The sequence below is a fragment of the Lycium ferocissimum genome, unplaced genomic scaffold (assembly GCF_029784015.1).
Source record: "Lycium ferocissimum isolate CSIRO_LF1 unplaced genomic scaffold, AGI_CSIRO_Lferr_CH_V1 ctg32, whole genome shotgun sequence".
Lineage (NCBI taxonomy): Eukaryota > Viridiplantae > Streptophyta > Magnoliopsida > Solanales > Solanaceae > Lycium > Lycium ferocissimum.
In genome coordinates, this window is record NW_026725363.1 from 111301 (window position 1) to 172248 (window position 60948).

At 35.5% G+C, this 60948-nt stretch overlaps 3 protein-coding genes across 6 annotated transcripts; 2 read left to right on the forward strand and 1 right to left on the reverse strand.

Annotated features, from left to right (window-relative positions):
• The first annotated feature begins 14338 nt into the window (after positions 1 to 14338).
• On the forward strand, positions 14339 to 36265 carry LOC132043978 (uncharacterized). 2 transcript variants are annotated; one of them, XM_059434454.1, is made up of 42 exons: positions 14339 to 14586; positions 15831 to 15906; positions 16817 to 16897; positions 17009 to 17089; positions 17587 to 17663; positions 17772 to 17826; positions 17981 to 18029; positions 18134 to 18271; positions 19011 to 19092; positions 19811 to 19889; positions 19978 to 20027; positions 20112 to 20306; positions 21185 to 21260; positions 21802 to 21882; positions 21948 to 22028; positions 22981 to 23057; positions 23183 to 23237; positions 23345 to 23393; positions 23573 to 23710; positions 25025 to 25106; positions 25186 to 25264; positions 26332 to 26378; positions 26570 to 26781; positions 27448 to 27535; positions 27610 to 27789; positions 27933 to 28051; positions 28126 to 28198; positions 28282 to 28401; positions 29508 to 29576; positions 29668 to 29838; positions 29921 to 29968; positions 30046 to 30187; positions 30324 to 30421; positions 31969 to 32113; positions 32194 to 32279; positions 32355 to 32465; positions 33279 to 33353; positions 34218 to 34283; positions 34412 to 34600; positions 34702 to 34812; positions 35096 to 35176; positions 35666 to 36265. In XM_059434454.1, exons 1-42 carry the CDS (start codon positions 14485 to 14487, stop codon positions 35849 to 35851), a joined length of 4200 nt encoding a protein of 1399 aa, XP_059290437.1. In that variant the 5' UTR covers positions 14339 to 14484; the 3' UTR covers positions 35852 to 36265. The 2 variants fall into 2 exon arrangements, with proteins under 2 accessions (XP_059290437.1, XP_059290438.1); XM_059434455.1 differs by having other exon boundaries at positions 14340 to 14586; positions 27670 to 27789.
• Positions 36266 to 38159: 1894 nt separating this feature from the next.
• Positions 38160 to 40939, forward strand: LOC132043976 (uncharacterized). The gene is made up of 5 exons (XM_059434453.1): positions 38160 to 38332; positions 38473 to 38526; positions 38682 to 38804; positions 39733 to 39837; positions 40170 to 40939. The coding sequence occupies exons 1-5, from the start codon at positions 38230 to 38232 to the stop codon at positions 40799 to 40801; spliced, it is 1017 nt and encodes a 338-aa protein (XP_059290436.1). The 5' UTR covers positions 38160 to 38229; the 3' UTR covers positions 40802 to 40939.
• Positions 40940 to 41397: 458 nt separating this feature from the next.
• Positions 41398 to 49594, reverse strand: LOC132043975 (uncharacterized). 3 transcript variants are annotated; one of them, XM_059434452.1, is made up of 12 exons: positions 49401 to 49594; positions 49219 to 49311; positions 49062 to 49126; positions 48588 to 48642; positions 44480 to 44569; positions 44310 to 44394; positions 44114 to 44209; positions 43013 to 43071; positions 42835 to 42923; positions 42142 to 42241; positions 42013 to 42071; positions 41398 to 41877 (listed from the first exon to the last, which is right to left on the reverse strand). In XM_059434452.1, exons 1-11 carry the CDS (start codon positions 49563 to 49565, stop codon positions 42027 to 42029), a joined length of 942 nt encoding a protein of 313 aa, XP_059290435.1. In that variant the 5' UTR covers positions 49566 to 49594; the 3' UTR covers positions 41398 to 41877; positions 42013 to 42026. The 3 variants fall into 3 exon arrangements, with proteins under 3 accessions (XP_059290435.1, XP_059290434.1, XP_059290433.1); XM_059434451.1 differs by having other exon boundaries at positions 41398 to 41898; positions 43013 to 43197; positions 49401 to 49591; XM_059434450.1 differs by having other exon boundaries at positions 43013 to 43197; positions 49401 to 49588.
• Between the last annotated feature and the right edge of the window lie 11354 nt (positions 49595 to 60948).

A 60948-nucleotide genomic window follows, 5' to 3' on the forward strand; every position in this document is an offset into this window, starting at 1 on the left:
AAATAGCCTTAAGAACGTTTAGGTCATTTCAATAGAAAATGTAATTATTAGCATCTTTTTACCAGATACATAACTACTTGATATTAGTTTCAATATTTTTATTCAAATACATAACTTTTCTATTTATAGAATAAGTTTCGGCACCTAAAAATGTTTTTAAATACGTGATATTTATTAGATACTTTTAATCAGTTAATTATTCCAAGTTAATTTGTCCTTACCTGAGAGGGGAAGCTTCAACTATTGTTGCAAAATATTTGATTGGTGAAACATTAATTGGTAGGAGTATATCACAGGACAAAATAAGCACATGAATGCCCTGAATTTGGACTCATATAACTCAGACTGATAGATCATTTATAAGTACACAGTTCTATTCTCCTTTCTCCCAGGGGACCAGCTTCATCCCATTTTGCGGAATTTTGTCTTGCCATGTTTTTAATCAATAAAACCTTTCTCCTTTAGTTTGGTTTTCTATTTTTTTACAAGGCTTCGAAGAAATGCTTTGTTTTCGAGGGTGTTTGGGTAAGTTTATAAACTGTTCAAAAGATTAATAAGTAATTTTTAGTTTATTAACATATTTAACACTAAAAGTATCTTGGACCAATAATTATTTTTCAAACAAAACTAAGAGAAGTGAAGATGTGGGTGGGAGAGACCAAACCAAAATCATAAGTTGATTATGACTTTTTAACTTATGCGCATTTTTAATTCGACAAAATTTCTTACTATTTCTTCCGTAATATTTGTTGTAATCCTCTAAAGTTAGTAAATAGGGGGGCACCTCTTCCCAATGCGGTAACAATGTGAATATATTTGATTCTAATTATTAATGAAATTTATTGAAACCATTTTTAATTTCAGAAGCACATTTGGATCTTTTCGTTTCTTTGATTAGTAGTAATTGTTAAGAGTCCCACATCACCCATTTAAGGGATGGGTGCTCCCTTCAATTTTGTAGAAAGGCAAAAATGTAAGTTATAAGATGCATAAAGTTCAAAGCTTCAAATACCTACATAATCCTCTTTATCACAAAACATAACGATACTTTTCCTTATTTACGTAACATAACGATAATTTACGAAACATAATGGATTTGAGCTTTAGTATTGTACCACGTTTTGGGCTTTAGTACTGCACCACGGTTTTAGGCTTTGGCAGTTCATCTTAACCCATCTGTGAATGCAATATTTTACAAATATTCTCTCTCTACTCTTAACCCACCATCTCATACACACTCTCTCTCTCTCTCTCTCTCTCTCTCTCTCTCTCTCTCTCTCTCTCTCTCTCTACTGTGTATGCAATGTTGATGTAAATGTGTGTGATTCTCCATTCCATTTTCCTCTTTTTCGTTCCATTTTAACCTTTAGTAAAGGTAATCTAGGGTTTACAATTTCTTTAATTTCGATCATATATTGTTGTGTTTTTATCTTCATTTCAATAAATTTCATCTTGTTCAGTCAATTTCAACGGTTTATTTAGGGTTTCTACTTCGTATTTCCAGTTGTTTTGTGTGTGCATCAATCTTTTCCAACTTAAATTGTTGTGATTCCAGTCCCTTGTTTGTGAAAAAATGAGTAAAAAAATTTCTATAAATTCTCTTATGCGTAAAAGCCCTAGATTTTTGGGAGCTCCAACAAGCCCAAAATTAGGGCCAATTCCAACCTTCAATTTACTCACTCAAACCCCGGTAAAGAAAGGAGGAAGGGGAAAACAAGATTCAGATGATGAAGAATTATTCCAAATCCCATTACAAAATGAACTTAGGACGAAAGTTCTAAACGATCCTTGTAATGTTGGTCCCACTGTTGTTGAAATCAAATCAATCCCCCGGAAAGATTCCAAAAGGAGGCGAAAAGAGACGTCAACTAGTAAGTCAAAAAAAGTCACTGACGACTCTGATTTTGAGGAAGAAACTGAGCATCCTGAAGCCAAAAAAAGTAAGGTTGAGAAAGATGGTGCAGTAAAGAAGAAGAAAGTCAAGAAAGGTGAAACATCAAAGAGGACGAAAAACAACCCGACAAAGAAGGTATAAAAAAACATTTAGACTTTAGTCTTCAAATATTTGGTTACTTGCATGTGTATGATTTGTGGTATAAAAAGGGTTCGATTGGTCTTTTTATATGCTTTTTTGAGTTCTGAGGGTGTATGGAATATGTATGTAAAGTGAATTACGATTGAATGATTTCTCTTAAACAATTGTTTAGCATTTTTGTGTATGTAATGTCTATGGAACGTGGGATTTTTAATATCACTACCTTATCCTGATGTGAATTGTGTATAACTTTATTTCTGAGTTGGTAGTGTATGAAAAATGGAAGGAAAGTGTTTTGAGTTGGTTTTTCAGTATTGAAAAGAAGTAGCTAATGTCTTATTATTTGTTTTAGATTTAACTGAACTGGTGTATGATAAGTGTCTTTTTGTGGACTTGTATTCACCCTTGTGCCTCATGATTAATAGTTCCCTTTTTGTGTGCTCTGTTCCTAAGTTATCAATTTATCTAGAGAACAAACATTGAATTCTAGATTTGGTTGTGTATGAAATATGTATGAAAAGTGAAACTGTAAGATTTTTGAGTAACATGTTTAGTTATAAAGTTGTAATGCATTTTTGTGGAGGTAATGTGTCTAGATATATCATTGTATTCTTGAGTTTTAGGGTGTATAAAATATGTATGGACTTTGGATATCTCATATTTAGATGATTTGACTCGCTTTATAGTTTTGTGGCTTTCTTTTTTAGTAACTATCTCTTTTTTAATATATTTAGAAACTTGATTCGTCAGTGTTCTTACACCAACGGGGAAGCTCCTACTGAAGTTAAGGGAGCCGCCCCTAACGACACACACCGAAGATGTTTAGGGATTTCCCATTTGGGTTATTTCTGGATTTGCCAAAGCTAAAGGTTCAGCCACAGCTAATTCGATGCCTGATGTATGCCGAGACAGAGCATGATAGAGATTATATGTTTATCATCAAGTTGAATGGGGAAAAGCTTCGTTTCGGCATTAGAGAGTTTGCCATCGTAACTGGTTTAAAATGCGGCATGGACAGAGAATTTTTCTCGGACCCCGATTCCCCCAATAGATTGATGGATATGTACTTTAACGGACTAACCAAAGTGTCGAAAAATGATTTGATTGAGCTTTTTGAAGAAAAAAAAAGGGAAATTGGGGATTCCGATGCTTTAAGATAGCAATACTTTATTTTATCAACACATTCTTATTCTCAACTGAGAGTAATCAAGCATTTGTTCACAAGTTACACTTTGACTTGGTTGAAAGCGGAGAATATATGAATTATCCATGGGGAAATTATTACTTCAAAGAGCTGTTGTATTCAATCAGTCAAAAGTTGGCGAATGATCCAACCTACTATAGGTTTGAGGGTTTTCCCCTGGTCATTCAAGTATGGTTTTATGAATGTTGCTCGAAGGTAAATCCTACGGCTGTGACCCGTATTGGAAACCACGTCCCTCGTATTTTTAATTGACGAACAACTTTGAAAAGAATCTACTTTGCCGATCTGAAGAAGGGGATGTTCAAAAAGTACAGCAATCTGGTAACAATACAAGTTAACTGGTCACATATGTTTTTCATACATTAATCATACACATTTCATACATTCTTTCTATATACATGCTAACTAGTCAAGTTATGCATTTTTTTTTATGTTGGTAGCTGGTTTTTACCAACATTCTCCCGTATGAGGAGAAGGTAGCTATCAACTTTACGGAGTTGCCAAAAGACACAGTGGTCAAAGATGTCTTAGAACCACAGGATCCCACACAGACGAGTCCCTCTATACGTGGTTCTAAATTTGATGCGTTGAAAAAGGAAGTTACAAATGTAAGCATGTGTTTTCACTAATTGCATTCATCATTTTTTTTTTCACGAAATGGTTGTATTTGTGGTTAACAACATTCACTAATGTTATTGTACATCTTTCACGTCTGTGAAGATCTTAAATCATTTGAGAAAAAGGTTGACAAGTTTAAAATAATTTTCAAAGTTCATAATTTTATTCTCATTGTAGTATATAGATTAGCTTAGATTTGTTGTCATATTTTTCTTTTTTATCCGAATTCGTTGAACAATTTGTTGACATGAAGGATTACATGGAAAAGTCAATTATGAATTTACTTAAAGATCTAAAGTCCATGTTTGGCAGGCAAACTGAAACTCCTGAAGCTAAGGATATTTATCAAAATTTGAGTTAATGTCTTTTGTATTATCAATTTCTATCTAAGTGTGCTTATACATATCTTAATAAACAAAGGTCTGGCAGTGTTAAGCATGTTACGGAAGAACCAAAGACAAGCAACAAGAAGGATGGACTTCAACACAACCTATGTTTTGATTTTTATGAACCAATAGGTGATTTTGACATTGGTGGGCAGGATGTAGGTGAGCAAATATCCAATCACATAGTAGTACATGCATCTGTTTTGAAGAATGAGATTAATGCTTCTATTTTAGGTATAGTTTCCTCTATTTTTTTCATATTTTCAGACCCACGCTATTTTTTTCATATTTTTAGACCCATGTGAATGTATGAAAAATAAGAGAACTTACGCCTTATGTGAAACATGAAGTTGGTGAGCAGGTTGGAGATGGTAAAACATGTGATAAATATATAGTTGACCTAGAAGAATTGAAGAGTCATCCTATTGATACTCTGATTTCAGGTAATGAGACTACTCAGTTTTCATTTTTACTATATGTATTAAACAAATATACATTTTACATGATAAGATATTAAAATATGAAATTTAAATGCTCAAATTTTACAGAACATAATCTAGATGATGTGGTTGCTGGCATTGATAAGTTGGGTGCTTTGGGCAATTCTGCTACTTAGATTCCTACCCTTGATGATTATGAAACGCCTCCACTTATTGAGTCTCAAATTGTAGCGATTGAAACCAAAGGTGATGACATCGTTACACCTGAACAACAAGAGAAATAGAAATCCCTGACCGTATGGTAAATCACCATACATACGATTTTAGTTCAACCGGCAGCAGCATAAACAATTCTCCTACATATTTTCACATTAAACACCCATTCGCAAATTGCATTGGCTTGGATGTTGACAATGATTTGATCACCAAATTTAAGGCTTGGGTGAAATCGAAAATGTCTACAAGACAGGGGAGGTCTGTATTGAACACATCTGCTATTTTGCAGAGAATTGTTTATTTAACACATGTTATTCTACAATTTTAACACATATGTTATTTTGCAGGGAATCGGCGTTCTCTAAACAGGCCAATAAGATTGTGAAAATACGAAATATTAACAAAAAAATATGTGTTATTTTCTATAGAATGGTATTTTCCCTGTTTTATTGTTAATATTTCATATTTTCATAATCTTATTGGCCTTTTTAGAGAACGCTGATTCCTTGCAAAATAACAGATGTGTTAAAATTGTAGAATAACATGTGTTAAATAAACAATTCTCTGTAAAATAGCAGATGTGTTCAATATAGACCTCGCCTGTCTTGTAGACATTTTCAATTTCACCTAAGCCTTAAATTTGGTGATCAGATCATTGTCAACATCAAAGCCAATACAATTTGCGAATGGGTATTTAATGTGAAAGTATGTAGGAGAATTGTTTGGGCTGCTGCTTGATGAACTAACATCAGTGTATGATGATTTACCATATGGTCCAGGATTTCTGTTTCTTGCTTGTTGTTCAGGTGTAACGATGTCACCACCTTTGGTTTCAATCGCTACAATTTGAGACTCGGTAAGTGGAGGCATTACATAATCATCAAGGTAGGAATCTTAGTGGCAGAATTGCCCAAAGCACCCAACTTATCAATGCCAACAACCACATCATCTAGATTATATTCTGTAAAATTTGAACATTTAAATGTCATATCAAAATCTTAACCAAATCATTTAAGATCTTATCATGTAAAATGTATATTTGTTTAATACATATAGTAAAAATGAAATTTGAGTGGTCTCATTACCTGAAATCAGAGTATCAATAGGATGACTCTTCAATTCTTCTAGGTCAACTATATATTAATCACATGCTTCACCATATTCAACTTGCTCACCAACTTCATGTTTCACATAGGCATAAGTTTTCTTATTTTTCTACATTTTTCATACATTCACGTCTGAAAATGTGTAAAAAATAGAGGAAACTATACCTGAAATAGAAGCATTAATCACATTGTTCAAAGCAGATGCATGTATTACTATGTGATTGGATATTTGCTTACCTACATCCTGCCCACCAACGTCAAAATCACCTATTGGTTCATCAAAATCAAAACATAGGTTGTGTTGAAGTTCATCCTTCTTGTTGCTTGTCTTTGGTTCTTCCGTAACATGCTTAACACTGCCAAACCTTTGTTTATTAAAATATATATAAGCACACTTAGATAGAAATTGATAATACAAAAGACATTAACTCAAATTTGGATAAATAACCTTAGCTTCAGGAGTTTCAGTTTGCTTGCCACACATGGACTTTAGATTTTAAGTAAATTCATAATTGACTTGTCCATGTAATCCTTCATGTCAACAAACTGTTCACCGACCTGGGATAAAAAGAAAAATATGACAAGAAACCTAAGCTAATCTATATACTACAATGAGAATAAAATTATGAACTTTGAAAATTATATTAAACTTGTCAACCTTTTTCTCAAATGATTTAAGATCTTTGCGGACCCGAAAGATGTAGAATAACATTAGTGAATGTTTTTAACCACAAATACAACCATTTCGTAAAAAAATGATGAATGCAATTAGTGAAATCACATGCTTACATTTGCAACTTCCTTTTTCAACACATCAAATTTAGAACCACGTACAGAGGGACTCGACTGTGTGGGATCCTGTGGTTCTAAGACATCTTTGACCATTGTCTCTTATGGCAACTCCGTAAAGTTAATAGCTACCTTCTCCTCATCTGTTGGGAGGATGTTGGTAAAAACTAGCTATCAACATAAAAAAAATAATGTATAAGCTGAACAGTTAGCATATATGTAAAAAAAAATGTATGAAATGTGTATAATTAACGTTTGAAAAACATATGTGACCAGTTAGCTTGTATTGTTACCAGATTGCTGTACTTTTTGAACATCCCCTTCCTCAGATCGGCAAAGTAGATTCTTTTTGAAGTTGTTCGCGAATTAAAAATACGAGGGAAGTGGTTTTCAATACGGGTCGCAACCGTAGGATCTACCTTCGAGCAACATTCATAAAACCATACTTGAATGGCCAGGGGAAAACCCTCAAACCTATAGTAGGTTGGATCATTCGCCAACTTGTGATTGATTAAAGACAACAACTCTTTGAAGCAATAATTTCCCCATGGATAATTCATATAGTCTCCGCTTTCAACCAAGTCAAATTGTAAATTGGTAACAAATGCTTGATTTGCTTGATTACTCTTAGTTGAGAATAAGAATGTGATGATAAAATAAAGTATTGCTATCTTAAAAGCATCGGCATCCCCAATTTCCATTTTTTGTCTTCAAAAAGCTCAATCACATCATTTTTCGACACTTTGGTTAGTCCGTAAAGATAAATATCCATCAAGCCCTTAGGGGAATCAGGGTCCAAGAAAAATTCGCTGTCCATGCCGCATTTCAAAACCAGTCGCGATGGCAAACTCTCTAATGCTGAAACGAAGCTCTTTCCCATTCAACTTGATGATAAACATCTAATCTCTATCATGCTCTGTCTCGACATACATCAGATATCGAATTTGCTGTGGCTGAACCTTCAGCTTTAGCAAATCCAGAAATAACCCAAACGGGAAATCCCTAAACATCTTCAATTGCGCGTCATTAGGGCGCTCCTTAACTTCAAGTAGGGCTTCCACGTTGGTGTAAGAACACTAATGAGTCTGTTTCTAAATATATTAAATAAGAGATAGTTACTAAAAAGAAAGCATACAAAACTATAAAGCGAGTCAAATCATCTAAACATGAGATATACCAAAGTCCATACTTATTTTATACACCCTAAAACTCAAGAATCCAATGATATATCTAGACACATTACATCCACAAAAATGCATTACAACTTTATAACTAAACATGTTACTCAAAAATCTTACAGTCAGCCCACTTTTCATACATATTTCATACACAACCAAATCTAGAATTCAATGTTTGTTCTCTAGATAAATTGATAACTTAGGAACAGAGCACACAAAAAGGGAACTATTGATCATGAGGCACAAGGGTCAATGCAAGTCCACAAAAAGACATTTATCATACACCAGTTCATTTAAATCTAAAACAAATAATGAGACATTAACCACTTCTTTTCAATACTGAAAAACCAACTCAAAACACTTTTCTTACATTTTTCATACACTACCAACTCAGAAATAAAGTTATACACAATTCACATCAGGATAAGGTAGTGATATTAAAAATCCCCACATTCCATAGACATTACATACACAAAAATGCTAAACAATTGTTTAAGAGAAATCATTCAGTCAGACCACTTTACATACATATTCCATACACCTGGAACTCAAAAAAGCATATAAAAAGACCAATCGAACCCTTTTTATACCACAACTCATACACATGCAAGTAACTATTCCAAGACTAAAGTGTAAATGCTTTTTTATACCTTCTTTGTCGGGTTGTTTTTCTTCCTCTTTGATGTTTCACCTTTCTCGACTTTCTTCCTCTTTGATGTTTCTCCTTTCTCGACTTTCTTCTTCTTTATTGCACTACCTTTCTCAACCTTACTTTTTTTGTCTTCAGGATGCTCAGTTTCTTCTTCGAAATCAAAGTCGTTAGTGACTTTTTTTGACTTACTAGTTGACGTCTCTTTTCGCTTCCTTTTGAAATCTTTCCGGGAGGTTGATTTGATTTCAACAACAGTAGGGCCAACATTACAAGGATCGTTTAGAACTTTCGTCCTAAGTTCATTCTATAATGGATTTTGGAATAATCCTTCATCATCCGAATCTTGTTTTCTCCTTCTTCCTTTCTTTACTGGGGTTTGAGTGAGTAAAATGAAGGTTGGAATTGGCCCTAATTTCGGGCTTATTGGAGCCCCCAAAAATCTAGGGCTTTCAAGCATAGGAGAATTTATAGATTTTGTTTTTTTTACTCATTTTCACAAATCAGGGACTGGAATCACAACAATTTAAGTTGGAAAAGATTGATACACACACAAAACAACTGGAAGTACCAAGTAGAAACCTTAAATAAACCGTTCAAATTGATTGAACAAGATGAAATTTATTGAAATGAAGGTAGAAACACAACAATCTATGATCAAAATTAAAGGAATTTTAAACCCTAGATTACCTTTACTAATGGTGGAACGAAAAAGAGGAAAATGGAATGGAGAATCACACACATTTACGTCAACATTGCATACACAGTAGAGAGAGAGAGAGAGAGAGAGAGAGTGGGTTAAGAGTAGAGAGAGAATATTTGTAAAATATTGCATTCATAGATGGGCTAAGATGAACTGCCAAAGCCCAAAACCATGGTGCAGTACTAAAGGCCAAATCCGTCAAGTTCGTAAATTGTCGTTATGTTCCGTAAATAAGGAAATCATTATGTTTTGTGATAAAAGAGTCTTAAGTAGGTAGCCTATATTATTTTCCCTTACGAAAATACCCACTATTCTCTTTTCAGAATGTAAATGATTGCGAAAATTGTGGTTGTTCATTCGCAATAAAGTTTGATAAAGTAAATTGATATTGATGGGACCAGAGCATACACTTCAAAGTACATGATTCATAATCCTTATAAGCCATACTTGCTTTGTTTATGGAGTATTAAACATCTACCTTTTCCATTTTTAATTCCTATCAAAATGATGTTTCAGCAACCAAGACAGCACTTATGAATACCAATCACACCTTAGCAAGTTCACGGACTCAACGATCAGCTTAATTCGAATTTTGTTATAAGAACTTTCTAAATCCAGGTAGTTCATATATTTACTCATTTAGAAAAGGTGAAATATTCATGCCTTTATTTCATCATGACACCATCCCTCCCAAACACCCACGCCAATGGGGACCAATCATTTTCTAAAAAGTTATTTATATATTGGATTGGCACCTTAAGTGGTTTCTATGCAACTACTTTTTTCTCACTCAGTATTCACTATTTGCTTTTGAATTCCGATTATTCCGAATTCGCGTCAGCATACAAGTTAAAAGTACTTCCTACTAAAATATATACTAAAAGCATTCTCCATATACAAAAGCACAAAGCACATTTGTATCGATAAAAGAAGAACTACTTATCCCGTACAGGTTTTCAACTCTATCGAGAGTCCCACATTGTCCCTTTAAGGGATGAGTGATCTTTATAATATGATTTGGGTAATCCCCACCCCCCCAAGCTGGCTTTTAGAGTTGAGTTAGGGTAAACTCTATTAGATAAGTAAGAAGAATTTATTCTTCACATGGCTCGAAGTCAAAACTTCTAATTAAAGCGTTATTCATCCCGATCCACCACAATGTTTGACAATACTGATTTTTATACACCTACTACTATTACCTTTGAGAAAATAGTCAGATGCCCCCTCAATGTTTGACCGGTTTAATTATGACACAATCAATCTTTGTGGGCGTCCTATTACCCCCTGATCATTTTAAAATTGAAATAATTTGCCTGCAAAGATTGGATGCGTCATAATTAAACCGACCAAACGTTGAGGGGGCATCTGACTATTTTCTCATTACCTTTTTGGTTGATATATTTATTTTTTACCGGAAGACAATATTATGTAAGTCGTTCATAACAAGGAAATTGATTTGGTTTTGATTTTGGTAAAAGAAAGATTCCAACAAGAGCAGTACTTTCAAAAGTACGAATGCCCTCAGTTAACAGTTGTAGTGATTTGTTGAACGGTATCCACTTATCCAATAATGGCTACTTTTAGGATCTTATAGTCACTTTTTTCTCGTGTTCCTAAAGAAAAAAGGTTAGTTTTTTTTTCACACACTAGTAAAAATAATGGTTGTCATTTTTTTTTTTTCTAAAGATAAAAAAGTTACTTTTCTTTTTTCATCACACTGATAAATGTTAAAGGTGGAAAAAGGTTCATTGCTCCTAGAAAAAGAGAAGACAATTAAATTTACTTTTCATTATTGGCTTTGCGGTTTGCATTGTGCAGCTCTTGAACTTATACTTCGTTCACCACCAAAGATGTAGTGTAGCGGATGGAACTGCTCTTCTCTTAATCGAAGTGCCGGTTCGCCTATGGATATAAAAAAATCGCTTAAGAGAGCGCATCCCCCTAATGGGATTCTGATGCGGCTTAATCCGAATATACCGGGCTCCAACGCTGCAAAGATTTACATCGGTCTTTTGGAAACCAACCAAAAACAAAAACAAAACAAAAAAAAAACCTTATATTTCGTTTGGTCCCAAATATTATATGATACAACAAATTTAATGTCTTAAAGTATTTAATGATTTTAAAAATAAGACGTTATGTACTACCTTATTTTCAAATCGATATTTATCGTTTTAATTAGCCTATTGTTAACTAAGTAAGATATTTAAAGATAAAACAGAAACATTTAAATAGACACTCTTATAAATGGAATGTTGTAAAAAAATTACAAAATCACGTTTAACTATACAATACACAGCATTTTAACAAAGTCCATAACAAAAAATAATTATATATAGTTTTTATAATTGATCATACACTTATTATGATAATTACAATCTATTACGACCAGATGATATTATTTAATTGATTGACAATTGATACTAATATCCTTTGATTATTTCATAAGTAGTCCAACTAACGCCCAAAAAAAAATTCAATTCCACACCGCAGCTTCGTAGGCATCGCGGATATATATGCTTATCCTATGTGCATGACGCTGACATGTTCCTTATGAGGTTGTCTACATTTGAGCTTATCATTTTGAGCATTTATTAGAATCAAAAAGTCCACGTTATTGCCACCTTACCATGGTTTGGCACGCAACCAAAAACACAATTTCAATGTATATGCATTGATGATCCATTTTTGTGCTCAAGATTTCCCCACCTAATCCACTCAAAATGTCAAAACTATATTAATTTTATTTTGTATGATCATAATTAAATATATCCAGAGTATTATAGACAATTAAATGAATAATTAGGAGTTTCACACAACTACCTATATGTTTTCTGTCATAAATATATTAAATTTTATAGGAAGTGCGTTCCAACAAATTATGTTATTTAAGAATAAAATTTGATTTATACGGTTTGAAAAATTTAAAAGTGTGCCATAAACAATGATATAAGTAGAATATTTTCTTATTCATTTAATTGTTAAGATCTAGTAAATTAAACGTAATTGACTCAACAAATAATGCAGTTCAAATTGCGTAACCATCTTCAACATTTATTTGTTGAACAACACATGACTTTGGAAAGAAAATATCTATGAGCAAGATCAAGAACTTTTGTGAATATTATGTCAAATGAAAGAAACTCCTTGGCTAAAAAAAACAAAAAAAAAAAAAAAAAAACAAAAAACAAAACAAAACAAAAAACACTTCAAGCATGAATTAAGGGAACCAATAAATGGTCCAGATGCTCGTCTAAGGTCAAGCCAGAAAAGCAGAAACCTCAAAGGAAAAATATAAAATGAAAAAATAAATAAAAAGGCAGGCAGAAATCATAATGGGAAATAGGACCATGAATTAATGTTTCATAACTGGTGGTGTCACGAAAAAAGGTAAAAAGGAAAATATTTGCAAAAAAAAAGCGCTCAAATGTTAAAGTTTTCAACGATATACTTCTAAGATTATAAGTTTATATGAGTAATTTTTATTAAAAATTTGTAACTTTTAATATGTATACTATATTGTACATAAAAATATTAAGTTCAATGAAACCTACAGCTAAAAAGTATATCTTCCGCTGGTGAGTGATTGAATATAACTTTCAATGTAGAATCTAGTAGATCAGTTGGTTGACTACCTACGCCCTCACCTTATTGGTGAGAGTTCGAATCTCCATATTGTAATCTCTTTCCCCATTTTCTTTTTCCCTAACATCAATGTAATTAAAAAAAAAAAGAATATAAATTTACATACTATTTGTATTAATGGAAGAATGCAAGTATTCGCTGAAATAATCAAAATAAACACAAATCTAAAGTCACCCACTTAAAAAATGCAAAAAATAAAATAGAAAATAGACTGCAAATGTTAGACTTACCAAATGACGGCATTGTCGTATTGACGCTTTCTTCTTAGGAAAGTGACTCTTGGAATTAAAGTTTTATTTGATGTCATATTTCCTTATAACAATCTCTTTTATTTTTTATTTTTTTATAAATGTTTAAAATTCTTTTCCTGAATCAAATTTAATATTAAATTTTATCTCTCTATATTAATATTTTAGTTATAATAGCAGTAATTATTATTATACCAATACATTCTTTGTGATTATCATTTATCTCTTATGGCAATCTTACTCAGATATTAATTGATTGTACTAAATTTTTACGCTAAATTTTCTACTTCCGTTTCTTGTTATTATTTTTTATATTTAAAGCACTAGGTATTAAAAACGTACGTGTTTTAAAGAATTTTATTATTTGAAGGTCCAACAACACTAGTTACCAATTTATTAGTAATATATTAGCTTTTAATTTTTTAATTAATGAAAAATGTGTTAGGATTATTTGAATTTTTTTTCTTTGTTTTTTGATATTGGAAGTGAGACTCAAACACCATGAAAGTTGAAAATATAAATAAAAATTATCTCATAATTTCCATCAATTACAGGGCTTTAAGTAGTTGCATCAATAAAGTAATAACCTCTACCTATAACTAAATTATTAGATCATTACTGCAGCCGAGAAAACTAAATATTTTTGTAAATTATTAAAATCATTCTATAACAAAATAACTAATTATTCTAAAAATAGTATATCAATAAGACATGTTTCCAACAATATAAATTCAAACTCCCTTTGCTAATAAATTACTTACACTGTATATATAAAGTTAAAATTATTTTGTATATATATATATATAGAGTATATCTTTGAATCTCTGACTTTTTTGTGTATCTATTTTTTGTATTTTAAATCCGTTTAGTAATTTTTTTTGACAATGGATCTACGGTAAGCATTCTATGGAAAGAAAGATATCTATATGCAAGATTTTTGTGAAGATTATGCCAAATGAAAGAAATTTCTTGGCTAAAAAGGAAATTTCGATATTTATTTTCTTGCTGCTTGTACTATGACAGGGGGCCAGGACTATCGGCGTAATACTACTGTTTCTATATTAGAGTCTGACACATGAAATAAACAAGCACGTCAACTTGGACACCTTCTTTATATAAATAAATAATACTACTAACCTCGAACGCATTCCACGCTGCTCTCTATTTTTTCTTAATAATAAGGTGGGGTGTTAGTGTGTTACACAAAAATAATTCACTCAAGAAAAACATCGTAAGTGTTTGTTCTGTTTCTGTCTGCTTCACAGTAATGGCTACTGAGAGTGTAGTTGGGTTCGTCGGTTTAGATGATATCAGTTTGGAATTGGCTACTTCTCTTCTTCTTTCTGGTCACTCTGTTCAAGCATTCGAGGTTTGTTTTAATTTCTCTATTGTTACTCAATTTCTTTTAGACAAGAAGGGAATTCCAGTTCTTCTTGGATTGTTTCTGATCATGTTTTTGTCCTGATTCTAGTTTCTTGATTTTGGATCATTTAGTAGTACTCATCAAGATCATTGTCTAAGATTCAGGCAATGATTAATGAAGATCTTGAATTAATAGTTTCAAGAAAATTAAATCTTTAGTTTAACCGTTTGGATGATTTTACTTTTTCTTTTTGAAATTTTGGGGGTGGGGGGGGGGGTGTGTCTTTTTTTTTTTTTTTTTTTTGGGGGGGGGGGGGGGGGGGGGGGTTGGTTCTCACTTATATATATTTCCTCAAGCTATGACAATTGGGAAATATTTGATTTGAATGTGCTTACTGTTTATGATTATGTGGACAATCTTTGCAGCCATTCGTCTGTATAGGACTTATTAAAGAGAAGCATTCTTGCACAAGATACAGTTTAGGAAACGTATCAAGCAGAGTTAGATTAAATAGCAATGTCAGACAAGAAAAGACTGTTTCTTGCTTTCATTATGTACTACATTATAAGTTTATCTATTTCAGTTGATATGCTTCACATTTCTCTTCCATCTAGAGTGCATAGGACTCATCGTAGCTTAGAAAAAAGTTTAAAATTGTATATATTTTATCTGTGGGTTAAATACTTACTGCATAGGTACTTATAAATAAATAAACACTTACTGCAGTGGTGTAATTTATTCATTGTTTCGTCTGGAGAGGAAACTAACAAAACCTTTTTGATCCAACAAAACCCCCATTGTTTATGTGAGCTCAGAAGAAATAGCAAGTTGTGATTTAAGAAAGTAGATTAGAAGAAACGCTCTTTAAGTTTCCAATGCCTGATATTGGTCAGTGTTAGTATGGAGTTGCTTTGGAAAATTTTCCATTTACTATTAGCTTATTTGAAGATTTGTTTAGTTTCATTTCAGAATTCTAGGTAATTCTTTTTACAGACTTATATAATGTCAAGATTTTAAATCTTCTTTCCACATATAAAAAAAAGATGTTAAATTTTCTTTCTTTGATCTCTGAAATTGGGGCTAGGATAATTTCTTGGTTCATCATATGACATAAAGTTTCTATATTCAACATGAAAGAAAGTGGACAACCTATGTTCTGTCTACACTCGTCTGCTTCTTTTCTCATTGTCATCTGCTTAAGATTGGTAATCCCCTTGATCATTGGTGGTTTTGATATGTGGTATCAACAGGCAGGCAGTCCTTTGGTTGATAAGTTCTTAAAGCTAGGCGGTAAAGTATGTGCCAACCCTACTGAGGCAAGGAAAGGTGAGATCTGAGTTCACATTTTCTTTATGTTTCCTATCCCACAGCCTTCTCTTTCAGTTGTAATGTTTGGTTATAGTTCCCAGTTGAAACTATGTACAGAGAATTGATGAACACCTTAGTGGAAATCAAACCTTGTTCTTATCTTTGAAGAATCCTCATCCTCTTCTTTCAATAGTTTCCTTTCCAACTGTTTAAACTGCTATCATCACCATGTGCTTAACTCTTGTCTTTTTCCTGACCTAACATATCAATTTTTTTTTCTCAATGATCCATAAATTTAAATAGATTTGCCACCATGATTCAAGTTCCTTAAGATACTGAAAATCCCATTTTCAGCTCTCTCGTGCGGGAAATGATCTCGACATTACAAATTTTTAGCTTTTGTCTTTCCGTATGGAGTTTGGCCTTTCTTGTCTTTATGCGGCTGGTCTTTATTTCCTTTTTTCTGGTCGGAAGATTTTTTTTTTGACGCACTATTGCTAATTTGTTATAACCCTATGTTTTGAAGGAGCAAAAAAGATGTTGGGACTTGGGAATATAATGGAAATAATATATTGTGGTGATCTGGAACATTAGATGTAATCTATTGTAGCCTCCCAAAAGATTTTCCACCAATATTATGTTTCCTTTCGTGATTACCGGAAGACCTAAAAGAAGGTGATGTCTCCTAGGTTTTTGCTTTCTGATGTATACAGAAGATAGACCTCTCCTTTTGCCTGATACTGCCTTTAAAAATGATTGGCTTGAGGTCATCATTTAAACATGCTGCTGTCTCCAGTAAATACGATGGAGAGAAGCAACAATCTTTATAGCTTACCTTGCTTGACATTGTATGGTGAAAGTTCTTGACAGTTTCTCTAGGTGTCTTACTACGTACTAAATACTATTTGATCCACTTCACCATTTTCAGGAGTAGCTGCACTGGTCATATTGCTATCTCATGCTGATCAAATAAATGATTTAATTCTGGGTGACAAGGGCGTTTTAAACGGTAAAGTCTGTTCAGAGAATATATCCTATGTTGCTGTCTGATCAGTTTGATAAAGGCGTGATTCCTTTGCCTTCTCTTTCCTTCCTATTTATGTTTTTTCTTGCTTTACAGGATTAAGTAAAGACACAGTCATCATTTTCCATTCAAATGTATTACCTTCGCAGATTCAGAAGCTGGAGTTGGATCTAAGAGGTAACATCTTGATCTGACTTTAATTTCATAATTCATTGCAACATTTAGAAGTAATAAATTTGTCATATTTGTGCCCCCTGTAGATTTGAGTTTTCTTGTGATGTTTGAAGACTAATTGATGAATGACTATGCATAATATCTGTCTTGTGGTTTTTAAATTCTGGTTTTTATACTTCTTGCTATATAGTGCTTTAGGACTTAATATTCTTTTTTTTTTTTTGGTTAAATTTAAATCTATAAGATGAACTAGCATTTGTTATACGAATTTAATATAGATATCATAGCCCACTAGAGTATAAGCTAAGACTTGCAGGACATTACCATTCGTTATTTCTAATGTTTATCTTTGTGGGTTAAGTATCAAGGTGAACTAGGCACATGTCTAGGATTATCCTATACATGTAATGGGAAATTGGCAATATAGAATTTACACTTGTAGAACTGTCAACAAAACAGACATTGCTAATCTTAAACTATTCTTCTTTTGACTAATGCAGATTGTTATGGCACAAACTCCATTGTTGATATATATGTCTCAAAAGCAGTATCAGACGTTCTGAATGATAAAACTATGGTAGGACACCCCCGTGAGACCCATTTTTGAGTTCATTAGAAATTCATCTTTTACTTTTATCCTTTGCTGATGCCAGGAATTTTTGTTCTTTCTTTTCAATGATGGTAGATTATTTCATCTGGAAGTTCTGAGTCCATTGCTAGAGCACAGCCCATTCTTTCTGGTGCAGTAATTTGTCTTGCTATTCTGGATTTATTTTTGCATAAATTCACATTGAAATCATTATTCTTAATTTTTTTAAAAAGTATAGGAGCCAGAGAGAATTAGTTACTCTCATGTTTCTTTGCGTTTCTGAGTCAGCTTTTTCCTGTGGACAGCCATGTGCGCAAAGCTATACACCTTTGAGGGTGAACTTGGTGCCGCAAGGTACATTATTGTATATCTGCCTTGTCTACAAACTTTTGATGTTTTTCATGTCATTGTTGAGAAAAGTCGAGCGACTATAATATCGGTTACAATTATGCTTGCAGCAAAGCTAAAATGGTGATTGAGCTCCTTGAAGGAATTCATTCTGTTGCTTCGGTGGAGGCCATCTGTCTTGGTGCGCAAGCTGGAATTCATCCATGGATACTTTATGACATAATATCCAATGCTGCTGGAAATTCTTGGTGATTGCATTTACATTTTCATTTCATTTTAGCCTCATTTGATAGATAAGCACCTCTAGGCTTTTATGAAGGTGTTTTGTGTAATATCTTTAATTAGATAGTTTATTGTTCTAAAAAGAATATGATATGCATCACTGCTATTTCTCAATCTCTTACTCAGTGCTAAAGTTTATCTTGCCCTTGTCCACTTAGTTTCCTGGTACTATTACTGCTGGAAAATGTCTGCGAAGTAATGACCTATCCGACCTTCTTCACGAGTGCAAGAATTAGTGCTGAAAGAAAAAAGATGCTTGAAAGCATTTGTGCTGATTTTAAAGGATAGTTAGTTAAGAAGTCTTAAAGTGTGACTTTCATGTTCAAGTTCAAAATCTTTGCTGAATACTCGTGCACGATTCTGATCTTTAGTTTACAGTTGGGTGTTTGATTAAGTATCGTCGATTCGACCAGTTCAATGTGTCATCTTATGCTGAAAGTTATTTAAACTAAGTGTACACCTGGGCATCTCTTTGGGGTATGTTTATTTTTTCGTTGAGCAACGAGAAGTTAGTATTTTTTGAAAGATCTAATATTAGTCATTTGTCAAAGTCTTCATATCTTTAGTTGTAAGTTGACTTAGCTCCGATACTATGTCCTTTCTTTCTCATGTCCTCTGTTTGCTTTGCGTTACTTCTCTATGTAGCGATTAATTATTTACACATGCCGTCATTCTCAAACTTTTCTTAATATTCATTTTCTGCAGGGTTTTCAAGAATTCTCTTCCCCAGCTTCTGAGGGGAAACCAAACCAAACATCTCTTTCTCAACCTTTTCATTCAAAATTTGGTAAGACTCTCTAGTTGAGTTTCCATAATTCCTTTCTTTTGAGAGCTAACATTACTTTCAGATTCTGTTGTAAGATGAAATGCTCTTTCTGATCCTCAGTCTGTAATATCTTTATGGCTTATAGCAGGTAGAGCAGATAATGCACTCTTCAGAAAGAGAAACCATAAGTTTTAAATGCACATTCTTTCAGAAAGGCACCTCTCAGTGTTGCTTTTCTATTATTAATCCTGGGTTTTCCCATAATTATATATTACCTCTGAGATTCATTCTAAAAAAGATATATGTTACCTCCGAGATAGACTCATTTTGAGCTGGTGTGAATTTCAAGAATAAGATGTTTGAAAAGATTTTTATACTAATTTGGTAAGAATTGTTTAAAATGATAATTTGCAACGTGGAAAAAAAAATGGTCAGTTAAAAGGATGTCGCGTCAAGTTTGAAACAATATAAAGTGATACTAATTCATATCAGTTTGAAGAATTTAGAGGGAAAAAACTTTCCATGGAACGAAATAGGTCAAACTTCTTAAAATAAGCTCAAAAGTAAATAACACCTAATTTATCGGGGCAACGGGAATAACTTGAAAAATGCTGCATGATTTTTCTCTTTCATGGTGTTTCCACTGGCTATAGCTTGAAAAATCTTGTAATAATTTCTGTTATGTCTCTTTGACTGCTGTAGAGTTCCTATTCCCTAATTCTGTTTTGGTGCACTTCAGGGTAATGTACTAGACATGGCGAAATCACATAAATTCCTCGTTCCACTTTTAACTGTTGCTCATCAGCAACTCATAGCAGGCTAGTACATATTCCTTCATATTTTGTTTCGTAGAAGATAATAGTAACATTTAGATGTGATGTCAGCTGCTTTGCATTTAATTTACAGGATCATCACATCCCCAAGCACAGAAAGATGATGATTCTACAATGCTCAAGGTCAGGTTTAAGTACATAAGGTTTTCTTAGTCTAATGTAGCATGAGCTTCTTTTATCTGTGACTAACAGCAGAATGTGCTACAGGTTTGGGAAAGTTTACTTGGGGTAAATTTAGCTGATGCTGTCAATTCTGAAACTTACAACCCTGAGGAGCTGGCCAGTCAAATTACTTCCCAATCTGATACTGTGAAGCGAATTGGTTTCATTGGCCTTGGTGCTATGGGATTTGGCATGGCAACTCATCTGCTGAAATCAAATTTCTGCGTCCTCGGTTATGATGTAATGCCTTACATCTTTCATATTTGGTGCTGGACTAGTTCCTTGTCAAAATATAATTTTGGATGACTAAGTAGTAGATATCCTACCTAAATTAATGAATAGCTGATTTTCCACCAACTTTCAAGGAAAATAATACATTTTCTATTTGCTAGAAATTTTGAAATGTTTTAAAGAGTGAAGCCTTTTCCGTACACATTAGTCAGTCTAAGGCTGAATTTCAGGGAGTGCATCAGAACCATTATACATTTAAATTTGGGGTAAGATGTAAAAACCTATAATGTATCTGCACATAAAGCAATGTCAATTTAGGATAATGGCTATCGAGGAACTCTTTTTGACCTTAGAAAACGTGGAGAAGGTGATTCACTTTTAGGGTGTGTTTGATAGGTCAAAGTAAGAAAATGGTGGAAAAACTTGTTCATATTTTCGTCCACCTACCGAGAAGGGAAAAGCTAATCTTTTGATAGTGTTTCCCTCCCTTGTCCACTGTTACAAACTTGGAGGAATAAAACTGCAAGTGACAGTAGAACAAATCCTTTAATTTTGTACAGTATTTGAGGTCATGTCTGCACTGGTGGTTGTTATTTTCTGACTCTTCAAAGAATTCTTACAAGAAAATAGAAGCTGAAAATTACTTGCAAGACAGATTTTTGTTGACCTAAGAAAATATTAGTCCTTAATTTATTCCGATTGCTAACATTATTTTGTGCAATTGCTATATCGATAATCATCTCTCCTTACAAAACACCTTGAAGTGTAACCACATGCTTTATGTTGTGTATTTGCATCTATTTGCTGACTTCATGTGTTTCTTGTGATTTAGTTAAAGCTTATAACTAAGTGAAAGTAATGGCAGTCCTTTTCTCATGAAATTGTAGGTATATCCACCATCACTAGCTCGATTTGCAGATGCCGGTGGCTTGACTGGGAGTACTCCTGCAGAAGTATCTCAGGGTAAATTGAGATGCATTTTGAAGTGTGAATTATACATAAATAAACTGATGAGAATCTTCAGGTCTGGTTTTATCCGGAAATTTTGTCTGTTTGGAAAAGAGGTTTAAGTTCTAGGGGTCTGCTATTCTGTTTATTTTCTTAATCATCATTCATCATATTGAAGAGGAGGTTGTATGAGTTACTGCCTGGTCGAGACTAAGCGAGAACAAGGTTGACTAGCAATCTTATAAAAGACAAGGCCACCCTGTCCCCCTGGGGTCAAGAAGAAAATGAGAAGGGACTTGGGCTTCAGCCTCCATCATTCTTGGATTTGGTTGGCATAACCCAGAATAAGTCATCTGTCAGATAATTCTTTGTTTTCTGCTCAATAAGTCCAACGCAAAAGTAGTTTACCTACAAGATCATCTCCCTAAGATGTGATTGAAAGTTGCTTCTTTACTATTTGACGAGCAGTATGGCTTTGCAAAAGTTTGATGCTATATGCTACTTTCCGGTTTTACTGATCCTTTTAAATGTTTGTTTTCCACCTTAATTGTTTCAGATGTAGATGTACTTGTAGTAATGGTCACAAACGAACAGCAAGCTGAAAGTGTTCTTTATGGTGATCAAGGCGCTGTGTCAGGTAAATGCTATGCTCTCACTTCTACATCTGTGGGCAGGACTAACCATCTCTCCTGCTTTTTGTAGCCCTTCCATCTGGAGCATCTATTATCCTTTCATCAACAGTTTCTCCTTCATTTGTTAGCCAGCTCGAGAAACGCTTGCAGAGTAAGTAATCAACTTCCACTGAATTTTGCTTTCATTCTTGTAATACATTTCCTGGCATTTGCTTGTTCATTCTTTTCGAGTCAGTCCGTTCCTAAATATACCAGTTTAAGGAGTAGATATATACAACAACTACACCTCAATCTCGAGCAGGTTTGAGTCGTCTATATGAATCCTCACTGATCATGTCGCTCATATAAAATAAAAATAATAAGAACAAAAAGTAGTTGAATTTTTCTATATTTTCTACTGCTAGAAATCTCTGACAAGACAAAAAGACTAATAGAAAGCAGGAACAAAAGTAATCATACTACCATGACTAACACATATTCTTAACTAATTGTTATCGCCCTTTTAAATCTTTTTTCTTTATGCCCTATTTTTCTCCAAGTCTGCATGGATTCTACGAGATTAGGTCTTCCAAAACAAGGTATACCTCATCCCTTTTTAACATCTTACTCACCATGGGTTCACATGTGCATACTGGTGCATTTGGAGGTCGACGTAGGACATGCCCAAACCATGTCAAGGACCTTGTCTCATTTTATTCTGGCTATTGGCTACTTGCACCTTCAAGCAAAATTAACGTGTTGTGTGCATACTTGCATAAGCACATGTTTTTTATTTTTATTTTGGGGGATGGTATCTTTTTGATGATATGATATCCTTTCTGAATTAGAACAGACTGAATATTGGGCCTATGATTGGATATACTGCCTCTTCCAACACGTGACAGTGTCAATTTCAAGAGAACTAAGTGTAATTTAATGACCTCTTGATGTCTCACTTGCACTCTCTGCCAAACTGTGATCAGAGATTTTGAAATCTTGAGATTTCTCCAATTGCATTATAGTAATGGCTCTTTCTTTTCCATATATTCAGAGCATAATCCTCATATCAGTCACCTCTCATCGTTCTTGTAACTCACAGATGCTTGTCCTTTATCATTTGATAGGTGACTCGAAGAAATTAAAGTTAGTGGATTCTCCTGTTTCTGGTGGGGTCAAAAGGGCTGCTAATGGAACCCTTACGGTGCGAATATGAAAAAATTACCTTTCAAATCCTAGTTTTTGGTGATTGCCTTTAATATTTCAAAAGTGTTTTTGTTTGGATGAACCTTGTCTGGTAACTTACCGAAGTTATACCATCAATGCTAGATAATGGCATCAGGTACAGATGAAGCTCTCAAGCACACTGGGTCAGTTCTTTCTGGTAAGAAGTGGAATCTTTAATTTGGTCTCACAAATATCTTTGAGTACGTACTTTCCTTAGCAAATGTCTCTATTAAAACGCTGATCCTTGTGTGCTTCCCTAAACAGCATTAAGTGAGAAGCTTTATATTATAAGAGGAAGTTGTGGAGCTGCCAGGTACCTTTAATCTGAGTAGCATCTTTCCTGACCTCACTGTATCACTTGATTTCATAGTAGTTAGCTCGTTTGTGCATGCAAATACTTCTGCAATCATTTTTAATGACCTCGCTGTTTCTTCAATGAGTTTGTCCTGGATACATCGGTTATTGACTTCACCTTTATGCTGGATCCACCAGTGTTGTAAAGATGGTCAATCAACTTCTTGCTGGAGTTCATATTGCATCAGCTGCGGAGGCAATGGCATTTGGTGCTCGATTGGGTCTTAATACAAGACTATTGTTTGATGTCATCACAAATAGTGGGGGAACATCTTGGTAGGTAACCCATGCCGTATTGAAGAAAAAAAAAATCCTTCTTTTCATTCAAGTATAATTAAAAAAGCTGTGCTGTCCTGCGTTTTAGTTTTGTTTGCTACAGTGCATGGCGTTAGATTAGTTTATTAAATATTATTCTGGACCTGATTTTTCTGATATGTAGTCGTGAACATTATAATGCTTTAGTGCTGAAAGCAGGATGCGGTCCTATAATTAGAAAGAGGGGAATCATGGACTCCTTTATGATTGAGAGTGGGTCCAAGCTATATACTTTTTTAATTTAGTCTGGAAGAGAAGTCAGTTCTTTTCTGAATAGTTTGATGTTTCTGTGTAAAAGTGGTCTTTTATGCTTATCATCTTTCCGAGATGCTCACTCATGATTGACTTTAACCAGGAAACCTTCAAAAACTTTTGTTCTCCAAGGAATCATCTCAGCTTGTTTTGCATGAGTTGTCGGTTGGTTCTTTGGTCATTGTAGAAATAGTTATTGAATTGTATGTACCGCCTCATTTAAAATATAAATTAGTAAAAAAAAGAAAAAAAAAAGGGGGTTACTTATATTTATTTAGCTGTATCTTATACAGTTGCGAGACTCAAATCAAGACCTTTTTGTTCTATATTGTGCGTATCATTTCATCTAAAATGTTTGTTGTTAGAGATTGGATACTTTTATTTGGTTAACTATTTGTTCATCAATAGTTGATTGATTGATGCTTTCAACCATAGTCATTTTCTGATACTTGATAGGAAAAGCTTCACCATTTTATCTTATTTAACCTACTTTACCAGCAAAGTGAGGATTTTCTTAAGACATGCTAAAAACATGTGCGTATTTCTTTTTTTCTTTTTCTTTTTTCGGAGGAGGATAGTGTCTTCTGTGCATGAGTTGTGAGAGAGTTTACAGATTTATTGGTTTGTCTCATGGTGTTAGGCAGGAAATCAGGTTGTTTAATTCATTGGTTAGTGGAACTGGGACAGTGTTAGACTGATTAACCTTGGATTTATTTGCTCAAATACCAGCATACATGCTTAACTTTTATGGTGTCTTCTAATTCTCAACTTGTAGGAAATGAGGTTCGGAGCTCTTGTAATATCCTAGTTCAAACATGATATACCACCCTTCTGCTTTCCTCACAACTCCAAAAATGTTAACTGATGCCTGAGAAATTCTGATTTTCTGCCTGCTTTGCCTGCTTTCATTGTTCTCTCAATCCTAATTCATCATGGAGCTATTTACTTTCTAGAAATTCTATGGCATAAGATTTGTGTCACTTGTGTGAACAGTAGAATTTATTCGGATTTGTCTTTTTGCAGGATGTTTGAGAATCGTGGGCCACACATGATAGAAAATGATTATACGCCGCTTTCTGCACTTGATATCTTCGTGAAGGATCTGGTGAGGCTGATAAACATTGAACATATTCATATTGTAGCTGTGTTAACATTGGTTTTTAATTTTCTTATGGTTATAACAGGGCATTGTTTCTCGTGAAGGCTCATCACGCAGAGTACCGCTTCATATTGCAAATATTGCGCACCAATTATTCTTGTCAGGTGTTAAGAGATCTTTTGCTTTCTATTTTAACTGTATGCTTCATTTGCTTCACTACAGTTGTCCAACACTCCAGCAAATGAGATTTTTCATTTTCATCCCCCAACTTGCCTCAATCAACTTCAAATACCGTTTCATTGATTGCAGCATTATTGACAGTTTCAAAATTTTGTTTAAGTATTACAACGACAAGATACTCAAACTGTCTAGGCTTGCTTATTACTAGTGTCACTATAACATTTAGTTTCTTTGTCGAGTCACTCCTCTGTATAGAAGAAAATTCTTGATGCGTGTAGATTATTGTCATGTGGTGGAACCTTAATTATTTATGGTCAAAAGACTGCGACTTTACTGGTGCTGATTAAAAAGAAGAAAACATTAAGTACAATAAAGTTGGGTTTCTCATTTTCAGCCTTATGGTCTATGGATATTTCATTTCAGCTTATTTTCTTCACCAATTTGTTGTCTGCATCTGGAAATCATTCCTGAATATCATGCTAAACTAGTACTAGGTGGACCCTGTTGAAAAGATCTTTGTGTCGCTGGTTCTTTTTTTTTTCTTTTTTGTGAAAAATTGGACGAAATAGAAATCTCCCAGTCATATTTTCCTTTATATTTTGATGTAGAAGTTTGTGGGGCCCAATGCTTGTAATGAAACATGAAATTAAGAAAATGTGGTTAAACTAGGCAAGGGGTTGGGAGAAGTGGTGACGGGAGGGGCAAAGTGATTGGTCTCTTAGTGGGAAGAATTGCTGACACCCAGCTGAATAGGTGGTCCCCTTATTCCAGCCAATATCAATCATGGCTTCCAATAAAGCATTTAAATAGTTTTAAATGGCTTAGATTTGTGAGTTCTGTGCCATCTCAGCCAGGGTTTAGCCAGATAAAATTGTGGACCTGTCCTCCTCAGAAACCCTTCTTTAACCAACACAAATTACGCCTTTTTCTAATTGACTTATGTTTAATTTAATGGTGCTTGAGCATGTAGTTGAACTGCTGTACTGCAGAAATACAGTCTTTCATGTTGTGTAATCTGTCTTCGTACTGTTCACAATGTCTCATGGATTAGGTTCTGCTGCTGGATGGGGTAGATTGGATGATGCTGCCGTAGTCAAGGTATGAACAGCGTATATAATAAGAGATGCCATGTTAATTAAGGTTTGAATTTGTGAAGATATAAGAGCCAAAGGCAATTTCGCTTCTCTCTGTTAAATATACTGCAGCATGAAAAGCTATTTGATAGGCATAAATTGTTAGGAAAAAGCTTCAGCTAATTGTTACCATCTACTCTATCTCAACTTCTGCAGGTCTATGAGACGCTGAGTGGAGTCAAGGTTGAAGGCAAACTTCCTGTTCTCAATAAAGAATCTGTATTGCAGTCCCTTCCTCCTGAGTGGCGAGCGGATCCCATCAATGAAATACGTACATTAACAGAAAATAGTTTGAAGACTTTGATTGTTCTGGATGATGATCCAACTGGGACTCAAACTGTTCACAATATTGAGGTCCTGACAGAATGGTAAGATGCTTCTAAAAATTTCAAGAGGCACTTTAGTTACATTTTCTAAAAAATTATCTCTGGATTCATAAACAGAGACTCCTAGCTAGTGTAACCAATTCAAAATGGTATGGCAAGAAGATTGAGTTTCAAAGTGTACTTTCTTCTTTCCTTTATATGTGTTGCGTACTATGCATGATATCCAAGGTGCGGAAGTAGGAAGACAGAAATAATTAACCAACATCCCCATTCGCAAAGTGTAGTCTATAGGCCAATCACTATATTCACTGGTGTGACAGACCAAATAAACGGAAGTAGAGTCCAGCTTTTTGTGGAACTAGATACTTGTAATGTTAAACTTAAATAAACTAGCAATAGATACATGTCGCCCAGTTCTTTATCCATTTCCTTCATTCTCTTGTTCGTACAATGCAAAGAGAGTTGAGATTTATCTTGTTTAATACATTGAATCACAATAATAGAAAAATGACAACTATAGAATTACCTTTCCTTGTTAGCTTGAATCCCCATCATTCTCTCTTCTCCATCTGGCTTTATAAATGCTCTTGGTAAACATAGTTCTTATCTCCATCACCGATGAAACTTTGTTATTTGATCCTTATATAGATGAAAACTTCTAAATATTTTTATTATTTTTACCAGTCATGAACTTGCTAATTTTTGCAGGAGTATTAAGTCACTTGTTGAAGAATTCAAAAAGAGGCCTAAATGCTTTTTCATTTTGACCAATTCTCGAGCTTTGACTTCTGAGAAGGTAAAAGACTTGAGTTGAATAAGAGTTTCTATATCGAATTCCTTCAAGGAATTTTTGTATGTAAAGTCTAACAGCTGCCGGCTAAGTTACCTATCTCGTTGATTGCGAGACCACTGACTGAAGCTTCTCACCAGGCTAGTGCATTGATAGCAGATATCTGCAGGAACATTGATTCTGCTGCCAAGTCAGTGGAGAAAGCAGACTATACAGTGGTTCTGAGGGGTGATTCAACCTTACGAGGTCATTTCCCTGAGGTAAGGATGGAGATCAGCTGACAGAAATTAAACCCGATGTTGGCCTTTCTTGCCCCAACTTGTTTGGGATTGGGTTGTAGTTGTTGTTGTTGCTGTCTTCCTTTCTTGACACGCTTCATAAGATTTCTTTTTATGCTACCTAGGAAGCAGATGCAGCTGTTTCTGTACTGGGTGAGATGGACGCATGGATTATCTGCCCCTTTTTCTTACAAGGAGGCCGTTATACCATAGGAGATACGCATTATGTTGCAGATTCTGATAGGTACTATTCTAATTTGACATATATTAGTTGTTTGCACTTGCCGGAAATCACTGATTATGCCTTCTTGTCTACAGGCTTGTTCCCGCAGGTGAAACAGAATTTGCTAAAGATGCTGCATTTGGATACAAATCCTCCAACCTCCGTGAGGTCAAGCCTTGTCTGTTTCTAAGGAAAACACGTTTTCTGTTTCAGACTAAACTGAAGTAGTTGTTATTCTGTTTTTTTTTTAGTGGGTAGAAGAAAAAACAAAGGGCCACAGACCTGCTAGCAGTGTTTCATCTATCTCCATCCAGCTTGTAAGAAAAGGTGGACCAGATGCTGTTTGTGAACATCTCTGTAATTTGCAGAAGGTACATAAGCATCATCACCTTACCCTGTGTGTTACATAATCGCTTTTTGGTATTTTATTGCCTCCATTAGTTCATTAGTATCCATCATCTGACTGTGTTAACATGGCTAATTTATACTCGGTGACTATTTCCTCTTTTAGCTATGTACTTTTCTTTTGTACAGCTCTTAACATGATCTCGGGAGTTCCTTAGAGAATGGACTTCGTGTTAGAAGTTTGCTCTGTGTGTCTTTTGGACTGATATTATTCTACAGCGGGAGCTTTGTATGTGAGTTTTGGTTCATACACAGAAAGCTTGGATATGAGCCCGTTTGGATTGGCTTATAAGTTGCCTATAAGCTATTTTTAGCTTTTTTGAGTGTTTGGCTGGCCAGCTTAAAGCCATGTTGTGCTTAAAATAAGCCCAAAAAAATAATTGGGCCCGTTTGACTTAGCTTATCTAAAGCAGCTTATAAGCTGAAAACAACTTATAAACAAAAAAAAATAAGTTGGACTACCCCAACTTATTTTTTTTTTTTGGCTTATAAGCTGTTTCCAGCTTATAAGCTGCTTTTTTTTAAGCCCATCCAAACAGGCTCTATGACTTAAAAATGGAAATATGAGCTTACAAGGTCATAGGCACATACTTTCTCAAATCCCTCATTATAGCCAAAACTTTGCCCAATTTTTTAGAATTATGCATACTGGACCTTTAAACTTCTCTTAGTTCTCTTCCATAACATTACTGTCATGTGCCCACAGTCTAATAAGAAGTTTACTGACAGTTGCTGATGTTTAGCAAAAGTAGAAGACCCTTGAGGCTCTAAATGTTTTGAAATTGCAAGTGAAAGGCAGAGTCGCAGATGGTAGTTAGCATCTATATTCACGACTGCCAATCTAGTGCTAGACAATTTACTGCATAAGCAATCATCTTGTCACATGTTTCCTTCTGAAGAGCTTCGCAGAATCTTTTGATGTTAGTCCCTGAACTACTTTGGGCTAGGGAAAAGGAACCTTGCACTTCGCTGTGAGCTTGGGGAACTTCTTGCCCGCTTGATTTTTCCCTTCCTTGACAAAAACTTGACCTTAATTCTTTGTTGATCCTCATTGTATTTCCTCTGTAAACAGGGTTCAACATGTATAGTCAATGCAGCTAGTGAAAGAGACATGGCTGTATTTGCTGCTGGAATGATACAGGTCTTATAGCATTCCTGTTACATTTGATATTAGTTCTTTTTCATGTCTGTGAGATGTAAGTTGATCTTCATTTTCTTTGCTCTATATGCAGGCAGAACTTAAAGGAAAACACTTTTTATGCCGTACTGCTGCCAGTTTTGTTTCTGCTCGAGTTGGAATCATCCAGAAATCTCCAATTTTGCCAAATGATATTGGAATAAATAGAGAAAGAAATGGTGGACTTATTGTTGTGGGTTCATACGTTCCAAAAACAACAAAGCAGGTCAGAATATAACAAGATTTGATAGCTTAATTTCTATATCTATTGGCATTTCCGTCAGACTGATATTTTAAATTTACTGCAGGTTGAAGAACTAAAACTGCAATATGGTCATGTTTTGAAGACTATAGAGGTAATTCTGAATACTGTACTTGATACTTTCGCTGAAAATATGAAGCTACATTTTAATTTCCTTTTCCTGAAAAGTAGATTTCAGTTAATAAAGTTGCCATGGAGTCATCAGAAAAGAGGGAGGAAGAAATCAATCGAGCTGCTGAAATGGCAGATGTGTACCTTAGAAACAACAAGGATACTCTTATAATGACCAGTAGAGAGCTGATCACAGGCAAAAGTGAGTTTTCATATTATCTTATGATGAATACTATTTCCTTTCCATCCTGATTTTGTTTGCATTCACTTTTTTGTGCTTATAACATACTGTAGTAAAAAATATTAATTTTGGCTGCTGATCATCTGACAATGCCCAGCTCCTTCTGAGAGTTTAGAGATCAATTTCAAGGTAAGCTCAGCACTGGTGGAGATAGTTAGGCGGATAACCACGAGGCCTCGTTATATTCTTGCAAAGGTACTTCTTTTATCCCTGAATGCTTGTATCACATTCTCCTATATTATGTGCATGTTAGTGGAAGAGACATTTATCATGTTCATTACTTTTATGTAGTTCTTTCTTTCCCTCACTTAGCTTTCTGTTGAGAGGTGTCAAATAAAGGGACAAGAGTTCGAAGGATTTGTCAGTCTAATGGTTGACTGACGAAAGTCAAAAGCGGGTCTAGGTTGCAATTGTAAATACATATTATTTTTCTTATTTAAGAGTCCTAAAGCATGTGTATACTTGCCTAATCCAAAGATAGGGGCAGGGATAATGTGGATAGAAGCAAATAGTAGGTTGAATATGACAAATGACTGTGAATCTAGAGACACAAGAATCAACAGATCTAGAACTTGTTATTTACTCCAGTATGTAACTCTTTTTAAGCATTCAAGAACTAAGGACTAGTGTTTAAGAGGTGGGGGCCTGAGGCGAGGCGTTTATGCAACACGGGGAGAGGCGTAAGCCCTGAGACACGGGGCATAAGTCCCATGGATCTATGGGGCGTATGTCTCATGTATCTTCACTTTTATTATTTTATTACTAAAAAATAAGCAAAAGTAAAGTTTTCATTAAAAATCCTGCAAATCCTGCAAATAAATTCAAATAAATCACCAATAATATAAAAAGAATTATTATAATTATTATTTGAGAAAGGTAACAACACAAAAAATGATAATAGCCTAGATAATCTTTAAAATGAAATCTTCATTTACTTCATAATCAATCTCCAGATCTATTAGTCCTTCCCGACCTCAACTAATATTTGCACTGACTTTTATTTGTATATTCATAGAAGAAGAAGGTCAAAAAGTGTAAGAGCAATGACAAAAAATAGATAAAGTTGCTTCAGGAAAATAGTGTTATGAAATCTCTATCATATCAATTTCAAGCATAATCATCTAAAAGAAACTATTTATGGCAGTGTTATTTTCTATGAGAGTTGCTTTCTTTATTTATATAGTTTAGTAAAAATCACTACAACATGATAACATAAAGTATAAATATCATTATACCAATAATAAAAATCATAATTTATAGCAAAAATATTTTTAAAATAATAAAAATTAAATTTAACGCCCGGGGCGTACGCCTTTACGCCTGGGAATTACGCCCCAAATTCTAGGGCGTACGCCCTATGGATCTACGCCTTTCATTTGCGCCCCGGAGCGTTTTTGGTACCCCCGCCCCGAAAACGCCTCTAAAAACACTGCTAAGGACACCTTTGGGGGAAATAAATCTGACAACTTCATTTTTTAAGTAAAGAAAACTAAGGACACTATGCCCGACTTTTCTAATCAGGGTTCTTGTTCGTCCTCTTTTTCTAGTTGCACTCGTTTAAGGGAACCTAAACTTCTTTTTTAAACTCTTTTACTTGAAAGCATGTACTGTCAATCTTTTCGGTGAAACAACATCTCTATCTTGCTTCATTATCTTGAATATTCTCTGAAAATGTTCAATGAACTTAAATAAACAGAAATTGTTGTAGTGTTTGACCGATTGCTTTTCTTCTTCTTTCATAGGGAGGAATTACCTCATCGGATCTTGCTACAAAAGCTTTAGAGGCAAAACGTGCTAAAATAGTGGGACAAGCTCTTGCAGGTATTCCATTGTGGCAGCTTGGTCCTGAAAGCAGACATCCAGAGGTTCCATATATCGTCTTCCCAGGTAATTTATGGTAGTTTCTTATCGCTGTTGGATACCTGTACTTTGGATCCCTAATATATAGCTATCAATGTGAACATCAGGTAATGTTGGCGACAGTAAAGCTCTGGCAGAGGTAGTGAAAAACTGGGCTCATCCTGGCAGATTATCGACTAAGGAACTCCTGCTGGTAAAATGGCGCTCTGCTTTAATGATTTTCCCGTTTCTTTTACATCTGGCCTTAAACTATCAGTTCTGGCAATAGGAAGCTGAGAGGGGAAAATATGCTGTTGGCGCTTTTAACGTCTACAATTTGGAAGGAGTTGAGGCAGTTGTTGCTGCAGCAGAGGAGGAAAATAGTCCTGCTATCTTACAGGTATAAGCAGAGTCGTCATTAGTGGTAGCCCTACTAGCCCTGATAAGTTTACTTTAGAATGTTGACATTGTTACAACTTTTGAAAACAATTTTTGCATGCACTGTAGAAAGACACTCCCTCCATCCATTTTTACTTGTCCAGTATTGACTTGGCACACCCCTTAAGGAGCAATAAATACAATGACAATTTTACTATATCACCCTTTGAATATGATAATTCAATATTTGGGAAATGATTTTAGTTAATAATAAGGGTAAATTAGGAACTAAGTGATAAATTCTGTCTAGGTTTTCCAAACTGGACAACTAAAAGTGGACATCTATTTTTTGTATAGTGGACAAGTAAAAGTAGACGGAGGAACTAACATTTTTCTTAAATTTGTAATAGTGCTAAAAAATCACGAAAGACGACCACATCGTGTTCCTTTGAAGATTCTTTTTTTTTTTTTTTTTTGTTATCTTGATACTACTAATCTGTTTTAATTTTCACTTTTAATATTTTACTTCAGAATACCTGACGTGATAGTTTTTAACTTTCTTAGATTATATAAGTTAGTTTACAGGAGATACTATGACATTTTTTTTTTGTGGTCCTTTGATTGAGGGCTCTATCTTAGTTTATTACTTTTTTCTAGGTTATTACTTTTTAAATTTGAAGTTCTTCACTTTCCCACATCTTTTTCCATCTTCATATATGTTCTTCTGACTGCTTAATCTGTTGATGGGGGGAAAAGAAGGGAAGGCATCCCTATTTGAACTTAATTTCTGGTTCATGTGCTACAATAAGATTCTTTGCCTTTTTTTATCCTCCAGATCCATCCTAGTGCATTAAAGGAAGGAGGAGTTCCACTCGTCGCATGTTGCATATCAGCTGCAGAACAAGCATCTGTAAGTGATATTCTAGATAATGAGTCAAATTGTAGCCACCCTGGAATAATGAATAAATAAATGGATAAAAATTGAACTGCTGCTCCTACTAGACAAGAAACATGGATTTGCACTACAGTGACTAAGCGAGCCTGTTTGCTGCTGCAATTTTTTGTGGACAAGTGAAAAATCAATATAAGCAGTGATCAATCAAAAGATAGGATCAAAAAGACTGTCCACTTAGCCATTTGCACACCCCTTAAGAAAATACCAACTCCTAGAAAAAAAATAGGTAATTTGACTAAATTGCCCCTAATTAAATAGGTATTGGGATTTGATCACATAGCACTTAATAGGGGTAAATCTGAAAAAATAAGGTTAATTCTTTTTTGATTTGATAAGTGGACACTCTTTTTGATCCGGAGGGAGTATGTTTCTTTGCTAATTATAGGGGATTTTTAAATCTATCAATAGGATAAAACAGCATAAAAAGAAAGAAATATTTACTTAGAAATGATTGAGTTGCTCCAGTACTTTTTAGCATAACTTGCACAGGCTTTTGAAGCGGTAAAACATGAAGTTTCCTATATATTATGGATTATGTCGGGTGTCAAATCTGTGATCCAGAAAAGGTCTCCTCTCTTAATATCTATGCTCTTGGATTAACAATTTAGTGTTAGAAATGTTGAACAGATGTAGGGCTTGAGGAGTAATTATTTTTTGTCATGTCATATATCTGAACTTCTATCATAGGTATGTATAAACAGGGTTTTTTGGATGAATGAAAACTTAACTTGGAAATTCTGAGTGGTGATCATTGTGCCTCTGCGTGTTCTTTATCTTGCTTGATCTCCGAGAATGCATTAACCATATACATAATGACAGGTTCCTATAACAGTTCACTTTGACCATGGAAATTCCAAGCAAGAGTTATTGGAAGTTCTTGAGATGGTTAGTTTCATTTGCTAGTAGTGAACATACTTATTATGCTGCCCCCCTTTATTAAACTTTTTGCCCAACCAAATTGAGCTCAAAGTTTCTTATGTCAGTGTGCTAACTCCTAACTTCAACCACTACAGGGATTTGACTCACTCATGGTAGATGGCTCACACCTTTCGTTCAAGGATAATGTTTCCTATACAAAGTACATTTCTTCATTGGCACACTCGAAGAAGATGTTGGTAGAAGCTGAATTGGGAAGATTGTCAGGTACTGAAGATGATTTGACTGTAGAAGACTATGAAGCAAAGCTGACTGATATTAATCAGGTTCCTTCCCCTCCCTCTCTTTCCCTCTCCCCAGCCCTTCACCCCCTGGTTAAAGTTAATTTTTTCACTTTTCAAACTTGCTTTCATATGATGATTTTCAGGCAGATGAGTTCATTGATGCAACGGCCATAGATTCTTTGGCAGTGTGCATCGGAAATGTTCATGGAAAATATCCTCCAAGTGGCCCAAATCTTAGACTTGATTTGCTGAAGGTCTCGTGCATATTTTCTCTCCCTTTTTTGATTCTTTTCCATCTTCTAACGTAAGATCAGGGTTAGCTGACCTTGGGTTTTTAATATGCCAATCAATATGGACCACGAGGGAGGACAATATTTAGTCAAAAACACTTCAATATATCAGATTTCTGCTTTTTTCCATGAGAAAATGACCACTTGCAAAGATATGCATGATGCTAAACATTTTTGTGACCTATGATTACTCATGTCACGTTTTTATACTTTAACTCACTCATTTCTCCCCTTTTTCTGAGTACAGGACCTCTATGGCTTGTGTTCAAAGAAAGGAGTTCATGTTGTTCTTCATGGAGCTTCTGGGCTGTCAAAGGAAATAATAGAGGTATACGAAACTCTTTTAACACCTTTGTACTGATTCATTTTAGTGAAATAGATAAAGGGCAAGAGGGAAGTTGAACAGGCTGAGTACAAATAAAAGGATGGAATTGGGATTTCCTTAGATCGTGTGGCAACTTAAATTTATAAGGGTAATTGTGGAAAATTTCTCGCTGTTGAAGGTCCTATCCCTACCATTAATGTTTTAACAAGCTTAGTGGTAATCGGGGGTTGGTGATGGCCCTTTGATGATTTGAGACTCCTTGAAGAAATGCAAAAGAACAACAACTGCACTTCAATCACAAACTAGTTTAGATCGGCATATAAATCCTAAAACATCCATCCTCCATCTGCGCTCTTTCATTTCAAGACTTAGTTCGTTAAGTTCTTGAAGATTTTGTTTCGGTAAACAAGTCATTTTTTTGGTTTTACTGCTAGGATTAGATTATAGACAATCCCAGATTAACGTTCAGCTTACTCTTACTGTAATGAACAGGAATGTATACGGCTAGGTGTCAGAAAGTTCAATGTTAATACTGAAGTGCGCAAGGCTTATATGGATGCATTGAGTAGCCCAAATAAGAAGGATCTCATTCATGTCATGGCTTCTGCAAAAGAAGCCATGAAAACAGTGATTGCTGAAAAGATGCGTCTGTTTGGCTCAGCAGGGAAAGCTTGTTAATGTTCTCGGCCATCCCTAAGCTAAGATTAAGGGGGTGACACACCTGATCAAGCGGGCTACTCCTGGGAACGAGGATAGGTAATATTATTATGTGGTTTATGATCGTTATCACAAATTGAATATCGTGTTAATGTGTTTGCCCTAGCCCGTAAGAATAATAAAGGTACAAGTTGTAACATCAGATGCCCGTCAGCACGCCTTACTATCATGAGCTCTTTTAGCCTCTACTCAAGACTCGTGGCAGTTTGTGAAGTTCAATAATCATTCTTTCTTTTTCCCATTCTCTTGTTACTATTTATTATGGTTTAGATTTGCTTGCGTCTTGGATTTTACAAGTCAATGTAAATGACGCTAATGATCTTGTAATGAAGAAGACGGAAATAATCTTCATGTTCACCATTTTCGCTCCCCAAACGCCGGTCCTGTTTTGCAATTTACATTCTATTTTTGTTATTTCTACCAGCTTTTCGTTGGAATTTAAATTGATTTCTTGCAAGACAGAGATTTTTTTTTTGACTTCTAACTCAAGGTTTTCTCACGTGATTATAAGAGGGTCACTTGGAACATAAAGAAACGATTAACATTGCACAATCTGTCTTAAGTAAAAAAGTATGATAAATCCACTTAATAAGGTTATTTCTCAGACATTAATGTATCTTGTTTTAGAAGCGTTTACTTAAAGTTTGATGTAGTTGTTCTGCAAAGGGTGACAAAAACGGAAAATTTTGTATCGTCAAGATATATTTTCATTGACCGGAGGAAGTAGCATGTTAGTTTATCATTTATTAAAATATAAAAATATTCAGTAATGTCTTAATTATCAAATACTCCCTCCGTTTCATAATGAGTGTGTTTCTAAAACATGCGTATTAAAAAATTATTGATGCAATTTGAAGTTTACCAAATTATTTCTATATAATAAAAATAAATTATTTTTTTCTCTTGATTAGAGCATGCACTAGTAGTATATCTTTTAACATCATTCAGATGTTACTTTTAACTTGTTAGTTTTTGTCTAAGGGTAGAATTGAAAAAAAAAATAGTTAATTTATGTCTTGATTTTGTAAGATGAAATTAACGACAAAATTTTTTAGGTAGGTGTGTCTTTTAAGTAACATGATTGTATAATTTTTTCGAGAAAAAAATCAGCCCGCTATCACAATTCACAAAAGAGAAGGATTCATAAACACAAAATGTTTCAAAATCTTGGGAGAAAACAATATTAAACTAAAGAGGTAATCCCTCAATAGAAGATCTCTTTATATCTCAACTCCAAAATCCATGGGACGTTACAAAAAATAAATCCACTCGACTTAAATGGATAAATACCAGCACGTAGAAAGAAAAATACAAAATCAATAATTGATCTTATCTTCCAAAAACGCTTTTAAAAGATATGACGTATTAATTTTCTATGAAATTACAACTTATCCTCATGTAACCCCCACTTTAAATTAAATCATACGGACAAAACGGAGCACAATAAAGGAAAAGTGCAACACAAACAGATGCCAGCAACATTAAAACTCTGATTTTCTCTATCTCGTCCCTTATATACACACACATCTTTCAGTGTTATAGTTGTCAGCAAAAACACGAGTCCGTTGCATTTTGCACCCTTAATGTGTGTTATGTTTTGTGATTTGTGACTTATCTATTTTATTTCACAATTCAACAGCAAAACAATAAAATTCTTTTTTTTTTTTAAAACAGGGCAAAATGAAATAAAAAAGACAAAATAAAACTCAAATAAGAAAAGAGAGTTCAAATTTAAAAACAATATTAAAGATAAAGAGGTAAGTTCAATAGAAGATCTCTTTATATCTCTATGATTACCTCGATTTTCTTCTCTCTTTGCAAATTTAAGTTTTCCTTTTGACGTTACAAAAAATAAATCCACTCGACTTAATTTGAAGATTCCATTTAGGAGCCTAGAAAAAAAAATAAAAATCATTTTATTCTTGTAATTTAAAGAAAAATGAATTCTCGCAATTTTTGACAATCTTAGATCTAATGAGGTTTCCAAAAACGCTTTTAAAAGATTATGGATGCACATTAATTTTCTAATGAAATTACAACTTATCCTCATGTAACCCCCACTTTAAATTAAATTTCTTCTGAATTTGTGGATAGCACCAAGGACAAAAGGTTTGGGAGGGCCACCACAATAAAGGAAAACCGTGCAACACAAAGAATGATGCCAGCAAAACCCAAAAGAATTATAATAAATAAAATCTCAAAAATCAGAAAATTGCAAAAATAAATAAGCAAATATAAGAAAAAATGATATATTATTTGTCCCTTATATACACACACATCTTTCAGTGTTATAGTTGTCAGCAAAAACACCATATCAAAAAACCTTAATCTTTACAATAATGGCGGAACCAAAAATCTTCGAACTCAACAATGGAACAATGCAAGTGAAAGTCTCCAATTTGGGTTGCACCATTCTCTCCTTGTCTGTACCAGATAAAGATGGTACCTTTTCTTTTTCTAATTCTCCTTTGATCTTTTACTCTTCTTTGTTATATCCATCATAAAAATTGGATCTTTCTTGTTTTCAATTTTTTTTTTTTTTTAAACTGATGTTTGATTATGTGTTTGATTGTTTTTTTAAGGGAATTTGGGTGATGTGGTTCTTGGATTTGATACCCTCGAGCCATATCAGGCAAGTAGAATTATGTACTAGTTTTTTTTTTTTTTTTTTTTTTCTTGAAACCCATTGTTTCGTGGCTTGATCTTTTGCTTCTGTTATAGAATGAACTGAATTTGCTGATCTTTGAGTTTTTTCTTTTTGGTGAATTATTGGAATTGTGTGATCAGAAAGGCTTAGCCCCATTCTTTGGGTGCATTGTGGGTCGAGTGGCAAATAGGATTAAAGATGGAAAGTTCTCTTTGAATGGAGTTGATTACACTTTACCCATCAATAAGCCCCCAAACAGTCTCCATGGTAAGATCTTGTGAACTTTGGACTACTTTGTGTACTTGTTTTCTCTATTAGTTAAGTTACTTGTGTCCAAATTACTGTAATTTGATGTCACAGTATCCGAAAAAATTTGATCTTTATATGCTAGATCATCACTGATGATACCCGGAACAAAAAGGGGTTGTGGTGGGGTGGTTACTATGTTTCTGAATAGTCCATTTTATAGAATTTTCTTATTTCACTCGATGTTTGTCTGTTAGATCTTCTTGTCGTAATGATACCACTGAAAAAAATTCTTCTCCGTCAGAATTTGTAATTTGGCCTACTTGTGTTCCATATATTAGAACATTCATGAGCTTCATCAATGGATAGATATCTGTTGATGAACATTTGTTAGCTTCACCAATTTCAGGAAGTTAAATACCTTCATGAGGTCACAAATTCTCAAGGATTTTTGTCTTACTGTTAGCAAAGACATAGTCCTGTGTTCTATTCTCTTTTCCTTCCATATGTCTGGTGATTGTGGCATGAATCTTTATCAATGAGTATGATGTTTCGGAATAGTGAGTTACCATGATATGCACTGGTAATTTCAGTTAGTGTTAGCAACTAATAAAAACCTGATCAACCGGAAAAAAAAAAAAAAAAAAAGCCACAGGTAAGAAATAATAAGTTGCCTCCATGGTTCGAGCTGTGGAAACAACTTCTTGTAAAAATGCAGGGTAAGGCTGCGTACAATAGACCCTTGTGGCGGCCCTTCCCCAGACCCCACGCATAGCGGGAGCTTAGTGCACCGGCCTGCCCTTTAATAAGAAAAGGCAACTTTCTGTGTAGTGGAGAGTGGAGACTTCCTGCTAAACATTATTGTCCGTGGATGCAAGTCTTTGGTAATTAAATGACTTTATTCTCTTTTGCTTGTACTCTTAATGCTACTACTTTTTTCTCTTCAAAGGTGGGCACAAGGGTTTCGACAAGGTTGTGTGGGAGGTTGCTGAACATAAGGAGGGTGAACATCCATCAGTTACCTTTAAGTATCATAGTCATGATGGCGAGGAAGGTTCTCTCTCTCTCTAGCCCTTCATCCTCAACTAATAGTCTGCTTGGCTAAGCTTTTGAGAAGGAAAAAGTGCTTATTTTATAAAGTTTAGGTTTTTATCCACGTTTTTGGAGCAAAAATAAGTGCTTTTAATTAGTAGCAGAAACTATTTTCAGAAGCTAATAAAAAGTAGCTTTTCTCCATTAGCACTTTTGGAACATTGGCCAACTTGATTAGCTAAACACAAACTGCTACTCTTCAAAAGCACTTCTCAAAATAAACAGATTTTGGAAGCTTGGCCAAACAGGCTATAAGGCAACAAGACTTACTGCCTGATTTGCCTTTGTATACAGGTTACCCGGGAGACCTTTCTGTTACTGCAACTTACACGCTTACCTCTAAGACAACACTCAGACTTGACATGGAAGCTGTGCCCGCAAATAAGCCGACTCCTGTTAGTTTAGCCCAGCACACCTATTGGAACCTCGGTAGTCATAATTCCGGAGATATTCTCGATCATACAGCCCAACTATGGGCAAATCATATTACACCTGTTGATCAGAACACAATCCCAACCGGAGAAATAATGCCTGTGAAAGGCACTGCTTTTGATTTCACTGCTGAAAAGCAGATCGGCCGTGATATCCAGCAGGTTGGCTTAGGGTATGACCATAATTACGTGCTCAACTGTGGAGATGAGAAAGACGGCTTAAAGCATGCTGCAAAAATCAAGGATCCAAAGAGCTCCAGAGTTCTCGATTTATGGACCAGTGCTCCGGGAATGCAGTTTTACACTGCAAACTATGTGAATGGAGTTGTTGGTAAAGGTGGAGCTGTGTATAACAAGCATGCTGGAGTCTGTTTAGAGACTCAAGGGTTTCCAAATGCTGTCAACACACCAAATTTCCCCTCTGTTATCGTTCAGCCTGGCGAGAAGTACATACACAACATGGTGTATGAATTTTCAGTTGAACAGATTGTTTAGGATTTTTATTGAAGAGCAAATGAACTAATAAAGGTACTTCTTTAGCTTGTGAAGTCTGTCCTTTTTTGCTAGAACTAAGTTGAAAACGTCTGAAGTTGTTGGTAACTTTTCTTGAGGAGTGAGTAACTTGTTGGTATATTTGCTTTTGTCAACTCTTTATTTTACAAATAGCTGTTTGGTTTTACATTCATAGTCAATTTTTCGCCCCAACTTGAAGTTGAGTTTTTTCAAGTTTGAAAATTGGTAAAAACCTCAACATTTTATAAATACCCTTTTTCAATGTAACTTCAGTTACCATTTTTTAAGTAACACTGAATTCATGTCCAAGAGTAACACTCAATTCATGTCCAAGAGTAAAACTAGTATCTTTGTCAAATATTTGACAGAATGGTGAGCCCCATAGGTCTGCCACGAGATTTTCTGGTCATTTGATTAACAAAATCCCAATCCTCACTTGTTTAAGTGCGGTATGGTTCGCAATTTCAGTATATTTATATTGCTATTGATTAGTACCATGTATTATCGAATTAGTTCGAAAAGAAAACGGATTATCATACATCAAGAGAAGAAGAACGTACCCGTAGTTACTTTTAAACTTACATGCAAACGTATAGGATGATGAAATTCAAAACTCCGAAGCTTAAGGTTCAAATATTTGACATGTAAGACATATTTCTTCTCTTGCCACTGTTGCAAGAGATCAGTTAGGCAATTTTGCTCTTGAATGTACAATCTTTTCTCCAGTTTAAGAGTCAAAACAGCTAGTCGCTAGAGTAAGCATAAGAAACAAAAAAATGGCAGATCTCCTACTTTAACAAAACTCATGCTCACATCCTATATCTACAAATTCCCACCTTGTCCATCTAGATATGCAATTCCCCTTTGCAGGATTCTCCCGGAAAATTTCCACTTGTACCACAGGAATATCGTTTCATGGCCATAACAGTGAGCAGATGAACTTGATAGTCATCTCTCAAGGGAAAGATTATACATAAGAAGTCTATCCTCAAGGCGCCAAATCCAGTATCAGTAAGCGAGTCTTCGCCCATTGACATAATGCCATAATTTCGTTGTCCCTAAAAAATATTTAAGAAAGGCTATACTTACTTATTATTAACAAAAGTGCAATAAAGCACTAAACTGTAGAGGACTAATGCAAGTTGTATCAAGATATCCAATTTCTTATAGGTAATTCAATCTCAGATAATTACCTGACCTCAGCATCTCACTTTGTCCGAATCAGTTCAAGGGGAAAACTTTCCGCTGCATGCTACAGATGAGGATACAACTTTAGACACAGTACATAAGTGCAACTATTGACAGGAGATGGAGATGCTCACCCATGATTTAAGAGTTTTGAAATTGGATTTCGAATGCACCTTCGATTGCTCTGACTGAAATGTTATTACGAGGGTGACTTTGAACTCAATGGAAAATGGACTGCACAGATGATTATATCAGCCATTATGCTACTAGTATAACAGCAAGGGGAGAAAAATGATTTAAATGTGAACATAAGGCAAGGATGTCAAAACAATTCAAACAGATTAATTTCCAGCCCTCGGTCCTAGATTCTATTGTAAGTTTCACTGATATCCCCAAAACAGCTCCCATGTGTTCCTTGTCCGAACCATCTTCGAATAAAAACATAAATGAGCAACTTCTATGGACTGATGAAATACATTGGGCTAACTCTTTTTTGGTTGATATCTAATTATCAAAAAAAATCCAGTAAATGTGCCCTGTGTACCATGAGATAAGAGGGGTGAACTCAGTAATATGAGCTGCGAAAATATCTAACTCATCCGTGGTGCATAAACTAATAAATGTACTCTTTCCTCTGTATGGTCTAGAAGAGCAATTATAAATCTGGCATTGACTCATGTGCAAGCATAATTTGGAATCCGTCGTGTTTTCTGCATTACATAATGTACAATGTACCAACAAGATGAACTCTTGAGAGGCCAAAGGCACTAGCAGACAATCATGGGAATTTCTAAACAAGAACGATGTTGAATGGATCGAGCACATACCCAGCAAAGATTGACGGACAAGTCAAAAGACGGGGAAGAATGATGTAGATGGGTAGAGTCATGCCTCGACATACATCTCCATCTGCTATCTAATAAACAAGACAAGTTTCCCGCCAATATCAGCAGGAGGAATATGGTATAACTTTTTTTTCTTGGAAATACAGGAGCAGTTACAAACCTGAGTTGTCTGTATCAGAGAGGATTCACTTGCTATCTTTTCCCCGACCAAAATTGACTCTACCCGGAGCAAGTGAATGTCAATGGATTGGACAGGTACAGCAGATGCTTCAACAGTTAGCTCACCCTCAATAGGATCCGACAAAGAACATAGCGTGCATACTTTACCGCTTACCCTAAATCCCCCTATTCAGGATAAAAGTTGCAACATCCAACTGTTATATCCTTGTTCAATTAACAATGCTATATATCAAAACATAATTCTGGATGCAAAGCATAACATAAACAAGGCTTTCGTCCAGGATTGATTTTTGAATTATCTTAGGATTTGACTATTCCACATGTACTAAGATTAAAAAGAACAAAAATCCCTAATTTGAGCACTTTTTCAAGTCATATCTTATGAATCTTATTCTTGAAAATCCACTTTTTTCGAATACCAAAAAGCACACTTATTTCTAGGATTTTCACTGCGAATACTTTTGATGCATCATTCATCTGATTGATCAGTAGTTTTAGTTACCCTCCTCCTATGTATTAACTTGTACAAGTGGATATAAAATGGAGACTATAACTTGTAGTTGTACGCAACCATACCATTTGGAATCAAATGCCCAAATACAACTCAGAGCTTACTATGCATTTTCTTATCCAACAACAATCACTCATTAAATATGATTTTAAATGGGAAATCAAACACCTTAATACGTATTTATCTGTATCATAATCCACCATGTTCCTTCTTGGTTCGGCATTACGACAAGCTTAATTAGAGGAGGTCTTCTTTTCTGATGTTTCTACCGACTTGTGGGATGAACACAACCTCTGCGTCTACTCATTACTATTACTCCTTTTCTCTCCTCCTATTTTGTTTCTCTCCCATTCCCCTCTTTACTATTATTTGCCCTTCTGTCAACTCAAAATCCAAAAAAAGGGATGCTGGAATTCACTCAGAAGGGTCGCAAACCTACTCTCCTAATCCAAGTTTAGATATGAACGCAAAATCTGTTTTCCTATTCAAAAAATGAATTTGCTAATCTATGACAAGTGAACTTAATTACCTTCCAGGAAAAAAGTACAAAAAAGAAAAATAAGTGAGAACCTGATTTTAGCTCTGGAAGTAGTGAATGCCTCTGTGTGTCCTGGGTCATATAAAAGGTGACCATTTCAGGAGAAAGGGGTTTCTCTGGAAGATTCTCTGAAATAGGAATATAAGAAGGCAGATTTAGTTTTTTTCATGTATTGAACATAGACGACCTATAAAGAAAAGAAGGAAGAAAGAGAGATCAGGCCCAGACCCTTTTCAGTTTGAATTATGAACTCCACTGTCGCAGATAGAGACTTGTGTAAGTATCCCCTTGAAATGTCTACAGATGCCAGATACTACATTGATATATAATAGACATCAAAAACAAGAAAACTGAAACAGATTGATAATAGGACACAGAAAATTCTTTTCAGGATGTACCTGAATGCTAATATCCCCACCATGATATGTTTCATAAATTTTTTCCAAAGGTTCTTCTCCTGGATCTTTCAACGTGAAGGAAAATGGAATCTAGCCAACAAAAAGATAATCAAGAACTAAAAAGGAGTAAGCAAAAGAAAAAACAGCCACTACGAATGGCTCAAGAAGAGTAGTTTGTAATTAAAATAGAGCCGAGGATCTATTTTAAACAGCCTCTCTACCTCACAAAGGTAGGTAAGGTCTGCATACATCCTACACTCCCCAGATCACACTGGGTTTGTTGTATTGATATAGGACAATGAAAGAGTTGCATTTCACTGAGCATTTTTTATTGGACTTATTCTTAATTCTGTGCCTCAAGTGTAATATTCTGAAGATTCCTCCTTCCCTTTCACAGATACCTTTGGAGCATTATTTCACTCTCAGAACCCAAATCTCCCTAAGACAGTAAGCTGATACAAGTATCAGCAATAATGTAAAATACTATGGCCTCGCATAGCTGGTAAAGGAAGAGTTGATTGATTTTTCCTGATTCCTGGAACATTTTTGTTTCTCTAATACTGTTTATATATACTTGTCCTTATGATTTAGGCTGAAGTGGTTAAAACACCCTTGAACTTGGCACGTTTTTGTACTTTAGTCCCTGAACATCCCTAATCTTGGCCAACTCAATTTAAATTCACCCCCGTGTTAGGACACCTCAGCAACGTGAATCCACGCGCTGTCCACTTGGCATTTTCTTGCTGTGCCATGTGGCAACACGGGGTGAATTTTAAATTCAGTTGGCCAAGATTAGGGGTGTTTTTAAGGGGGTCAATAGTTCAGGGACTAAAGTACGAAAAACGTGCCAAGTTCAGGGGTGTTTTAACCACTTCAGTCTATAATTTAACATAAGTAAGGATAACAAGATTTTGTTTGAGTAAAAAGGCTAGCTTAACATGAAATCCCAACAACTGACTTCTAAATATTCAACCACCGGAACAATTAAAGGAATTGTTTTTCTTTTTTAGATGGGATGTTGGGGCAAAGGAACGGATGGAGGAGTCTTTTCTTTATCATCCAGTTCACCCAGATATCAGCAGTTTATTCTTAAAAAGAGAACTACTTGACAAATAAAGATCACGACCAAGTACCACACAACCATTTTCGTATACTCATGCACCAATGCTGACTTTTCTTTTCTCTTTTTCATAATTCATTTCTTCTACTGATTCTCACATGAGCGATTGCAGGAAGTCAATGAAGTCTTTTCCTTGAGAGGGAAACTCAAACCTTGGCATGTGCTACCAGATAGGAAGTCTTTAAGCAAAAAAAAAAAAAAAAAAATCATGAATTGAAGAACATAAACAACAAAAATTCACCATAACTTAATTCTGAGGTTGTGGGTAGTCCTGATTTCATTCTAACACAGAAGCTTAAACTTTTGAAAAAGCATATCTCCAATTGGAACAGAGAGGTATTTGGGAAGTTGGAAGACCAAAGAAGGAAGGCTCTAAATGAACTTTCAAGACTGGAGCAATATATTAAAGGCAGAATCCTTACGGAAGATGAAAAGATTCAATTGCTTAATTTGCAGGCTCAGATAGAAGAAGTAGCAAGGATTGAAGAGATATCTTGGAGACAAAAGTCAAGATGTCTATGGCTCAGGGATGGGGATAGAAACACAAAGTTTTTCCAAAACATGGCTAATGCACATAGAAGGTATAACTGCATTGATAAGCTACAAGTATGGGGGTCCACTACTGAAGACAAAGAAGAAATCAAAGAGGAGATTTTGAGCTTCTATCAACAGTTGTATACAGAGAATGAACCTTGGAGACCATCGGTTAGATTTGATAATCTAGCTAGCATCTCTCAAGAAGAAAAGATCTAGCTGGAAAGGGAGTTTGAAGAAGATGAGATTCACTCAGTCATTAAAAATTGTGCTCCAGATAAGGCACCAGGGCCGGATGGCTTTACTATGGCCTTTTATCAACATGCTTGGGAGGTCATCAAAAATGAGATTATCAATGCCTTGAAGCACTTCCATCACCACTGTCACATGGTCAAATGCATCAATGCTTCCTTCATTTCCTTGATTCCTAAGAAGAAAGGGGCAATCGAACTCAAGGATTACAGACCAATCAGTCTAATTAGTAATGTCTACAAAATTGCTTCAAAGTTACTTGCAGAAAGACTCAAAACAGTGATCGGGAAATTGGTGTCGGGGAGTCAGAATGCTTTTGTTAGGGGAAGGCAAATCACAGATGCATCACTCATTGCCAATGAGGCTCTAGATTGGAGACTAAAGAGTGGAGAACCAGGGTTGCTATTCAAGCTAGACATAGAGAAGGCTTTCGACAAAGTGAGCTGGTCATATGTGCTTAACATTCTGAGTCATATGGGCTTTGGAAACAGGTGGATAAAGTATAGCATGTCCACTGTCAAATATTCCATTTTGGTTAACAGGGGACCTGTGGGTTTCTTTTCCCCTCAGAGAGGCATCAGGCAAGGTGATCCGATCTCACCCTTTTTGTTCATTTTGGCAATGGAAGGACTTAGCAAAATGTTGCAGACAGCTAGCCATTTGCAATGGATTGTGCCATTTAAGATAGGAAGGAACCCAGGACCTCAAACTGATGTCTCTCACCTGTTATATGCAGATGATACTTTGATCTTTTGTGGTGCTGAGAGATCACAAGTGACAAAGCTTAACCGAACCTTATTTATTTTTGAAGCTATTTCAGGTCTGCATATGAACATGCTTAAGAGCACTATTTATCCTGTCAATGAGGTACTAAATATGGAAGAGCCAGCAGATATCATGGGTTGCAAGATTGGATCATTTCCTTCCACTTGCTTGGGTCTTCCTTTGGGTGCTAAATACAAATCTACTGAAATCTGGACAGGAATCATTGAAAAGTTCGAAAAGAAATGGGCAACATGGCAAATGCAATATCTTTCATTTAGTGGCAGGTTGACACTAATCAACAGTGTTCTCGACAGCTTACCTACTTACTATATGGCACTGTTTCAAATCCCAACTGATGTTCTGGAGCAAATTGACAAGTTAAGGAGAGATTTTCTCTGGGAAGGCAACAGTGAGGACCACAAATACCATCTCGTCAAGTGGGAGAAGGTGACTCAACCAAAATTTCAAGGAGGTCTTGGTATCAAGGACCTTGCAGCTCATAACAATAGCATGATGATGAAGTGGCTTTGGAGATTCAATCTGGAGGATGCAGGGTTATGGAAAGATGTTGTGATAGCTAAACATGGAATATTGGATCACTGGTGCACAAAGGCCTCTACTCTTCCTTATGGAGTGGGTCTCTGGAAGGGTATTAGAAGATTGTGGGACACCTTTTTTCAACAGACTCATTTTGAAGTGGGCAATGGCTCACTCTTAAGATTCTGGAAGGACAAATGGGTTGGAAGTACCATCCTTCAGGATGACTTTCCAAATTTGTTCAGAATAGCTCAAGATCCCAACTCTGTAATTGCTGCTAACAGAGAAGGGAACATTTGGGACCTGTCTTTCAGAAGAAACATGTATGATTGGGAAGTGAATGAGTTGCTAGATCTTTTTTCGAGACTTCAACAATGTTTCATCAACCGCCAGGCAGCTGACAAATTCAAATGGGGACAACACAGTGGGGGAATCTACACTGTCAAGGAAGGATACCATCAGAAATCTGGAACCTGTTTTTTTGCCTCTTTGGTCTTAATTGGACCATTCCTCTCTCAATAAAGGAAGCTTATGAGAGCTGGAATCTATGGAAAGTTGACAAAGCCATCAAGAAAATCTGGAACATGGTACCAGCTTGTATATTTTGATGTATCTGGTTAGAAAGGAATAGGAGATGTTTTCAGGGGGTGTCAACACCTTTAGGTCTTTTGAAAGCAAGGTGTATTGCCAATTTGTTTAGTTGGACCAAATTGGTCCCTGTAGGTAATGCAGATCAACTTTTGGATTTTACTAGCTCATTAGTTCTGGCTTAGATATTTGTTGTACAGCCAGCCAGTCTTCTTTTTGTAAGCTCAAATGCTATATCTTGTAATTATTGCATCTTCTTGATGCCTTTGATTAATACCACTTACTTCATCCAAAAATAAAATAAAAACATACCTCTGTAGTACCTGAGGTGATCCTACCAGGTTTAAGGACCTCAACAGTCTTATTCCTACATTTCCCCATAAAAATCAGGTTAGTGCCAACAAATTACAAAAATCAAAACGCTTTTGCAACAAAACTTACTAACAGTATCATTTAAAAGTGATAGAAAACATGTTTCTTAGAAGGCTGTCCAGGATTGCATTCTTGTACAACAAACAACATGGATAAATTGAAGGAAAGATAAAAAGTATTGATTTTCTGGATGGCATATATAAACAGGCTAAAAATAATGCATGAATAATTGGTTCGTCTTTTTTAATCCACAAGAAATAAAAAGAGAAAGGTCAATAATGAATGAAACCAAGGAGATACATAATATTGACAAAATTAACTTATTTGAGTAGGTTGTACAAGTCCAGTGCAAATTCCATGCTCTTAAAGTAAAATTTGAACAAGCAATTTGAAGTAAATTTAGAGCAGGCATACAGTATTGTTATAGGCTTGATAACTCCATAAAGAGATTCAACAATCCCAGCTGATCCTCCTCGAACCTGAATGTCAACTTTAAACAAACGAGTAAGATAAAGCATAGAACTGAACAAAATTCAAACTTTAAACCTATTTTAGTATAAGAAATAAGTACCTGCAAGTTGACTGTAGCGTTCACATTGAGTCGAATGGCTTGGTGAGAAATGGAAGAAGAGAGCTTCGTTATGATTTTGCCTTGCACTAATTCCTGCAATTGGAGTTTATTCATTACTAACTAATAATAGGTGAGGAACAGTATAAGTAGTAGTAGTATTTGATAAATTGCATTTGAAGTACATTAGGGCGATAAATGCGGTTGGATCGGGAAAGTTTGATCTCTATTGACATGACGACGACAAGGAACAAAGCTGCTAAGAGCAGAAACAAACGGGAGTTTATTTGCACCGGATGGGTCAGCAGAAACGAGAAAATTTGGCTGAGAGACCCATTTAAAAGGCCCATTTAAGCCTTCTATCTAATTGGTTTCAACAAGCTATATTTGAAGAAAGATGGTGTTAAAGTTTTAAAAAAATAGTCAAGCTCAATTTAAATCCGGTTAAAGACTGTTTTGGAGTAGCATTAGCCTGGGCTTCTGTTATAACATTGTATCAAGATCTCAGTTTGAAGGTACACAAATTAATTTTATATATTTTTAGAGTTATTATGCAGATGGAATCTGGTCTGCGATGGACCGATTGACCATCGATCTGACCGATTATATATCAGTCCTCTATGTTATTCGATAGCTGACCGATCATAGTAATTAGTCCGACGTGCATTCATTATCGATTTTTTTATTTTTGATTTCCATGTTTGTAATAATGTTTCATTTTACTAGTTTCTAATAACGTTACATTATTTATTGTAGGTACAAAATCAGACAGTGAGTTGTCTTGCTTGTTGATTATTTTGGAAAGTGGGTGGATGACAAGAAATCGTGAGAGATGGAATTCTCAAAATGATACAAAATAGAACATTGCTTGTGAGCGGTGATGTTACCTTTGATAAACTCATGGAAACTATCATTAGAAGAGGTGAACCGAGTGCGGACACGATCCTATTTGTGTCAAGCATATGACTAATGCAGGTGCTTTTTCGAGGGACAAAGCACCGCCAGTTGAACTAAAGAATGATGAAAATGTCCAAATCTATTTGAATGATATAAATGGTGAAGGCGGTAGGCCAATGTTACGGGTTTCCTTGATTGAAATTTTGAGCGTATAATAGAAGATGTTCTCCCTTGCCAAGTTGAGAAATTTATGGAAACTAATGAGCATATAATAGAAGATGTTCTCCCTTGCAAGTCGAGAAAGAGGTTCCACTACTGTAACGAAGATGATGATGTTCAGTTGCCTGAACAATTAGAGCATGCAATGATTAGAACACATCATAGCTATATTTTTTCTGATGGCTCGGGTTTTCGTAAAGGATATAGATTTCTGAACAAAGATGTCGTAGTGAACAAACTGAAACTTGTCGCAATCAGAAAGGGTTTTGAGTTTGTTACAAGTAAGTCTAACAAAACATTGGTAAGTGTTGCATATGTTGAAAAAAGCTGCAAGTGGAGGATTCATGTTGTTAAGTATATTAGCTCAAATGCCTTTCGTATCACCAAGTATGAGCCTAGTCACTCTTATGACTTGAGATCTATATTTGGTAGACATAGGCATGCTTCTGCCAGCGTTATTGCAGAATTTATCAAAGAGAGGTTTACAGAAGGAAAATGTCCTATACCGAAGGAAATAATGAACATTGGGAGTATAGAGTTGGGATGTGATGTTAGTTACTGGACATGCTGGAAGGCCAAGCAACTTGCACAAAATATGATATGGGGAACACGGGAACACGGATACGCGGCATTGGAAGCATATCGGTACGAGATTGAAAAAGCAAATGAAGATAGCTTTACGGCTTTGGAGGTTCAAGATGGCGTATTTTTATATTTTTGTTGCCTGTGGGCCATGCATAAGAGGATTTAAGAACATAAGAAATGTCCTCGCTGTGGATGGGACTTTTTTAACAGGCCAATTTGGTGGTGTAATGCTAATTGCAAGTGGACAAGATAGTGAAAACCAAATATATCCTATAGCTTGGGCTGTGGTTAACTCATAGAATGATCTTTCTCGGTCTTGGTTTTTTCATCAATTATTCAATGTAGTGCCAAATACAAATGAGTTATCCATCATATCAGACAGAAATGCGAGCATAAAGAAAGCAATTACTATAGTTTACGATCAAGCTCATCACGGAGTATGTACCAGGCACCTTGGGGAAAATATTCGTACAAACTACCATGTTGGTTCTTCAACCCTTGGTTATACTATGACGCATCGAATGTGTATCGAGTCGAAGAGTTCAATGAGTATGTAGAAGAAATTCGACGCAAAGGTTATGGTAATGTTGTTGAATACCTCAAGAATGATGTTGGTTTCGAACGGTGGAGTAGAGTTCATTTTCCTGGAAGAAGGTATGATGTCATGACCTCCAATTTTCGTTGTAGTACATACTTCCGCACATTTGACAGCTTCATCTTTGTCAACCATGTTGCTTACTTCCTCTTCAAGCTCAACAATTACCTTCTTTTCCAACATCTATGGTTGTTCATCACCAACCTTAAAATTTTCATCATCATACTCTTTTTTACTTAATTTTTCTACCTAGACATGCAAACCACCCACTATACCACTCAAGTGGTCTAATTTAGCATCGAGACCATCCATTCTTTTATTCAACTTCTTGTTCATATCCTTCACCTTATCAAACATATTTGCACATAATTCAATAAGTTGAGAAAGTTTGTCTGGTGAATCACTCAAATTAATATTTTCAGCCCTCTGATCGTTGTCTTCTAATATCAATTTCATGTCCGTCGTGATCCATAGCTACCGGAATCTTATGCCTTTCGAGAGGAGAGTTAACTAATCGTGTCACACCACTAACTGCTTTTGTCAACCGATCTATATTCTCATCCATGTAATCTTTCAAATCCTCCCAATTAATCAAATATGATTTTTTTGACTCAACAGTAGTAGGAACCAAAGTAGGATGCACCACAACCTATAAGAAAATAAATTGTTAAATAAAACTACAATAATAAAAACTTCTAAAATGAAATATTGCACCAAACAAACTTAAATATTCACCGCTTTATTTTGTATTGTTAATAACACTGTTTTATAATCTGGGGGTGTTTTCTTTTATCGTACCATCGGAGCAATCTTGGAAGTCGCAAGGGGAGATTACATCAATGGCATCCAAAAGCCTCTCCTAGTATAGATTGCTTCGAAAGCCCACACCTATATTGAAAACAAAAAAGTATTAAATAATATTAGTATATAAATTTCAGATCGATACATAACCTGTCATGGCCAATTAAATTTCAGATCGATAAATAATCTATCATGACCAATTCAATATCTATCTGACCATAAATTATTTAAACTTACCATAAAAGCCCAAGGAATCTTATGAGTCGTAACCTTTAGATGTGGAATTATTTTCCTTCCATTCTGCAGACTTTTTCTTTAAGTTAACATTTATGAGGAACTCAACTGTCATCTCAAAAGAACGCCTACCCCAAGGATATGCATTAAAGTAATCCAAGTTTGTCACCATTTTCATATTCTTTATATCAACAGCTCGCTTTTGATCACCAGCCCATAAAGAAGAATCAACAAACCACACCATAGCGATCTTCAACTTTCTTTGCAAATCAAATCTGTCACTCTTTAATATTTCCTTTAAATCATTTCCCGTTAGATTACTATTTTTGTTCAACACTAGATCTAAAAAATCTTTTGCCTTCTCTTCATCATATAAAGCCTTACCAGTGGGAATTTTTCCACAATTCAGTCCGGTAATCATAGCAAACTCCTTCATACCAAATCGAATTGGCTTACCATCAATTATGAACCAAACCTCCTTTATCTTTAAGCTTACAACAAGTCGTTGTAGAAGATAGTGTACGATCTGGCCACAAAAATTTTTGTTTCAATTCTCTAGGTTCACTTTTAATAAGCAGCCAAAACAACTATTCATAAATTGGTTGTACACTTTTTCCTTCTCCAAGTAATATTGTATATTTTTAACAACATCCCACCTTGATAAAATGCTCACAAGTCTATCAAAGTGGTCCTCGTCCTCTAATTCCTTACGCAAACTCTATCGGGGAGAGGTCGTCGAGGTTTCACGTTCGGTATCAATGATGTATCATTCTCCAAAGAACGATTCATCCCATTACAAGATGTCTCGGAAGACTCATCCCCATACTAATGTTTTAGAAGCCTCATCCCCATCACTAACGGTTTTAGAAGACTCATCCCCTCGCTAGATATATCGTATTCGAAGATATTGTAACAAATGTAATATCAATTAGACAAATAAGGAAAATTAAAGATTGGTGTCCATATTTTAAAGGACTGATTGTAAATTGATCCGACCAACTATTAGTCGGTCTATTATATATTTAGAAAATCAGACTGATTTATAGATTGGTCAGATTAATTTACTATCAATCTCCTGATTTGGTAAACAAAATATTTTATCCCTTTGAATGATTTTATAAAACAGATCGATGGTTGAATGAGTAGACTAATTAATAATCGGTTACGTAAATTGTGACAGATTTTTACTTGGTCGGACCGATTTATTATCTGTCACTTAATTTATAAAAGCTGTGATTCCCTTCTCACTGATATGAGAAATTTAAGTTGAAAAAACTAAAAATTGAAGGTGCGCCTGATTCTCCTCGAGCTCGCGACCAACATTTTTAGGATCTACTTCCACCATGAATTCTTCAAAGAACAAGTAAAAGTTATGATCAAGAAACAACAACCACAAAGAAAAAGTAATTACTTAACTGTAACTCCATATAAACTTTAATTGCATATCTATTACTACAATATTTTTCTTTAGAAAATAAGATTGATGCTAGAGTTAAGGGATTGTAGAAAACTTACAATTTAGAAACTCAAGAAGAATACTCAAAAAGAAAGTTCTAAAGACGAGTAAATTGGAGAAGCAATCCGTCTTTAGCAAGAAGGGAGGAGAAAGAGAGAATTGCCTTCAATGGACATAGTGAATCTTTTTATTTGTTCTGTTGCAATGGAATGAGGGATAGCAGATTTGAATTGAAGGAAATATTATGTTTTTATGTTTAGTTTATTTATAAATAGGTCCCATAGTTTGTATAATATATTAATTATAGCCCAACCATTCATTAAGTCATTTTATTTATTTATTTTGATTTATTTTAAAATGGATAAATAAGAGAAGGCTATTTTGTGAATTGAAGACTTGAATAGGTCTCTCTGCCAAATTTTCTCCCCCCAATCCATTGCAACGGCACAGATAAAAAGACTTGCTATGTCCATTGAAGGCAATTCTCCCTTTCTCCTCCCTTCTTGCTAAAGACGGATTGCTTCTCCAATTTACTCGTCTTTAGAACTTTCTTTTTGAGTATTCTTCCTGAGTTTCAAAATTGTAAGTTTTCTACTCTCCCTTAATTCTAGCATCAATCTTATTTTCTAAAGAAAAATATTGTAGTAATAGATATGCAATTAAATTTTATATGAAGTAACAGTTAAGTAATTGCTTTTTCTTTGTGGGTGTTGTTTCTTGATCATAATTTTTACTTGTTCTTTGAAGAATTTATGGTGCAAGTAGATCTTAAAAATGTTGGCCGCGAGCTCGAGGAGAATCGGGTGCACCTTCATTTTTTAGCTTTTTCAACTTAAATTTCTCATATCAGTGAGAAAGGAATCATAGCTTTTATAAATTAAGTGACAGATAATAAATCAGTCCGACCAAGTAAAAATATGTCACAATTTACGTGATCGATTATTAATTGGTTTACTCATTCAACCATCGATCTATTTTATAAAATCATTCAAAAAGATAAAATATTTTGTTTATCAAATCAGGAGATTGATAGTAAATTAATCTGACCAATCTATAAATCAGTCTGATTTTCTAAATATATAATAGACCGACTAATAGTTGGTCGGATTGATTTACAATCAGTCCTTTAAAATATTGACATCAATCTTTAGTTTTCCTTATTTGTCTAATTGATATTACATTTGTTACAATATCTTCGACAACATGATATATCTAGCGAGGGGGATGAGTCTTCTAAAAACGGTAGTGATGGGGATGAGGCTTCTAAAACAGTTAGTGATAGGGATGAGTCTTTTGAGACATCTAGTAACGGGAATGAATCTGCTGAGGAGAATGATACATTATTGATACCAGAATGTGAAACCTCAATAGACGTCTCCCAATATAGTTTGCGTAAGGAATTGGAGGACGAGGACCACTTTGATAGACTTGTGAACATTTTATCAAGGTGGGATGTTGTTAAAAATATACAATATTACTTGGAGAAGGAAAAAGTGTACAACCAATTTATGAATAGTTGTTTTGGCTGCTTATTAAAAGTGAACCTAGAGAATTGGAACAAAAAATTTTGTGGCTAGATCATACACTATCTTCTACAACGACTTGTTGTAAGCTTAAAGAAAAAAAGAGGTTTGGTTCATAATTGATGGTAAGCCAATTCGATTTGGTATGAATGTAACACCCCGTATCTTAGAACTAAGGTTAGACTCATATCATTAGAGTTTTAGCGGAAAAAAAAAATGAAGGTTTGAGCGTTTTGCGAAAATGGTTGATAGGCCTACTTCGGGCAAAGGATAACTCTTTGATTAGTTGGGAATTTGGGAAAAGTACCCTCAATGAAAGTTGTAGTACGTAGAAATACCTTTCTAACGATATAAGGACCAAGCCAATCGAGAGATCGGATCAAGGAGATATGATCATCTCGGTATGGCTAATAGTAAGGCACTTGAAATCCTATAGAATCGGCTAAGTTTTCGATACGTCTGACTTCCAGCCAAATTTCGTGCAAATCCGTTGGGAATTTGAGGAACCTTCCTTGATGAAAGTTGTAGCCCTTTGAAATATATTTCCAACGGTATATTATGGGTCTTGAACAGAGTTATGTACGAGAAGTTATGCCCATTTTACCGAACACTATGCAAAACCGACACCCGTCGCTTCTCGGGGCGCGTGAGGGCGCGTGAGAGAGCGCGCCATGGCCCCGCTTCGCGGAGAGATCGAAAAACTCTGAGTTTTTAGCTTCAGAATGTTGCGCGATGCACCCGCATCGCGGAACCATCGCGAAACGGGCCGGGGCCGGGTCAAAAAGGTCGGGTTTACGCGTTTTAAGTTATATTTAAGGTCCGGGGTTTCTTTCCCCAGCACCCCATTCACGAAAAATTAACCTAAGGTCAAGAAGAACAAGTCCCAAGCCTCAAGTTAACCCTACAAGGTAAGTTTTATCATGATTTTAGGTTGAATTCAAGTCCCTAATCTCTTTCTAACTTCGAGTAAACCCATCTCAAGGTTCAAGAGTTCAAGATTTTGGAAATCCTCTTCAAAGTTAAAGTCTTTAATTCAAGTTTGAGGCATTACTGGTATGTAGAGATACTATCTACGTGTGGGAACATCATTGTTTCTTCCCCACGCCTCATAACCCATAAATTATGATTCTCTACTAAAACTAGGGTTTCTATACCATGCTCATGATAACCCTAGGTCCATGTCCATGATTATATTATGTATGAATTGTTATAATTCCATCATTGAGTTCTTAATATTTCTTTATGATTATTGAGAATCCGTCCGTAATCCATGAAAACCCATATCTTGTATTCCATGGGCTCCTTGCATGCATGTTTTTAAATAAGATGATTATTTCATGAATATCCTACATATCTACAAGTTTTTATGCAACTGTATTATATAATTACTTTCATGCTATGATACAAGATACATACATACTAAAATACAATTTATTTCATGAAACCATGTTTACAAGTTATTTCGTGAAATCATGATTACAAGACAAGTACAAGTTAATTCACGAAAAAAATCATGGGCTTATTAGCCAACTATATTATGTTCATGTTTTTGGGAGTTGCACAAATTACCGAGAAGGCTCGGATAGCCCGAAACTACGTAGCCACCGTAGGACAAGGATCGCTCCGCCCCAGATAGGACGATACCTTAATTTTACACTGAATGGATCCATCAGGCACGATACCATCTTATACCCTGGCAAGGTATGAGGGCTCTGCTGGTCGCGGCGAGGACCAGACTCCACGTACCCACGTGGTGATATTATATTGTCGGTTATGAAATGCTCTCCCTACCTACCATGTTTTACTCATGCTTTATATTATATATGTATTCATGTTCATGCTCATAACCAGGTTTCAGTTTCACATGTTCGTTCTTATCTTTGTTACTTTATGTCCCATGTTATTTCATTCGGTTGCTTTACATACCGTACATTCAATGTGCCGACGTCCCCTTTTATTGCCGGGGCCCGCATTTCACGACGCAGTATTGATATACGTACCACACACATCTCGCATCGCAGGACAAAGATTCGTATCGACTTATTGGCGAGCCCCATCTCATTCGGGGTTTAGTCAACTCTTTATTTTATGATTAGTTATGCATCTAAGGTATACCGGGGGCCTTGTCCCGTAAGTATGTTTTCCACGACTCATGATAGAGGTTTCATAGACTAGATAAGTCGGTTATGTTATGTCGTACATTCGGAGTCGTATAGCCATTTTGGCTCATTCATGTTATTTCTGCACTCATGTTTAAACAAGTATTTTTATTAAGTATTATGACTTACTACGTTTTATAAAGGCTCATCATGCATTCACGTTATATTTCCGCTCATGTATGCCTCATGATGATTCAGCAAGCCACGTGGTTCGCTCGGTCACATGCAGTATGGCACCGAGTGCCGTGTTTCGCCCAGGCCATGGTTCGGGGCGTGACAAAGCTTGGTATCAGAGCCTAGGTTAAAGTGTCTTAGGGAGTGCGCGCCACACATATAAACAGCTGACCACCAAGACATTTAAGATTATCTCACTTCTTTCAACTCTAGATCGTGCAATAGAGCTATGTTCTCAGAAATCACTCAAATCGTGTGTTGTTCCCCATTCCACCAAATGCGCCTGATCTCAGTGGATGAGGAAGATGTGAAACTAATCATTATCGATGTGTTGCTTTCAGATAGAGTTATCAGGAGTTATTCTGACTCGTTTGCATTGCATTCTTTCAGAAAATGCCTACTAAGAGAAAGACAACTTCGGAGGGCCCGAGGCTACCATGATGCGACCCCGCAGACGAACTCTCGACTCCGAGAGTTCTAATTTTTCAATTCTCGCGATCGTAGGTCATCGTAACCTCGCTTCAAGTACCACTAATGTGTTATAATTGCTCGGACCAATGTGAGAAAGAGGGGTTTTCATAATCCTATGTGTTGCAAGTGTAATAAGAGACACGTCAAGCGGGCGTGCCGCTACGGCACCCATATGATGTTTTGGGCGTGGTGGTCACTATCCGAAAGATTGCTCACAAGTGAAACAGATAACAAAGGTTTTTCGCACCCCATTTGCAAGAAGACGTGTGGAAAAAGACATGCAGAGTGTGTAGGATGGGTTCGGATGTGTGTTATAATTGTGGTATCCAAGGCCACGTCTTGCAAAGAGAATGCCCTTCAATCAAGTACAATAGTAACACTAAGAGTGGTGGTGCGGCTTTTGTTCCCCTGCACTAGTGCATAGCCAATTCAACAACACCCATTCGTAGCCCGTAGTACTCGGCACTAGCCGACCAAGGCAACCGATAGGGATGAAGTATTAGGATTAAGTGGGGATCAAGCATGTTATCATGATATGGTAGATCGCCGACTCCAACGTGCCGTCACACGTGTCATAGGTATGCCAATAATTTTCCTCCTTGTCACATACGAGATATTATGACCTAGATCTATTATGTCTTATGTGGTTATTGTGCAGTTGATAGTTCAGATTTAAGACCCTACAAGGTAACATGTTAGGGAGTTAACTGCAGCAGGCATAAATTGTCCATGGTAGTTTTAAGCAGGAAATAGCCTAAGAGCCAACCACCTGTAATACTATAAAGTCTCGACTTTTTCAAGGATATATATATATTTTTGCCATATGACCTACAATCCAAGAATAGAGTTAGATGAGGAGGAAAAGTTTGAAATAACCTTATGTTTCACTTTAGTACTCAGAGAAGAATTAGAGAATATGATACTAGCAAGTACAATGTCCAAAAAGCCTAGTAAGTAAGTTTGAGTAGATACAAGTGAATTAGAAATTTTCCAGTAAAGTTAGTAGAAGTATGATTTGAGTTACTTAATCAAGTTAACACTGGTGTGTGGCAACCGTCCGAATACACCGAAAGCGTATTAGAACCCAAAGGGTTTAAGTTAAATTCGAGGTATAGAAATTGGTGTAAAGAAAATCATCTAAGCGATGAGTTAAAAGAGTAAGCTACGAAAAAGAACCTTTAAGTCTTTATCGAAAAGAGTTTCCCAAGACCGACAAAGCTAGTATGCTAGTCATGTACATTAGAAACCCATTCATTTAAGTAATCCGATTTTCCCAAAAGATTGCTTGAAGTAAGCCAAAGAAATGAAGTCGGTATTTTTAAGGAAATTAGTGAACCACTAGGTGATCACTTATCGCTAACTCGAGGGATCCGTCATACTAGCTTTAGACGTCGGGACGCTTTTGAACTAAGGGGGAGATAATATGATAAGGTGTCGATATAGATGTTGTGTTTCGTAAGTTGATAGGCGTCAGAGGATAATGTTAGAGGATCACAGTTTCATGTAGCTAAGATAAAGTGTATGGAATTCGTCTTTTGTCATGTCGCTGAGATCAAGTTTTAGGGTGAATAAAAGGTTTAGGAGTGTAACGTTTCCAATTCCAGAATAATTCAGGCACTATGTAGTACCAATGCCCAAACGTACTCTACACATGCCTAGCATACCTATCTTATGCGCATTCGTTTAAAGCTTTACACTCCATGTTTAAGATACGAGAACTAAGACTCCATACGATAGTGAGCTATGTGTGGAATGTTCTTTCACGTTTCTCACATCAGGTTGTACTCATGTCCAAGGTTAAAGACCGCATTCACGTCTCACGTATCTATCGTGCTTTTATACCCATGACCACATTCTAGCTTCTAAGTGCTTTCCGAATATGATGTTGATTTTGATAATGATTGAGGAGAAGATAACACAATAGTTTAAAGACTAAGAATCCTATGGAATGCCCTTTGGTCTTTGAACAAGGGAAAATGCCTTAGGTAAATGATTTATTTCAACTCCAAAGATATGCTACCTACGTTTCACGTACTCGTGCCCACGACCGACTTTTTTTGAGCATCCATATATAGAAATAGCATAACAATGGGGTTGGTAGGTAATGATAAGAGTAAGTCAAGATGGATGTCCTACCACGATTCTACGTAACTCATAAAAGCGTAGCTGGCACAAAGGAGGCCATTTTCTTTTTCCGAAGTACTTATGCCCTGTTTAAGTTCAAGATGACTTCCTACTTATGCCTTAGGTGCTTGACGAACAAAGCATTTATGCCTATGATCCTTGCCTTCATGAGTCTTATTTTATAATGAGGGTGTCGAAAAAAAAAAAAAAAAAAAAAAAAAAAAAAAAAAAACTATGTTGAACCATGTCCCATTCTGTAAGTATAGCCAAGTTCCAAAAGTGATATCTTATCCATCCCCATGTACGTCTATGAGTACCCAAGAGTGAGCCTACAATTGTACTCCACGCAAATCACGCTTATGTCTTATTAATAGCTCAATACTCATGAAATTAGGTCCGACGCCACAATATGTATCCATGATGTACTCATGTAAATGTCCCATGGTCCCATGCCCCATGTCATGCTATTCACGTTTCATGCCATATGAATCACGT

Excerpts from the sequence above, each read along its gene's own strand:
- LOC132043978 (XM_059434454.1), top strand. The coding sequence starts at position 14,485 with ATGGCTACTGAGAGTGTAGTTGGGTTCGTCGGTTTAGATGATATCAGT. Across the intron at positions 21,261-21,801 it reads TCCTGCAGAAGTATCTCAGG|ATGTAGATGTACTTGTAGTA; the intron begins GTAAATTGAGAT and ends TAATTGTTTCAG. Across the intron at positions 32,114-32,193 it reads TCCATATATCGTCTTCCCAG|GTAATGTTGGCGACAGTAAA; the intron begins GTAATTTATGGT and ends TGTGAACATCAG.
- LOC132043976 (XM_059434453.1), top strand. The coding sequence starts at position 38,230 with ATGGCGGAACCAAAAATCTTCGAACTCAACAATGGAACAATGCAAGTG. Across the intron at positions 38,333-38,472 it reads GTCTGTACCAGATAAAGATG|GGAATTTGGGTGATGTGGTT; the intron begins GTACCTTTTCTT and ends TGTTTTTTTAAG. Across the intron at positions 39,838-40,169 it reads TAGTCATGATGGCGAGGAAG|GTTACCCGGGAGACCTTTCT; the intron begins GTTCTCTCTCTC and ends CTTTGTATACAG.
- LOC132043975 (XM_059434451.1), bottom strand. The coding sequence starts at position 49,565 with ATGGGCCTTTTAAATGGGTCTCTCAGCCAAATTTTCTCGTTTCTGCTG. Across the intron at positions 43,198-44,113 it reads ACTTCCAGAGCTAAAATCAG|GGGGATTTAGGGTAAGCGGT; the intron begins GTTCTCACTTAT and ends TATCCTGAATAG. Across the intron at positions 42,072-42,141 it reads TCAAAACTCTTAAATCATGG|CATGCAGCGGAAAGTTTTCC; the intron begins GTGAGCATCTCC and ends CCTCATCTGTAG.